At 43.5% G+C, this 66965-nt stretch overlaps 1 protein-coding gene across 1 annotated transcript; it reads left to right on the top strand.

Moving 5' to 3' along the window:
- Positions 1–7904: 7904 nt before the first annotated feature.
- LOC116059922 (nuclear receptor ROR-alpha A-like) lies at positions 7905–40872 on the top strand. The gene is made up of 11 exons (XM_031313192.2): positions 7905–8016; positions 20217–20302; positions 23044–23185; positions 24030–24274; positions 28166–28358; positions 31347–31468; positions 33041–33173; positions 36635–36742; positions 37670–37780; positions 39151–39263; positions 40030–40872. Exons 1-11 carry the CDS (start codon positions 7989–7991, stop codon positions 40192–40194), a joined length of 1446 nt encoding a protein of 481 aa, XP_031169052.1. The 5' UTR covers positions 7905–7988; the 3' UTR covers positions 40195–40872.
- Positions 40873–66965: the final 26093 nt, after the last annotated feature.

Here is a 66965-nt window from a genome sequence, read left to right as displayed (position 1 = left end):
GTGTGTAGTGTGTAGTGTGTAGTGTGTAGTACGTAGTGTGTAGTGTGTAGTGTGTAGTGTGTAGTGTGTAGTACGTAGTGTGTAGTGTGCAGTGTGTAGTGTGTAGTGTGTAGTGTGTAGTGTGTAGTACGTAGTGTGTAGTGTGTAGTGTGTAGTACGTAGTGTGTAGTGTGTAGTACGTAGTGTGTAGTGTGTAGTGTGTAGTGTGTAGTGTGTAGTACGTAGTGTGTAGTGTGTAGTGTGTAGTGTGTAGTACGTAGTGTGTAGTGTGTAGTACGTAGTGTGTAGTGTGTAGTACGTAGTGTGTAGTGTGTAGTACGTAGTATGTAGTGTGTAGTGTGTAGTGTGTAGTACGTAGTGTGTAGTGTGTAGTACGTAGTGTGTAGTGTGTAGTACGTAGTGTGTAGTGTGTAGTGTGTAGTACGTAGTGTGTAGTGTGTAGTACGTAGTGTGTAGTGTGTAGTATGTAGTGTGTAGTGTGTAGTGTGTAGTGTGTATTGTGTAGTGTGTAGTGTGTAGTACGTAGTGTGTAGTGTGTAGTACATAGTGTGTAGTGTGTAGTGTGTAGTACGTAGTGTGTAGTGTGTAGTACGTAGTGTGTAGTGTGTAGTGTGTAGTACGTAGTGTGTAGTACGTAGTGTGTAGTGTGTAGTACGTAGTGTGTAGTACGTAGTGTGTAGTGTGTAGTACGTAGTGTGTAGTACGTAGTGTGTAGTACGTAGTGTGTAGTGTGTAGTACGTAGTGTGTAGTACGTAGTGTGTAGTGTGTAGTGCGTAGTGTGTAGTGTGTAGTGTGTAGTACGTAGTGTGTAGTGTGTAGTACGTAGTGTGTAGTGTGTAGTACGTAGTGTGTAGTGTGTAGTATGTAGTGCGTAGTGTGTAGTGTGTAGTGTGTGTAGTATGTAGTGTGTGCGTAGCGACTGGGCCCAAATGCTCCGTACACTAACACCAGTATCCTCCCTTCCACAAAGATAGTGAAACGCACTATGTCTAACATGACGCTCTGTAGCTTCAGCTTTTAACTCTGTGTGTGTGTGTGTGTGTGTGTGTGTGTGTGTGTGTGTGTATGTATATGTGCATGCGTGCGTGCGTGTCTGAGTGTCAGTGTGTCTGTTTATTATCTATATCTATTTAAAGATTTCTGACATTCATTTTGATTGGGACTTTTTTTAGGATGTTGTTCTAATAAAATCAGTTGACAGTGAGTTCTCCGGATTATCCAGAGAAATGAAGATGCATTCAAGTTCCATTCCCCTCGATTGTATCAGGATGGCTAAAGCAAAAGTGCATGTGCATGACTACAGTAGATACCACTAAAGGTTCAGCCAGTCAAAACCTTTGGGTGAACTGACCCTTTAGCTGAACTGTAGTCTCGCATTGCTATCTCTGTGGATTAAGGTCTGGCTACACCACAGATGCATTCTGGGAAGGGAAAAAAAAAATGCTCGTTTGTTTGTATTTCTTTAAACCAATCACAATCAACTTGGGCGCTTAAATGGCCCCTGGAAGGAACTTGTTTTTGGTGGAACATTTGGACCCCACAAAAGAAAATTATTCAATTAAGTTAACTGTTCACACACTATTTAAATTAGCTGGACACATGGTTAAACCTCATTTGCTCTGGGAGCAAATGTGTTCCCACAGCCCTATCTTCCCATATTTTCCTTTTTCATGAATTTGTATCAGATTTTATCCCTCTTTCTCCCAATTTGGTAACCAATTACACCCAACCTATTATCCAGTAGCAATGGACTGCAGCTGGACTGTAACCCTAACCCTAACATAGGGCCTAATTTTAAGAAAGATCTTAGAAATGAGGGAACATAGGACTGTGGGACCATTGGGCTGTGGGAACATAGGGCTGTGGGAACATAGGGCTGTAGGAACATAGGGCTGTAGGAACATAGGGCTGTAGGAACATAGGGCTGTAGGAACATAGGGCTGTAGGAACATAGGGCTGTAGGAACATAGGGCTGTGGGACCATTGGGCTGTGGGAACATAGGGCTGTGGGAACATAGGGCTGTGGGAACATAGGGCTGTGGGAACATAGGGCTGTGGGAACATAGGGCTGTGGGAACATAGGGCTGTAGGAACATAGGGCTGTAGGAACATAGGGCTGTGGGACCATTGGGCTGTGGGACCATTGGGCTGTGGGACCATTGGGCTGTGGGACCATTGGGCTGTGGGACCATTGGGCTGACCCCTTTGCTCTTACCAGTGTATCGCTGTGTGTACTTCATCCAAAGCTCGGGACAAAGCTGTCAGGCTGGAAATGTACTTCCGTTGTACATTTCCAGGGTTGTACTTCCAGATGATTTTTTAATGCAGTTCTTGCTCTCTGTGGTGCACTGAAAGTTGATGTTTCCCTCATTAGAAGCAGTGTTGACTGTAGAACATGTACGGGGTTGCGAGTGTGCGGAACCAATGAGGATGAATGTGTGACGGGGGACGGCTGCCAGAGTCGAGTCTCTCTCATTAGAGCCGGATAAGGATGGATAATGAATGGGAGATCCTCCTGCAGTCGTCGGTGCGTGGGATGATCGCGGGGAGAAACGCTGATCCTTCAGGCACCGTGGAGGCATTTTGCAAACAACTCATAACGTGCTGCGGCGAATCTATTGACTGGCTGTGATGAGGGGAGGCGGAGAGCTCCGCCGCCAGCCCACGAGCCTTTCCAAGCGTAAATCGGTCCCCCTGTTCTGCCAATTTGGAGGAAGAATGAAGCTCCCGCTGCTCCTCAGTTTCCTCTCCCCACTCTCGCCTGCAGCCCTCTCGTCTTCGACACGCTGATATTTACTCTGCCCGCCTGTTTTCAGGCTTAATCGTTTTCGACGACGCAGCTGGATGTTGGGTAAAGTGTCCTGTTAGCCCGGGCTGCAATTCAGTCCTTTCTTAACCCTCATGTTGTCCTGGGGTCAAATATGACCCGTTTTCAAAGTTTTTTTGATATCAGAAAATATGGAACGTCGATTAAGTGCCAAAAATTTAAAAAACAATCAAAAAAAAAAAAAAAGACAAAATGTCAAAAAAAACAACAACAAAAAAAAGATGAAAGAAATGGTCAAAACCGCAGAAAAAAAGTCAAAAACGGCCAAAATAAGCATCAAAACACTGAAAAATTGGCAAAAACATTGGGAAAAAAAACGTCAGAAAAAAAATTAAAATGTTTAAAAAGTGACCAAAACAATGGGGAAAAAAAACACTAAAATGTAAAATACAAAACTTTGAAAAAAGTGACTGAAACATTGAGATTTTTTTCATGGTTGAAGGGAAGACAACACAAGGGTTCACTTCATCACAGATCTACTTAAGCAACATGGGAGCAAAAACGCTGCTCAAAGGCACTTAAATACCGTAGTGGAGGGGTGATAAAACATGTCCACTGAAGTTAGTTCAAAGTTTTAATCCTGAAGACTTCCACGAGATCCGAGCCCTTTACAGAGTCAAGGACAATACTTATATGTACTTAAAGGTGCAGTAGGTAAGACTTCTAAAACTAACTTTCTGTCATGTTTGCTGAAACTGACCCTATGTTCCAGTAGAACTACAGGAAGCTGGTCATTAAAAAAAATACGGCTCCTCTGGCTCCACCTACAGCCTGGAGTGAGATTTGCAAAAATCCACAGCGCCCTGTTGAGATGCACCAATCAGGGCCAGGGGGGGTGTCTAACTGCGTGTCAATCACTGCTCATGCACACGCATTCATTCTCCCTTGTTGGGGGAGGGGCTTAGGAGACCGTTTTGGGCTTCAGCGGAAAGGGGGGAGGGACTGAGAAGTTGTCAATGTTCACATTTTTTGGCTAAGTCCTGGATCTTCACAATCCTACCTACAGCAGCTTTAAATTAAATTAGGGTTGTCAATCGATTAAAAAAATGTATCTCATTAATTAAATACATAATTTTTGCCCGGTGCATTAATGGTGCCTTTTTAAGAAAGTAAAATAAAACTAAACAACAGTCGGCAACATTAAAGAACGGCTTGTTTATTGCTAAGGCCATATGGTCAAAATTAAATGATTTAATAATAATAACAATAACTTATTTCACTAGTAAATTGCTGTTGAATGAGAAAAACATCCACCAGATGGGAAAAGGGCCTTTAACAATAACTTTGAATGCACCACGAGGCTGTAGGTTACTAGTTTCATTGAACGCACCGTCTGTGTTTTTCCGACAACAGCAGCTGCAGATTGTTACATGCCGGTGTTGAATCCTCTACAGTGAAATACAGTCAAACTTTACAGCGTTTAGCGTTAGCTGTCAGCATTTTAACCGTTTTTAATCCAGCTACTAGCTAGCGGTAGGCTAACGTTAGCTGCTGTTGAGTATAGTGTTAACTAGCTAGCGGTAGGCTAACGTTAGCTGCTATTGAGTATAGTGTTAACTAGCTAGCGGTAGGCTAACGTTAGCTGCTGTCGAGTATAGTGTTAACTAGCTAGTGGTAGGCTAACGTTAGCTGCTGTTGAGTATAGTGTTAACTAGCTAGCGGTAGGCTAACGTTAGCTGCTGTCCAGTATAGTGTTAACTAGCGTCGCGTGCAGCGATGTTTCTGTTTCCTGTATTGTCTGTTTCAGAGCATCAGAGAGAAGAGCAGACATCAGACCACCACACCAGAATGAGGCGCCGAAATCCGCGTTGCTATTCGGTCCGGTAGATACCGGTCATGAAGGCACCTGTGCCGTATTAGCACCGGATTTCGGTACCCAACCCTATTCAGGAAGAAGATTTTTATAAGTAAATGTTCCAATCAATGATCCAGGCAGCACATTCTCGTCTCCCTCCTTCATTTTACAGTCCAATGGTGGCTAGAACGGCTCCGGGTCAAACGTCAATATGGAATGGATTAATCTGCGTTATTTTTTTTAACACGTTATTTGTTCTCAGATTAAATTAATCGAAATTAACGCGTTATTTTGACAGCCCTAAATTAAATACAATAATAACAGGGATGTACCGATCGGATCTGGAAGTATTGGATGGGAGCCGACATGGGCATTTTTTAACCGATCGGGGTTCAGCAGTCACCCCGATCACCTTACCCCGAGCATTTACGTCAGAACATTCTACACAATTCTAACTAGAAGGTGATTTTATATGTGAGTTTTATACGCTGAAGGCATCTTTAAATTGCATCCATGTTTCCTTCACTTGCTTCCCTTCCTCGCGTCTTAGTCCGTCCCACCGAGGCAGCATGGGAGAGAAGCGAGGAAATCATGCGAGAAGAGAGGAAACGAGGAAATGTGTTTTAGAGGGATGAGACCAAGCCCCCAGGAAGAGCGCCAAGTCTAAAAGCCACCATGGGCTTAGCGGATAACGGTGGTACTGCACCCCATGGCCCAGAAAGACTTTTCACATAGACTTTGCATGGCGAAAGAAACGTCTATATTTCAGCGGATAATTTGTTTTTGGGTATATCAACTTACCAGCCCGAACACTGAAAGGGTCCTTGTTTAAAACGTCACATTTTTAACATTCACTGCGAATCCAGAATTATTAAATTTGCCATGATGAACGCGCATAGTGGACGCGAGCAGAGCCGCGGGACTGCGCCCGCCTGCTCACATGACTGTTCTCCCGAGCTCATGTAGCTAGCTGTAATAATGGATATAGCTAATGGTTGTAATTCACCATGTGTTCTATTAATACGTCCATGGTATTATCTTATGTAGTTATGATACATCCGAGGGATGTATGTAGCTATGCTGTAAAGCCTGTTAGCTACGTGGATGTAACGTCATTAGCGTTTCCCAAACTGGCGGGCTATCGGCTAGCTAGCTAGTTGCTAACATCAGGGGTACCTAGCATGGCTGTATTAAGATCGATACATAGCTAGTTATATGCCTACTAGGGCTGTCAAAATAACTCAGATTAATCCATTCCATATTGACGTTTGACCCGGAGCCGTTCTAGCCACCATTGGACTGTAAAATGAAGGAGGGAGACGAGAATGTGCTGCCTGGATCATTAACTGGAACATTTACTTGTAAAAATCTTCTTCCTGCCAACCCTGGCTACCGAAATCTGGTGCCACTGATATGTCTGCTCTTCTCTTTGATGCTCTGAAGACGATACAGGCAACACAAACACTGCTGCATGTGACGCTAGTTAACACTATACTCAACAGCAGCTAACGTTAGCCTACCGCTAGCTAGTTAACACTATACTCGATAGCAGCTAACGTTAGCCTACCGCTAGCTAGTTAACACTATACTCGATAGCAGCTAACGTTAGCCTACCGCTAGCTAGTTAACACTATACTCAACAGCAGCTAACGTTAGCCTACCACTAGCTAGTTAACACTATACTCGATAGCAGCTAACGTTAGCCTACCGCTAGCTAGTTAACGCTATACTCGATAGCAGCTAACGTTAGCCTACCGCTAGCTAGTTAACACTATACTCGACAGCAGCTAACGTTAGCCTACCGCTAGCTAGTTAACACTATACTCGATAGCAGCTAACGTTAGCCTACCGCTAGCTAGTAGCTGGATTAAACCCGGTTAAAATGCTGACAGCTAACGCTGAACGGTGTAAAGTGTGACTGTGTTTTACTGTAGAGGACTGTGACTCAACAGCGGGATGTAACAATCTGCAGCTGCCGAGCTGCCGTCAGAAAAACAACACAGACGGTGCGTTCAATGAAACTGGTAAACTACAGCTTCGTGGTGTATTTGAAGTTATTGTAAATGTCCTTGGTGGTTGTTTTTGTCGTTCAACAGCAATTTACTAGTGAAATAAGTTATTGTTATTGTTATACATTATTATTAATGTATAACTATTAATGTTAACAACATTTAATTTTGACCATATGGCCTTAGCAATAAACAAGCCGTTCTTTAATGTCACCAACTGTTGTTTAGTACCCTTTGTTTTCTTTTCTTTTTTTACTTTCTTAAAAAGTATCGGTTCAGGCACCGTTAATTATGTATGCACCAAACTGCATGCTAACTGCTAGTGCTAGTTATTAGCTAGCTAGCTAGCTAGTAGCACAACATAATTATTAAATCTCCTTGGTTGTCTAGCTATACATCTATCGTTTATTTAGCTAAGCATGTAAACGATAGGGAACAACGAAGACACAGTGTTTAACGTTAGTGAATATTTTAGACAATGAAAACGGCGAGTTCATGAGTTCGCCACTTGTAAGAGACACGACAGAGAAGCTCATGAACGCGCATGTTGCTACCGGTTGCTACGACAACACAAACAAATTGTTGCTAGTGCGCATGTCCATCGTGAGCCAACCAGCGTTATGGGCCAACAATGCGGAAGAGCCGAGCTCCATGTTTGCTTTATGCGCTTTTGAGCACTCTCATTGGAACGTACGGGGCTTCCCGCCGAACACTGGATCCAGTTCTCTTAATACATCCATGGATGAGACGTCCTTTCCTCCCAAGCGTCATGTATATTCGTCAGCTGTGTGGGCGGAATTGGCAGCGGGTTTCAGCTGCACGGCTCTCAGGAAGGCTGCACTCATGTATCCTCACTCATAGCTCCTCAGAGATCCCTCCTCCATCCTCCATCCTCCATCCTAGCTCCTCAGGGCAGGAATAAGAGCTTTGAGACGGCTTTCAAGAAGGAGGGACTGAATGACTTCCAGTTCAAGCGAGGAGATATCAAATAAGACACTTGGGAAGCAGCCAAAGAGAGTGATATAAACCTTCTCATCTATCTTTCAGCATATTTTCCCAACATGTCAGACAATTCCTTCAAAGCATCAGTTTATAAATCTTAAAAAAAAAGGAAAATGGGGAAAAAATGACTGTTGGAATTGTCTTTTAACGTGAATTTGAACTAAAACTTTTGGAGCTGCCTCATTGGCTGACAGCCAAGTCAGTCAGAGGGGCCAGGGGAGGGGAGGGGGCAGACTGATGTCACGGTCACATGGCTCCTCATGTGGTGCAGCCGAGGATGACAGAGCTAAGAGAGAGAGCTGCAGCTGAACACACACACTGTTACTGCTCTCTGCATGAGTCTGGATTATAAATATGTATTTTGTGATTTCTGCCATGAAAGGTAAGATTTAAAATAACTGTGTGTGTGTGTGTGTGTGTGTGTGTGTGTGTGTGTTGGTCTCTCTCTGTATTTCAATGTGTGTGAGCTTTTGTCATGATCCATCCTGAAGCATAACACTTCCATGTTTATTATCTTCATATCTTAATTTAATTTCAGTTTACCGTTTTCTTAAGTTTTCTTTTTTCTGTCCAAGATAGGGCAACTAATGATTATTTTCACTGTCGATTAATCTGTAGACTGTTTTCTCGATGAATGGATGAGTTGTTTGGTCTCTAAACATTTCACAAAAAGGGTGAAAAGTGTCCAGTAGTGTTTCCCAAAGTCTAAGATGACGTCCTCAAATGTCTTGTTTTTGTCCACAACTCAAAGACATTCAGTTTACTGTCACAGAGGAGAGAAGAAACTAGAAGATATTCACATCTAAAAAACTGGAATCAGTAAATTTCTTTGCAGCTCTAGTCCAGGATGTTTCTCCGTCCAAGAGGATGCTCCACTCTGTCTGTGTTTTTCCCCCTGAAAGCGTCTCTGTATACATGTGTTCTTTAAACAGATATCAGTAACAGCACTGTCAGTGTGTGCAGCTGTGTTTGGTGAAGAATTAGTTTCAGTGTTGAGTCTGTGTACATGCGTTCCTCTGTTTACTGTGTCTGAGTCTGGAAACATGACGCCTTCACTCATCGCGTGAATACTATTTTGGGAACGGACGGCCAAGTGAGTTGCACTGTAAAGGAATGTTATATGAGAGGAGATGAGGAGAGGAGGAGGTTGTGAAACACGGATGAATGAAATGTGACAATTTGAGTCAATAAAAGTCGGTTGTCAGGATGAAACCTGACGAGGTTTTAGTCCGGTCATCAAAGGATGTTTATTTAAAATACACACACAGCTGCAATAAATGCCTGTACCCTCCTCCTTACATTACATAGAAAATATAGTTAGTATAAACGGAATCCAAAGATCAATGCTCAGTTATAAGTTACATTTTGTAACCATATATCTCAACAACTATTGTCATGACATTTTACACAGGCATCAATACAGACTGTCATCCCCCGAAAAAAACGCTCCCATAAGTTGTGCGTTCAAGCCAGTGGTGTGGTCTACGTGATACGCAGGTATACACAGTATACCCACTAAGAAAGCTCCAGGATTTCCACATACCCACTTAAAAATGCCCAATGACACGCTAAAACATACTTTCCATTATATTTTTGATATATTTTGAATTGTCATCTGTGTTTTTCTTCTTCGCATAGGATAAATAAAGGTATTTCCACCGTAAATTGGTGCATCAAAGTGTATCCGAATACAGGAAATTAAGTCGTTGATGCTCAAAACTTCCCTGGGGGAGGACACCCAGACCCCCTACTATGATATGCCCCCCCCCAAAAGGCAGATTTTAGCCATATATATATATATATATATATATATATATATATATATATATATATATATATACAGTACAGTATACCCACTACAATACCTCAGACTACACCACTGGTTCAAGCAGCAATTAAGACTCATCTTTAAGTTTATAGTGACGGTGCCCTCTAGTGGTCGTAGTAATTATGACAGGAGTAGTCTCGCTTTGCCAGACCATTCACACGCTGTGGAGCGGAGGAAGGTCTGGCTAGTCCACACAGCATTCTCGCATGAGAGAAAAACATACTCTGGTTTATTGCCATTTCTTCAAACCAATCGCAATCGTCACGGGTGGTGCTAAGCTCGGCATGGAGCCGCTGCAAAATAGTCGTGCGAGAGAACACTCAGATTGGACAGATAGTCTAGCTAGCTGTCTGGATTTACCCTGCAGAGATCTGAGGAGCAGTTAACCATAGTCCTCACAAATCCACCAGAGGTTAGAACGCCAACACAGAGACAGAGGAAGGAAATGGAAAAGACATGCATCCGGCGGAATTTCCTGCGGCACCGGAGCAATCCCCGGAAGTGGAACGTTGAGGATATAGACTATGATGGGAGCAAAGCAGGAAGTAATTTGTTTTGACTTTTGGATTTCAGTTTAGTTAGTTTTTTTTAGTTAGTGTGTTTGCTAGTTTTGGTTTAGTTTTGGTTTTTCAGAAATATTTAGTTTTTATATGTTAAGTTTCAGAGTAGCTAGGGCCCGAGCACCGACATCGTCGGCGAAGGCCATATTGAAACTGAAGGAACTATTAGGGGTCCAAGCCCGAAGGGGCTGGGAACCCAAGCATGTAAGGCAACGCGGTTCCCAGGGGGTCAGACCTATGTTCCCCACATTTCAATCAGGAGAGACTGTTTGCAGATATGCAAAATGTTTTATTGAACAAGAGCATAATTTGAACATAGTATTGGAGATTGAACTCCATCGTTATATTAATACATTTGTATTAATACATTTGATATATTAATACATTTAATATAGGGGTAGGGAACCATGACGTAACCCCCCGATGGAATCCAGACCCCGGTGGCGGTGGGGAAGGGCCGGAAGACCAGACCGAGGAGGCACTGGAGTTACAGGACAGGAGGTGGAAGGGGAGGAGGAGGGACGACGCCTTTCTGAAATGACAGCTGATAGCACAGGGAGAGAAAGCGCTTTTAAAACAGTGTTGAGACGCTGTGATTGGCCTATGGAATCTTTGGCCGTTCCTGATTGGATTATTAGAAGGAGAGCGCCTCAAGCGCTGATTCGCTTTAGGAGAGACTGATTATTTGTTAGGTCTTCCTGAAAGAATTTGCACTGAGCTACATTTCTAAGAATTTTTTTTTCACTGAAAATCAGGCCCTATGTTCCCAGGGTTAGGGTTAGTTATCAGATTTAGCTAAAAGCTACATTCCTTCTGTAGTCCATTGCTACTGGATAATTAGCTACCAAATTGGGAGAAAGGGGATAAAATCTGATACAAATTAATGAAAAAGGAAATGTGGGAACATAGGAACGCTCCCGTTCCCAGTACCAGCGGAGCTGGGAACCACATTGTAATCGCTAAGATTATTCTTATTTTTATTTTTCCGTAGGTAAAAGTGGTTCTGCAGCCTAAACCGTACAAGTGAAACTTTCAGGGATGGTAGTGTCATGGGTGCGATTTTCTGTTATAGTTTTTCTTGTTTTATTTTGCTAATTTATTCCCCGCTTCCTTGTTTTTTACTGTCTCTTGTGTTTTCTGTTGCATTTAGGGTTGGGTACCGAAACGCGGTGCCAACAGGGCACCGGTTCCGACCTAAACGGTAGTAACGAGACGAATAAGAACGAACATTTGGGTGCCTTATTTCGGTGCCTGACTTTCCACTCCACTCAACAGCAGGTAACGTTAGCCTAGCTTTAGCTAGCAGCTGGATTAAACAGGTTAAATGCTGACAGCTAACGTTAAACAGTGTAAAGTGTGACTGTATTTCAACAGTCTGCTCTGCAGCAGCAGATGACGACGTCGGAGAAACACAGACGGTGCATTCACTGAAACTGGTAACCTACAGCCTCGCGGTGCATTCAAAGTTAATGTAAAATACCCTTTTCCCATCTGGTGGTTGTTTTTGTCATTCAACAGCAATTTACTGGTGAAATAAGTGATTGTTTATTATAAGTTATAGTTATTACATTACTATTAAATCATTTAATTTTGACCATATGGCCGTAGTAATAAACAAGTTGTTCTTAAATGTTGCAGACTGTTGTTTAGTACCCTTCTTTTTTTTAACTTTCTTAAAAAGTATCTGTTCAGGCACCGTTTAGGCACCGGCACTGTTTTAAAAGTACTGCTTTAGCACCGGTATCAGAAAAAAAACAATAGATACCCAACCCTAGTTGCATTTTACCCTGTTTTCATAGTTGTGTATGTTTTATGTTTCTGTTTCCTGTTTTATTTTGTAGTCTGTTTTCTCCCGTGTCATGTCTTGTTGTACTTCCTGCCTTGTGTTTTCCCGCCTTTGTGATTGTCTGCCCCACCCTGATGTGTTTCACCTTTTCCTGAGCCCTCGTGTCACCTGTCCCTTGTTTCACCCTCGTTACCGTGTGTATTTAGTCTCTGTGTTGTCTTTGACTGTTGTCAGATCATTGTATTGTGTGTGTGTGTGTGTGTGTGTGTGTGTGTGTGTGTGTGTATATATTTCTACCCCGGTTGTCTCGGTGTTCCAGTTTATTTTGATTCCTGGTCCTTTGGCTTCCTCAACATTTTCTTGAACTATTTTTGCCTGCTTACTTCAGGACTCTTTTAATAATAAATAATAATAATAATAATAATAATAATACATTTAATTTATAATGCACTTTTCATCAAAGATCTCAAAGTGCTACAGGTTAGAAACACAACAAAAATAAATAAATAAATAAATAAGCAGTTTAAAATACAACAAAGAAAAGAAACAAAAAAAGAAAAAATTCTAAAATTCTAAAGGGGACCAAAAGCTTTGCTAAAAAGACCCTTTTTGTAACCCTTTTTATTTATTAAATCTTTGAACTTAACACTGCCCCGTCGTCTCTGCATTTTTGGGTCCGCCATTTCTCTGAATCATGACACCTAGAGATTACATTTTTGGTTTTATTTGGGGCCAGATAATATCTGTAGCTATATATACATACAAATGTATTGTTGGAGAGCTGTATAGGAATAGAGAGGCGAAGTCCCTCACTTTCCGGTGGGCCGCCACGGGACCTTAATTTGGAAAACATATGTCCGGTAGTAAATGGAGAGAGACAAATTATGTTTTGATCCCATTTGAATTGAGCCATGAATTACACATATGATGTTCGTCAATTTATAAGATCATTTTCCAAGTCAAGAAAGTCTCAGTTTATTAGTCTCAAGAATATTAAAAGACAAATACATCTGATTGACAAGTTAAAAAATCTGTCTGGTACAGCGCCACAGTCTGAGAGTAAGTGCTGCAGGAGGCGTTCAGCCAGCCTGTTATGTCACAGGATTACAACAGCCAGGAGATTATTAAACTGTTTCTATGCAGGGGGGGGTGGGTGGCATCAGAGGAGGTGACATCACTGGCGACATCACTTCTACCCCAGCCACTAAAACATGTGAAGAAATGGCTGCAAAATGACGAGCATCAGTCCGACTCTTCTTAGTTGTGCAGCTGCTGCATGTGTTTCCTTCGGCCTCCGGTCTGTTTGGTTTTACGTTCATGACGTGAAAGTAAACAAAGTTTGATGGAGAGATGTTTGATGGAATGTAATTCTGCACCAAGGCTTTAATTTCAGATACAGATACAGTATTAGGGGACCACTAAGGTCTATATAAAGAGACTTCAGATACAGTATTAGAGGACCACTAAGGTCTATATAAAAGAGACTTCAGATACAGTATTAGGGGACCACTAAGGCCTATATAAAGAGACTTCAGATACAGTATTAGGGGACCACTAAGGCCTATATAAAAGCATCCAAAAAGCAGCATGTTATAGGACCTTTAAATAAGCTCTTACCAGTGTATCTCCGTGTGTACTTCGTCCACAGCAATCCCACCAATCTGCCCCAAAATGTTCCTGTTAGAGAAGAAATGCCCTAAACATATTCTTTGCAAATCTTTACCATTCCCCGAAAGAACTAAGCAGGCCTTCCTTGTTGCACGACCAACATTTTTTCAGGGTCTAGCTTGCTAGCTCGAAGTTTGTGTTGTTTTCCTGTCGACAGCAACACACAAAGAGCAGAAGGATAGAGCCTAAGGCTGGAAATGATCTTCCGTTGATCCAGACTACACTTGAACTAAACTTCAGCTGCAACAGAAGAGAAAAAAGGAGGATGGGGGGTGGACAATGGTGGCTTTACATTTCCCAACCAAACCTTGACATATTTCAAAAGCCCTTTGGCTGAACGGCACTCCTCTCTGCTCCTGTTTGATCCAGTTTTTTTTTTTTTTTTTTTTTTTTTAATTTGATTGTTTTTTAACTCTGCGTTTCAGATAATTTAGCCATCAGGGATTTATTTTGCCTGAGCCTTAGCATTTTTGAAGTAAACACAGTAACTGGCAGTGGCTCTCATGAAATTCTTCCAACTCATTAGCCTTCACGTAGCACGGCTGCTAATTACGCATTAAACAGCGGTATCTACACGGCGAGCGTCTGCAGCGTCCACGGGGAAAACTCTGCAAGGTTCAAGTGTTCATATGGAGCTCTGAATATAATTACTAATATGCATAATATGGTTTCAATCGCCACACACAGTTCGTGTCAGCACTCTGTAGAGGACGGAGAAGCAGAGGTACAAGAGACGTCCTCTGAGCTGAAACGTCTGTTTTCTACGAGATCGTCCAGGTACAGAAATGTTTTCTGTTTTTATGGTATGACAGACAAACAGCAGCAAACATCAGTAGGGGCTGCCCCTCTCCCTCGGACCAACGTCCGGACCAAGCTTCATGCTTTTTGTTACGTTGTATGCATTTGATCCGGTTAGTTTTGGTTTTACATTGCAGTTATGCAAGTGCACAGAAGAACTATGCATGACATAGTCTATATCCACGACGTTCCACTAACCGGATTGCTCCGGTGCTGCCAAAAATTTGGCCGGAAGTCCGTTACCTTCTGCTTTCTTTATGTTGTAGTTTTAAACTCCGTGGGATTAACTAGGACTACACATCCACCAAAACAAGTTATTTCCTGAGGCTGTTTAGCAGAGGCACCGTGGCTCCGTCCGGAGCTTAGCACCGACCAAGATGATTGTGATTGGTTTCAAGAAATGCTAATAAAAACCAGAGCACGTTTCTCTCCCATCCCAGAATGCTGTGTGGACTAGCCAGACCTGGCAATGCGAGACTATACATGACATAACTACATCCTGTCGTACACTGTACATTTACTTCCACTTAACAAGTAAAATGCTGCTTTATTATCTGCTCTGATAGCCGACAGCTGTCTGCTCTGAGCGCATTCCCATCTCTCTCTCTCTCTCTCTCTCTCTCTCTCTCTCTCTCTCTCTCTCTCTCTCTCTCACGTGGCCTATACACTAAGCTCTGAGCTGTTCCTTAAAGAAGCTTCCCTGGTCTTTTAACACGATGACAGCCTGCCAGAGCTTCCTGTATTTGGTCCAAAAGTCTAAACCATCCAAAAAATTCACACTAGAAACTAACCGGACCATGGTTCAGTTTGATCTGGAGCGAGACTACCTCTTTTGGTCGGACCAAATATCAGCTGTTTGGTCCGGACTAGAGGAAGTTTCACACCTGTAGTTTTGGTTCATATCAAACTTAAAGGCTGAAAGTCTAAGTCGTACAAAGCAGGGTAGGTGTGAAAGCCCCTACCTCGTTCCTCTTCCCTCTGGGTCGAGACATAGGCTCCCTAGAGCAAAAAACAAACAGGTTCCTTTGCAATTAGAGGTATTAACTTGCACAACTCTTGAGTGCACAGTTTTTATTTGTGCCTTAGGCCTTCTTAATGACACTTTTAGAAATCTCTCCTTGTTTTTCAGACACTCATTTTAATTTGACACTGTTCACTTTTAGGTGATAAAATGTCTGGTAATCTGTTGGTTGTTTTGTTGTTTTTTTGTACTGCCAACTGCATATTAAATTCCCCTTTAGGGACAGTAAAGCTCTCTGAACTCTGGACAGAAGTCTAAATATGTTGAGTTTGTTGCTGAGCGTGATGTCAACCTGTATCTATGTAATCATAAAGAAACTCACAATCTGGAGATAACTGTTCCCACCTGCTGGAGAGATGACTAAGCAAACCGCCAACTGTGGCTGTTGAACAAGCTGTTGCTTCATCTGCTGACAGGATGAATGAGTGTTGGTTTTTCATGTGCGCTGCCATATGTCTGTCTTTATCACATCCGCACTGAGATTCTGGGGAAGCTGGACGAGGAGATTTAAGAACCTGCCGAACCACGATAAGGCACTTTATCCTGCTGAAGAAAATAAAAGTGCACCACAGCTTGTGTGCACCACTAAATCATGAGCGTCAGTCATCTGTTCAGCCACAGAACTGATGAGCACTAAGACATTCAAAGTCAGAACACACAATCAGGTATTGATCATAGAGCTCAACAGTGTGGTTCCCCCCACAACATCCTGTTATTCTTCATAAGGATTTAGATTAACAGCCATAATGTCTAAACCATCCAAAGTAGACCGACCACGAGCTGTGAGATTGTGAAACAAAGGATTCTGCTTTATAGAAGCCACAAGTCCGTATGAAATCAACCTTTTTATTCGTGATTTCATGGGAAAGTACACTACCCATAATCATAAGCGTAAAGGTATGTGTCCACTGGCAAGCGTAATTTTCATGTCTATGTAAGCAGCCTTGAAATGCATTCTGGGAATGTCGCAGGGACTTTTGAGAGTCTGGGCGTCGAGTCACCCGCTCCACATTTAAATAAAGTTGAATCCAGGCTACTTTATGCCTCTTAAAAACTCACGAAAATCTTTTAAACTGACCTTCGTCAATCTAAACTGAAAGACAGATTCAGCAACTGCAGCTTATTTCTCACATAAAATGTTTTCAGAAACACATTTCGGTGAACCATTTTTGTAAAATAAGAGAAGGTTTCCAAAACGAGCCGCCATGTTGGTCTTTTTTTAAATCCGGGAGCCGAAAGCCCAATGAGTGAAGCGTTCGGCCAATCAGGTGAAGCCATTGCAGTTGAAGGAGGGCGGAGCCTGTTTTCATTGCTTGGCAGTGATCATTGAAGACAAACTGATAACTGCTTGTGGCGAGAACATCAAGGGTCCTATCTCGCACCCGCTGCAGCGCAAAGCCCGACGCAAGTGTCTTTGCTAGTTTAAGACCAACGCAGTTGTCAATTTCCCGTCCAGCGTAAACGTTGTTTAAACAGCAAATGCACCTGCGCCCATCTGTGGCCCATGGGCATACTGGTCTTACAGGGAGGTGTGTTCAGGTGCATTCTGGGCGTGCTGGTCTTACAGGGAGGTGTGTTCAGGTGCATTCTGGGCGTGCTGGTCTTACAGGGAGGTGTGTTCAGGTGCATTCTGGGCGTGCTGGTCTTACAGGGAGGTGTGTTCAGGTGTGTGTTCACGCACGAGCAGATCAGTTTCTTCTCCTGAAAATCTCTCCTTCCTGCTCAGCAAATCCTTTGGCTTTTAAAGGGAATGGGAGATGATCTCTGATTGGTTGATTGCATGTTACGCCCAAAACACACCTATGAATTAATGAAGACACTAAGTACAACCCTTTTGAATCATGCGCCCGGACCCTTTTTTCCGCCCTAAACGCACCTGCGCCAGGTGCTTCACGCCGTGCGCTTAGATTGTTAAAATAGGGCCCTAAGTGTCCAATGCTGGGAAGAAGAGGGACGATCCCAGCTGTCAAAAAACGCCACAGTTGACACGCACTATAACAGCGACTTCTCTAATTAGTGGAGCTCGCTGTTACCTTAGAAATCTTTACGGCATCTCTTTCACCTTTGCCTTTTTTTGCTGATTTCAAAATTTTATTTTGCGCTGAATCAAATGTTCTATGGTCACGATTCATCTGGTAGCTGGTTGGCTTGGTCTCAGTTTTAAAACTATTTATATCAGCATTTAATGAAAAGTCAAGGGAGATATTGAACGGGGAAAAACATTTCCGGCACCAGAGCCGTTAAAAAAGTGGCCGGTCACTGTTGAGCTCTATAGACTGTGAAAAAATTGCCTCTGATCTCCTGTTCCAAGAAGGAGGAACAATCTCATATTTTCATTTACTTAATTACTGATTCATTGACTGAGTAATTACTTAATTACGGATGTAAGGGATGTTACAAATCCTGATTTCCAATGTTCATTCATACCACTTTCCACCTGAGATGTTTCATAATGAGAAAGAAAGTGCAAAGTTTTTTTCATTGAATGTTAATTGAAACCAACGCAACAGCAGGTTAACTTCCGTCACAGACTTCCTGTCTTCTTCCTGTCTCCATCACGCTTTAGTTTCTCTTGTCGGAAATAGAAAGATAAAAGGCCTCTTCACGGTGGGCCTGAAAAACAAAGCAGATGTTTGTGTTCGCGGCGGAGTGTAAAAATATCTGCTGCTCTCTCATCAGTTCTAATTTCAGACTGTGGCTTTTTTGAGCAGCGTCTTTGATATTGAAATGTAGAATTCAGACGGGATTAACACTCAGAGAGCTAATTACTGTGGTGTGTGTGTGTGTGTGTGTGTATCTGTGTGTGTGTGTGTGTGTGTGTGTGTGTGGTATTTGTGCTTCACATTGTGCTTTTCATTTGTGGTTCACTTTGAACATTAGTAAATGCCAAAACGTCTACAATATCTGAAATAAATCACTGTTGTATTATCAACATGCTTCAGTTCAATAAACTTTATTGAGATATTATTTCATATGTGTAGTTAACATTATAAAAATTACTTTTTTTTAAGGAAAATTTGGTCTGGTTCAGAGTGGTTGCTGGAGCAAGACAAACACAGATACACGTTTATATAGCCAACAGAGGACTACAATCCTACACTGTTGGCCACCGTTTTTGATCATTTTGAAAAATGAAAAAGATATTCATTTAAAAAAAGAGGGGACAGGAAAACCTGGCAAGTGTCTTCCTATCAGAGAAGGGACGTCTATAGCTTGACGACAATGTCACGATATAGCATGTTTTTCTGCAACCAGCCCTCCAAACCACACGTTAGTTGTTCCTACCCTCTAATACGACCCACGGGAGCGTTTTTCATCATCATAATTAAACCAGAGAGAAAAAAGTGATAACAAAGTCATAGTATAGTATGTGTCCAGTATAGGTAACGGTCGCGGTTTTGAACGTAAAGCAGAGTTCAGGACCAGACGAGTGGAAACCTGCCTGTTCACACCAATGAGACGGGACGGTGTATCATCTCCAAAACAACAACTCTTTGTTCTTCCGTTCGAACTTACAGGCTTTTTGTAGCTGAATATTTCATTTCGATATTATTGGTTGCATCTTAATATGAACATGGATAACATTAGTGATAGTGAGATGCTTGCTACAGTTACATTTCTAGTGAGTATATAGTAATAGTATATCCTTGACGTTCCACTTCCAGAATTGCTCCGTTGCCGCCAGAAAATCCGCCGGATTTCACTCATTTAGGCCGGATATCCATCGCCTTCCTCTTTCTTTGTGTTGGCATTTTAAACGGAAAAATAAATGGATTTGTGAGGACTATGGTTAACTGCTCCTCAGATCTCTGCAGGGTAAATCCAGACAGCTAGCTAGACTATCTGTCCAATCAGAGTTTTCTGTTGCACGACTAAAACTACTTTTGAACGTACACGTTCCACCAAAACAAGTTCCTTCCGAGCCTATTTTGCAGCCTCACCTTACTTCCTGTTTTGGTCCTGTCATAACTACTACAGCCGCTAAAGGGCGCCACTACTATGAACATAAATGTGTTGTAATTGCTGCTTGAACAAACAACCTCTGGGAGCGTTTTTCAGGGGAGGCTAGTCTCAGTTAAGTTATCATTCTATACATATTCCTGACAATAGCAAGGTCAGATAAAATATTCTGAATATTTTTGTTTCTTCTTAATAAAGATTATTCACAATGTTGAGTTGATGTTCTGTCCACATGCACACGTAAAGGAGTGTAAATGGCACTTTGTGCTGTCTTAATGGCAACATTTATAGCTTTGTACAAGCTAACTACACACACACACACACACACACAAACACACACTCCGATGTAGACAACAAAATGTGTCAAATTAATTTTTTTCCGAATGGATATTACAGAACAGAAGGTTGTTGGCGTAGAAGTGGTTGGTGGTTTAAATCCAACATAAGCATGTTCTGTTGTTTAACAGAAACTGGACAAAAACCAGACAAAAAGAGTGTTTCTCTGCTGCAGACAAACAGCTGGGAGACTCAAGACTTCTTTATACAGTATCTTGTTTGTAGTGTGTGTGTGTGTGTGTGTGTGTGTGTGTGTGTGTGTGTGTGTGTGTCTGTGACTGCACTCTTACATAACTTCCCTGTGCTAAATATAACCGCTCAGAGCCGAGCTGTCAGTATACAAGCTGCTGAGTGTATAATACACAGTCAGTCGGTGTGTTCAGATTCAGTCGGAGCTGCTGAGAAACCTTCACTTTAACTAAAACAGGGAACAAAGAGTGAACAACTGCTGTTGCTGTCACAGATAAATCAATATCTGCACATTTGTTTGCCAATATGTAACAAGAAACGTCCCTGAAGACATGTCAAAGATGTGTTTATAAAAGTCGTTTTAAGTCGTTCGAAATTAGCTGCTGACAGAGTGTGTGATCCTGACCCTTTATTTTCTCTCTCTGTGTGTCTGTAGCTCAGATTGAAATCATTCCCTGTAAGATCTGTGGAGATAAATCATCAGGGATTCACTACGGGGTGATCACCTGCGAGGGCTGTAAGGTAAGCCCCGCCCTCTCCTCTTCATCATCTCACTTCCTGGTTGAACGACATGTTCCCTCGGAACGGCGTGCAACGGCTTTGAGTTATGTTTTCTCTCGTTTGGTGGGCGTGTCTCACGTTTATTGGCTGTGAGACAGGTGATGGCCAATCAGCAGAGACGTGTCTGTAAACTCGTGGTAATAAAAAGGCAGAGCGCACACAACAGGGTGTTCAACGCACCCCCGTTTCAGTTTTTTTAAAAACGTGTTGCTACGTTTTGTCGGGGCTGAACGTGGACCTGGTGTCACATAAAAAATCAATTAAACATCAGTGGTTGGATTTATGTTGTAAACATTCCTTCCATCTGTTTGGTCATTTTAAGGCTCACAAGATGTTATTCAGTTCAATGACGTTGTTTTTAGGGTTAGAATGAAAATGTTATGATGTTTTATGTATTATTTCCACATTGGGTAAATGGACAAATTGTAACACCGGGGTCAGCCCTATGTTCCCACAGCCCAATGTTCCCACAGCCCAATGTTACCACAGCCCAATGTTCCCACAGCCCAATGTTCCCACAGCCCAATGTTACCACAGCCCAATGTTCCCACAGCCCAATGTTCCCACAGCCCAATGGTCCCACAGCCCAATGGTCCCATAGCCCAATGTTACCACAGCCCAATGGTCCCACAGCCCAATGGTCCCACAGCCCAATGTTCCCACAGTCCTATGTTACCACAGCCCAATGTTACCACAGCCCTATGTTCCCACAGCCCAATGGTCCCACAGCCCTATGTTCCCACAGCCCTATGGTCCCACAGCCCTATGTTCCCACAGCCCTATGGTCCCACAGCCCTATGTTCCCACAGCCCAATGGTCCCACAGCCCTATGGTCCCACAGCCCTATGTTCCCACAGCCCAATGGTCCCACAGCCCTATGTTCCCACAGCCCAATGGTCCCACAGTCCTATGTTCCCACAGCCCTATGTTCCCACAGCCCTATGTTCCCACAGCCCAATGGTCCCACAGTCCTATGTTCCCACAGCCCAATGGTCCCACAGCCCAATGGTCCCACAGCCCAATGTTCCCACAGCCCTATGTTACCACAGCCCTATGTTCCCACAGCCCTATGTTCCCACAGCCCAATGGTCCCACAGTCCTATGTTCCCACAGCCCTATGTTCCCACAGCCCTATGGTCCCACAGCCCAATGGTCCCACAACCCTATGGTCCCACAGCCCAATGGTCCCACAACCCTATGGTCCCACAGACTTACGTTCCCACAGCCCTATGTTCCCACAGCCCTATGTTCCCACAACCCTATGGTCCCACAGCCCTATGTTCCCACAGCCCTATGTTCCCACAACCCTATGGTCCCACAGCCCTATGTTCCCACAGCCCAATGGTCCCACAGCCCTATGTTCCCACAACCCTATGGTCCCACAGCCCTATGTTCCCACAGCCCTATGTTCCCACAACCCTATGGTCCCACAGCCCTATGTTCCCACAGCCCAATGGTCCCACAGCCCTATGTTCCCACAGCCCTATGTTCCCACAACCCTATGGTCCCACAGCCCTATGTTCCCACCATTCTAAGATTTTTCTTAAAATTAGGCCCTATGTTAGGGTTAGGGTTACATTCCATCTGTAGTCCATTGCTACTGGATAATAGGTTGGGTGTAATTGGCTACCAACTTCTCCCTGTTCATTAATGTGAAATGTTGTTTGAATATCCAAGATAGAAACGCATTCCTGCCCTGGCTCTGTTGTGCTGTTCCGGCTCCATCTCTACCTACCATCAGTGATCACGCAAATAGTTAATTTTTTCGTTTTAATATTGGGGCTTCTGGGAAATGCATGGAGTTGCCTTAATTTATTTAGAGAGTGAATAAACTCGTGAAACAGAGAAGTATCGTCATGTAATCCATTGATTTCAACAATGTAACTGTATTCTAAATACCAACTATTTAAATTGTAACTGTAACGGAATACAGTTACTCATAATTTGTATTCTGAATACGTAACGCCGGTACATGTATTCCGTTACTCCCCAACACTGCCAGTGTGTGTGAATGGTCATGTGATATGTGATGTCAGACATGTTAATATGGACGAAGATTAGTTCTGCTATTGGAGCTAAAACTCTGATGTTGACGGAGATCGTTTTTGTCTCAAAACACAAAAAAATGAAAACGTAGGAGTAAAGATGTAGCCCAAAGCTCAGGGCAGAAGCTAAACTATTAGCAACATTTTCTCTCCATCTCTGAAACGTTGTATTTAACTTTAATAGTTCCAGCATTTACACAGAAATCCCAGTAGCCTATGATGTAGGTGTTCTCCACACTGTGGTCGATCCGCAGTCTGAGTCCCATTAACAGAATCAGAGGAGACATTCAACGACAATCATTTGGCACAGAAAACCTTCTGTTAGAACGGTTCCCCAAACAAACAAGCGTGTGCATCTGCTGCAGCAGCTGCTGTCGGCAGCTGGAGGCTCATTTCACAGCCAACGAGCAGCGGATGGAGATTTATCCGTGTTCAAACAAGACAGAGAGAGAGAGAGAGTGGCTGATGGGAGGCACTGTGGATCTTGGAGACAGGAGATATTGGTTTGGGCAACGGTAGAATAGCGGCGGGAAAGTAAAGCAGAGAAACATACATCTAAAAAAGCCGTTTAAATGTGTCTGACAATGGAGTCACTGACTGAACATGTGTCTAAACTCTATTAAATATAACTAATATAACTTTTCACTTGTCTCTCAGGGTTTCTTCAGGCGGAGTCAGCAGAGTAACGCCGCCTACTCGTGTCCTCGCCAGAAAAACTGTCTGATCGACCGAACGAGCCGCAACCGCTGCCAACACTGCCGTCTGCAGAAATGTCTGGCTTTGGGCATGTCCCGAGACGGTGAGACGCACACAAACGCACACACTCTCACCTGCAGAAACATCTGGCAGTCAGCATTTTGCAAGATGTTAGCCGGCAGACTAACCAGCAGGGCAGAAATGTTCGCCTGTTCTTGGTCAGTGCAATGAAAAGGAACCTGCTCGGCTCGACCTCAGCGGCATCTCTTTAGTGTTGCTGTCCTATCTGAGTTTTCTGTTGCACGACCAAAACATCTTTTGAACGTACACGTTCCACCAAAACAAGTTCCTTCCAGAGGCTATTTTGCAGAGGCACCGTACCTGCGTCCTGCGCTTAGCGCCGCCCAAGACGACTGTGATTGGTTTAAAGAAATGCCAAAAAACCAGAGAACGTTCTTCTCCCATCACGGAAAGCTGTGCGGACTAGCCAGACCTTCTTCTGCAGCGCTGTACTACAGAGGATAGCTACCTCTATTTTAAATCATGACTCCCACCCTTTGCACGTTGATTTTAAGCTTCTTCCCTCTCGGCGGAGGTTTTAAGTCCCAAGGTACAGAACAAAGCAGTACAAAAATATCTTTGCTGCTGTCACTGAGTTTTAGTGATATTTGCATAAATATGACAGGAGCATTTTTAGTTTCGTATGTTGATTTTATTTGAGAGTATATTTATTTCAATGCTTTTATTACACTTTTATATTACTATATATTTCCCTATATATTATTTGTAAGTATTTGTATTAGATTTTAGTACCTGTGTCAGTTTTTGGTGTGCTTTTGTAGTTGTGTGTCTTGATGGATGTAATACTCTAGCTGCAGAACAAACCTACCCACAGGTACAAATAAAGTAACCTGAACCTGTTAACTTCTCCTTTTCCTCAAACACAGCTGTGAAGTTTGGTCGCATGTCCAAGAAGCAGCGGGATACTTTGTACGCTGAGGTGCAGAAACATCGCCTCCAGCAGCAGCAGCAGCAGCAGGGTCCCCTCCTCCTGTCCCACCCCAGCCTCAGCAGCCCGAGCCCGGGCGAGGCGGAGCCGCTGTCCCCTCACTTCGGCCTCACGGAGCTGTCAGAAGAGCTGGGAGGCTACGTGAAACAAAACTCACCTGAAGGAGGATCTGTATCGTCCAAGGTCTGTGGTTTTTACTTTTTAGAGCAACAACTACACTCTAAAATGGATTGAATTACCAACTTTTTATAGTAGGGGTGACCCCGAATAGTGGAATATTCGATGCTTTGATGGAAAGAGCCGTATATCTACAGCCTCACAGTCGAATCTTCGCAGCGTAAAGTCCAGTTCAGACCAAAGATTCTGGACAACACAAGTGTAAACTTGTAGCTACTTGCAACGCGCCGGTCTGCAACGTTCTGAAACCTGCCAATTTACACCAATGCGACAAGATCAGACTGTGTATCATCTTTATAGCACGATGAACTTCGTACGACTCTTTGTACTTCCTTCTAACTTCCGACTGTCAGGCTTTTTTTGGGAGCGTGCCTATGTTCCCACATTTCTAAGATTCTTTTCCAAAATTAGGCCCTATGTTCACACATGACCTTATTCATAAATTTGTATCAGATTTGATCAACACCCAACCTATTATCCAGTAGCAATGGACTACAGATGGAATGTAATCCTAACCCTAACATAGGGCCTAATTTTAAGAAAAATCTTAGAAATGTGGGAACATAGGGCTGTGGGAACATAGGGCCTAATTTTCAGTGAAAAAAAATTCTCAGAAAAGTGGGAACATATGGCTGTGGGAACATAGGGCTGTGGGACCATAGGGCTGTGGGACCATTGGGCTATGGGACCATAGGGCTGTGGGACCATAGGGCTGTGGGACCATTGGGCTGTGGGACCATTGGGCTGTGGGACCATTGGGCTATGGGAACATAGGGCTGTGGGACCATAGGGCTGTGGGACCATAGGGCTGTGGGACCATTGGGCTATGGGAACATAGGGCTGTGGGACCATAGGGCTGTGGGACCATTGGGCTATGGGAACATAGGGCTGTGGAACCATTGGGCTATGGGAACATAGGGCTGACCTGAGGCTCGATATCATTTGTTGCGTCTAAATATGAATGTGGATAACATTAGTGATAGTGAGATGCATGCTACAGCTGCATTTCTAGTGATGAAACTGTGAAAATGTTTTATTTCTCTAATTCACTGCTTTGATTTAAAGACGCTTGCTTGCTTCAGTCACTCTCCAGGTCGCTCTAGGTGCTTGTTGAGCCTCTGGGCCGGTTCAGACTGCTGAGACTTTGCCCTGCAACGTTCTTAATCAGTTTTGTCTCGTAGCAAATCTTTATAGCTTTACATAAATCTTTCTAAAGTAGGTAAATAAATCCAACCGCCCCATGACAGATTTAACCCTCCTGTTTCCTTGTGTCAAATTTGACCCATTTTCAAAAAGTTTCTATATCAGAAATTTGGGTTTCTTTCAGCCACATTGTCAAATAAAAGTAACGTGGATGGTTCCCTACAACGCTCTACACAATTAAAATAAATGATCAGTTTACTACATTCATTGAATTTGGGTGTTTTATTAAATTTTATAGCACTTGAAAAAAAAATTATAAAAGAAGGTTGAAATAAAAGTGACAAAAAATTTCAGGAAAAGCTTCAAAACATCAGGAAAAGTGACAAACGTTGTAAAAAGTGACAAAAAGCATCGGGGGAAAAGCAACAAAAAGTTTTGTAGTGTGTCTCAAATCGCGCACTTCCGTTAGTGTACTAACTGAAGTGCACTTCGTACACTACGTACTTACTTGCATAGTGCGTAAAATTTGACGGGGGAGTGTTTCTCAAATCGCGCAACGCCTTATGTACTACCTATATAAGGTGGCTTATATGTTATACAAGTATAGCAAAAGACTAATGTTCAACTTACATTTGTAATACTCCGTGGGTCTCGCTGTCGCGTATTTGGCCGCCATTATCGAAAGTTTTTCACCTTTTGTTAGCTCCGCCCCTTCCGCTACGTAGCCAAGATGGCGACCGTTGAGGGTGGAAAGTGTCCATCGATCCACACTCAACTTTTTGACCGTTATGAGTGCACCATCCGGGTACTTGTAGTGCACTGCATTGACCACACTTCGACGAGTGACAGATTGAGTGTACTCAAATAGCTAGTATAAGTACAGAAGTGCGTGATTTGAGACACACCACTTCTTTTAAATTTTGACCCAGAAAAACTAAAAGTTGCACGGCTGACAGAATATCAACACAAGGGTTAAGTTTGACTGTCCATTAACTGTGACCGACAGTCGCCACCCCCCCCCCACCCACATGATTCGACGATAGGCAAGACTTGACAATTCTGATTCGACAATTAAAAGTCTCAGTCGGGGACATCCCTTAGTTTATATCAAGGCCACCCAATTTGGGGCCAGCGGGCCAAGTTTGCGCCATGCTCCCTTTGTTTTGGCCCACCATGGCATTTGACATGCTCATTCTCCTCTTATTTTGAAAGTGCTGGAAGTCCTAACTAAAGGAGCTTGCACACTGCTCCAACAAATACCAACAAACTCCAACATTCTAAAGTTGCCAGTTGTTGGCAATTGTCAGTTGGTCTTTATAATGTTCATTAAACCAACTTCCAGTCCACACTGCCCAGACAGTAACAGACAAGACTGACTTTTGTCACCTAGTCCTACCTTTTCTTATTTGAATTTTGGTTTATTAAAACATAGATAAAGTGGAGACCTTGTTGAATGTGGCCAAAGTAGTTCTGGTCTACCTGGCCTGTAAAGCTGCTAGCCGTGTACAGGAGAGACGGCAACCAAGACGAGCCAGGAGGAGACTGTGGTGTAAACCTTGGATATTGGACATGCAAAACAGGGTGTCTATCCTAATTTGTGTCAAGAACTTCGCTCAGAAGATACTCCAGCTTTTGCGAATTTTGCCCGTTTTGCTCCTCAAGCTTTTGAGGAATTACTCACTATGGTTACTCCACTAATTGCCAGAAAAAAACACCCATTTAGAGACAGCATTTCCAGCTGTTAGAATGTTGTCAGTTGTTGGAAAATGGGCGACATTGGTCCGACATTCTCCAACTCCACCAGACCAGACTGGACATGTCAAACTACCAACTCCATCCAACAAACGCCAACAAACACAGACGGCCGGCCCACACTGACCCAACTGTTGGTGTTTGTTGGAGTTTGTTGGAGCAGTGTGCAAGCTCCTTAAGGGTTGGGCATCGTTTGGATTTTAACAATTGTGACGGGTCACATGCTTATTTCACAAATAAAAGGAAAGTTTTATTTTGATTCAAAGGTGGTTTGCAGTTTGACTTTTTCAACTTAAAATAAAGCCAGACTAGAGCGCTGCTTCCTGTGTTCCAAGGCCGCAACACAACAAGCGCCTGGCCGCTTTGGAAACCAAAACTTGCACATGTTAAATTTGGAACTGATGATCGGATTTGAAACCAAATCCTCCAAACGATTCCAATAAAGAAACGATTCCACTGGAATCGTAATTTTTGAAACGATTCCAAGTAGGAATCGGTTCTCGATGTCCAATCCTAGTCCTAACTGTAATGACTACGAAACGTACATTTTAAGCAACTAAAAAGTACCTAATCTGAGTTTTATGGCAATGTAAAGCACAATGCTGGTAAACTACTACTAAATACGTATGTTTTACCTACGAAGAATTACGGTATTCTTTAACATCAACATTTATTTTTGGCCCAGATACATTTTGGCCCTTCAAATAAAAGAATTTGGGCACCTTGGGTTTAAATGATATGTAAGATCACACCCCCAACCGGCACCGTCAGACACCGCCAACCAAGAGCCTGGGTCTGTCCCAGGTTTTTCCTCGCCACTGTCGCACTAAATGCTTGCTCTTGGGGGGATTACTGGAATTGTTGGGTCTTTATAAATTATAGAGTGTGGTCTAGACCTACTCTATCTGTAAAGTGTCCTGAGATAACTCTTGTTATGATTTGATACTATTAATAAAATTGAATTGAATTGAATTGCATTAAGACGTTCCCTTCCACAAACAGGCGGACTCTGGAGGGGGAGTAGAAGGTCGGGGGTTCTACCTGGATATCCAGCCGTCCCCGGATCAGTCTGGACTCGATATTAACGGCATCAAACCGGAGCCGTTGTGTGACAATGGATCCAATAACGGCTTCTTCCCATACTGCTCCTTCAGCGACGGAGACACTTCACCCACAGTATCCATGGCTGAACTCGGTAAGATAATACAGAGGATGAACCCTTTCCTGCTAATTAAAGGAGACCTAAGATGCATATTTTCTGTCATATCTACAATGTTACAATGTCAGATGTTCATGTTAAACGTGGCCAAATCTTCAAATAATGAGGTAAATGATATTCCTGTGAGCCACTGTTCTGAACGCTCTGGGTTTCAACAGTTTTGTTCTACTCTCGGCTCTGTGTGGGCTGGTTTTCCATATGTGGTCGTCTGCTCCAGGCCAGCATGCTACTGCAGTTTTTACGTTACATACCCTGCTACATGTAGCTACATGCTAACGCCAGACAAAGCTGTTAACTTGGCTGCAGATGTTGGTAATTTCTCCCCAATTCCGGGTCACATTGCTACTGGAACACCGGTTGTGTACAGCGTCCGAAATGAACACTTGCCAAGCGCCAAATGCAGGTACATTTTCCGTGAGTGCTGACAAATGTTTGTACCAAAATAGTTCTGTTTTTCAGTCTTCATTTTGGGGAAGATACAGCTACTGTCTTCTGTTCCTCTGCTCTCTGTACGTCGGAGCTTTGCGGAGGCGGGGCGACACACAGCGGTGGAAGAAGTATTCAGATCCTTTACTTAAGTAAAAGTACTAACACCTAGTGGCGACTGGTCATTAGGGGCAGGTGGCACAGCCCCACCTCTTGTCAACAGAAAGAAATGCAAACAAATGTTATGTTATTTTTAATTAATTCAAGATTATTATCATCTATAATTTATTATCTTCTATGAATATAACATCTTCCTAAATTGTATATTATTTGTGGTAGGATTTTTATTTCTCATTCTGCCCATGCCTTGCTGCTTCAGACTGCGTTCTCCCGTGTTCACGGTAGACTACGGCAGCCTGAATGTGTCAGAGTGGGGCTAGCAATGTGCATTGTACGTGGGAAATTATTAATATGCATGCTCAGTGTGTTTAATTAGAATCATCAGGAAAATGTATTAAAGTATTAAAAATAGTGGCCAGGTTGGATCAGTGGGTAGAGCAGGCGGCCATATACTGAGATGCTTATGCCTCGATGCAGAGGTCCAGGGTTCGAGTCCAACCTGTGGCGATTTCTTGCATGTCTTTCCCCCCTTTCTCACCTAGCTGTCCTGTCCATTAAAGGCGAAAGTATTAAGTATTAAAAATAAAAGTACTCGATGCAGAAAGCTCTTCACATTTTAGAAACTGAAAGGATCCAACCAGTTGTGTGTATAATGGTCTAATCATCTCAGCTGGACTTGTAGCCGTTATATTGTTGGCTAGTTTACTTTAGAATCAAACATCAGATTTTATAAACTACATATGTTCTGTGTGCAGAAATCTGAATGTGTAAAGTAACTAGTAACTAAAGCTGTAACAGATGAATGTAGTGGAGTAAAAAGTACAATATTTCTCTCTGAAATGTAGCGGAGTAGAAGTAGAAAGTGGCATGAAGAGAAAAGACTCAAGTAAAGTACAAGTACCTCAACATTTGTACTTAAGTACAGTACTGGAGTACATGTACTTAGTTACATTCCACCAGCACCCTCCACCATACGGCAGAAGGTTGTAGAGAGCTGGAGGGGGAAAACCAACCAGACAGGAGATGAGGAAATATCTGGAAGCAGACAGAAAGGAGAAGAAAAACAAAATGGGAGGATTAAAAAGCAGCAAAGAAGAGTTAGAGGAACAAAAGAAAGGGAAGTGTGGGGCAAACAGAGACAGAAAGGTGGTTTAAAATAGCAGGAGGTTGGAAACTCATCTTCAGAGCTCATTAAAACATCACTGTGGTAATTAGCTGTCTGTTAATTAGTGGGACGAGGCCGGGCACTCGATGGGGGAAATCATCTCTGCATTCTCCCCGGAGATTGGTTTTTATTCGCAGTTTGATTTTTTTCAAAAAACCATTTATCATAATAACCCCCTAACCCCCCCCACACACACACACACACACACACACACACACACACACACACACACACACTGTATTTCTGTACCTTGTTTTGATCCCTGATGTTTTTTCATATTCATTCATTCATGCTGAGACAATTAGCAGCAGCACAGAAACGCTGAATAGTTACCGCATGTTCCTTTTTGGGTTTGTTTCTCATCTGAGCTGCATTCACAAACATTTTGTTGACACAGTTTCATACAGTAGAAAGATTTGGCTAAAGGCAGAACATCCTCGGGGTCAGCCCTATGTTCGCTATGTTCCCACAGCCCTATGGTCCCACAGCCCTATGTTCCCACAGCCCTATGTTCCCACAGCCCTATGTTCCCACAGCCCAATGGTCCCACAGCCCTATGTTCCCACAGCCCAATGGTCCCACAGCTCTATGTTCCCACAGCCCTATGTTCCCACAGCCCTATGTTCCCACAGCCCTATGTTCCCACAGCCCTATGGTCCCACAGCCCTATGTTCCCACAGCCCAATGGTCCCACAGCTCTATGTTCCCACAGTCGTATGTTCCCACAGCCCTATGGTGTGCTCCACAACGGATCAAGTCCAGACCGAACTTCCCGACCTCAAACGTTGTGGGCGGGGCTAAGTTTGGCTGGCTGTTTTATTTTAAAGTAGTACAGTATAGATGCACATGAAGGCAATGCAGTAATAAGGAGGAGATAACGCTCGCTGAAGCAGTGACTTCTTTTAAAATACTTCTTAGAACTCATTTTTATGGACTTGCTTTGATGTGATGGTGTCTTCTTACCATTTGGGGTTAGGGGTTAGGGTTTCTCATTGTCTGCCTGTTAACTCCATTTGATCATTGAATCATGATTTTTTTCTATCCTGTCCTGCACCCTCCACCCACCATCTCTCTTTTTGCCCTATCACTATGTTGTGCATTGATGGGCATGTGTATTGACTGATGCTTTTGTTTCCACTTTCAAAGCACTTTGTAACCTATTGTTTTTAAAGGTGCTATACTAATAACGTTGTTATTATTATTATTATGATAGTTATAATTCTGTCCGTTAAAACTGCTGTGTTTTGTTGCAGATCACCTGGTTCAGACCATCTCAAAGTCTCACCTGGAGACGTGTCAGTACCTGAGGGAGGAGCTGCAGCAGATGAGCTGGCAGAAGTTCCCGCAGGACGAGGTGGAGAGCTACCAGAGCAAGGTGTGCGTTCCTGTTGTGTTTTTTATCGTAGCTTTCCATTTGAGGCCAGTCAACATTTATTTATATAGTGCTTTACAGCAACCAACTGGTATCCAAAGTGCTTTACATCAAGGGCCACGAATAAAACAACTTAACATACAATAAATTCAACATGGAATACAGTAAAATCAGAAAAAAAGTTACATAACAGCAGGAGGTAGAGAGGGAAAATGTCACAGCGCTACTATGTATTCAAAGCCATTCTAAATAACTACTTTTTGATTTAATAAAGAGCTACCTCTGTAATAGTTTGAATGTCAGGGGGTAACCTGTGCCAAAGTCTTGGGGCAGCAACTGCAAAAGCGCCACACTGTCCAACCCGTTCTCACTCCCAACTTGTAAAATACTGACGCTTGGTCAGTGACTCTCAGCATCAGATATCGATGCAAATCACCCTTTAGCGCTGTAAGATGACGTAGTATGAAGAGGGAAAACGGCAGCAAGTAGTATGAAAGACCGAAAATCCTGCGTCAATACGCGTTGGGTCAAACAACACAGGACTTTCCCCCAGGAGAACAGGGTGCGTGTCCCGTTGTTGTCCCGCGTGTCACTGAAACGTACATTTAGTAACCCCACCTATGATCGTTTCCTAAACCTAACCGCATGTCAGTTAAATGTACATCCTGACCCAGAGCGTCAAAAAGTGACGCCAAGAGTCACGAAAGCGTTTTTAGATTTGACGCTAAAGGAGACTTTTTGCGTCAATAACAAACGCCAAAGGCACCTGACCAAGCGTTGCTTTTTGACGCGATGGGAGTGAGAATGGTACTAGTACGAGTGTGTTGAAGCATCCACTTTAAGACACTAGTACTTGCTTACAGGGCCACGAATGGGTCAAACCCTACACCCCAGCCCGCCCTCTCTGCTCTGCATCAGCCTACCTGCTTGCTGGCCCCTCACAGCGAGTCCAGCTATCATGGCTGCCAAATTACGAATCCTACTATGGCCACGCCAAGACCCGCCCTTCACTAGCAGCTCGATTGGTTGGAGTTAGGCATTGACCTTGAGTAGTTAAGGTTAGGATAGCCGATTGGTCAGGGGATAGGACCTCTACAAATCGGGTTACGTTAACTTGCGTAAGCATGGATGCCTGGCCAATAGTAGTGACTGAAGGGCGGGTCTTGGCGTGGCCATAGTAGGATTCGTAAATTCTCATCCTGGCTCCTAAATGGTGGAATGAGCTCCCCATTGACATCAGGACGGCCGAAAGCCTACACATCTTCCGCCGCAGGCTAAAATCACATCTCTTCCAACTGCACCTTGGATGATGATGATGATGAGAGAAAAAAAAGAAAAGAATAAAAACTTACAGCTGCACTCTCATATGGCTCTTTGTAGTTTGACTTATTTAAAGCTACTGTACTTGCACTTACTTCTTGCTGTCCGGAGTTTGCACCTTCAAGGTTGAAAGCATTTAATTGGAAGTGGCTTTGGATAAAAGTGTCAGCTAAATGACAAAAGAATGTGTTGCACTGTCACATAGTTCTGTTCAACATGTTTGGTTTGAATATCTTCGCTCTCTGTTGTGTGCAGCCGCGGGAGGTGATGTGGCAGCTGTGTGCCGTTAAGATCACCGAGGCCATACAGTACGTGGTGGAGTTCGCCAAACGCATCGACGGCTTCATGGATCTCTGTCAAAACGACCAGATCGTTCTGCTGAAAGCCGGTGAGAGAAACTGCCAAGTCTGGTGCTATTCAATATTATTCTTATTGTCAACAAATCTTCCTGATGAAATTATATATTTGTGTTTTTAAAGAATCATGTCTTCAGTAGGAACCAATGAGATCGGAACTGAGAGACACAGACAGGAAGTCAGACTGTAGAGAAAGATTTGTGGTAGTTGGCCGCCGGCTTAAGAATTTTCGTCGTGTTTAAGTTAAATTTTTGGGCCAAGACAAAGGCGACGTAGGTCGACGGGGTCAGCCCTATGTTCCCACATTTCTAAGATTTTTCTTAAAATTAGGCCCTATGTTCCCACATTTCTAAGATTTTTCTTAAAATTAGGCCCTATGTTCCCTCATTTCTAGGACATTTTCAAAATTAGGTCTTGCGTTCCTACATTTCCCTTCAATTTAAGCCCTATCCTCCACAACACTTTTTAGGGTTAGGGGGATAAAATCTGATACAAATTTATGAAAAAGGAAATGTGGGAACATAGGGCCTAATTTTGGAAATAAATCTTAGAAATGTGGGAACTGTGGGAACATAGGGCCTAATTTTGAAAAAAATCTTAGATCAGGCTTTGGCTTGGTGTGTCTGGGTCTTTAAGTAGAAAACGGCAATATGAAATGCAACTATCATTCTTTTTTTTGTCATTTTTTGTGTTCAAGGTTGTTTCGAAGACAGGAAGTGTGCCAGCATTAAGAGATGTTGGTGTGGGTCTTTTTATAGGATTTATAGACTAGAAGAAGAAAAAAAAAGAATGTTGTTTGAACGATTTTCATATTGATGCACAGAGATGTAATTAACTTTTTTACCAATGTATTAGTCTTACATTTTCTCTGTGTAAGCTGTTTTCTGTCCTTCCCTACAGAAGCAGGTTGAGATGTTCCTACTAGTAATTTATTTATCTGGACAGTCTTATTTCAATTATTTATAGAATAGATAGATGTGTTCACATCAGAAAGTGGAGGAGCAGAATTCCTTAGCATGTCATGCATTAACACATGGACCAACAAACACAGACAGAAGAGCATCTCACAGGATGGACATCACAGTTTTTATTTTGCTACAGAAGAACTGTATTAAATAGAGTAAGTGAGTTGAAGGTAGCCTGGGAAAACCCTGATGAACTTCTGGCAAATTTGAGATTTGCTCTGCAAGTCCGTCTGGCCAAGAGCCCATTCAAGCCCATTTCCAATTTTTACACATGGAGGCACCAATCACAACCGTTGAGGCGGGCTTTACACCAATCACAACCGTTGAGGCGGGCTTTACACCAATCACAACCATTGAGGCGGGCTTTACACCAATCACAATCGTTGAGGTGGGCTTTACACCAATCACAACCGTTGAGGCGGGCTCTATACCAATCACAACCGTTGAGGCGGGCTCTACACCAATCACAACCGTTGAGGCGGGCTCTACACCAATCACAACCGTTGAGGCGGGCTCTATACCAATCACAACCGTTGAGGCGGGCTTTACACCAATCACAATCGTTGAGGTGGGCTTTACACCAATCACAACCGTTGAGGCGGGCTTTACACCAATCACAACCGTTGAAGCGGGCTTTACACCAATCACAACCGTTGAGGCGGGCTTTACACCAATCACAACCGTTGAGGCAGCTCTACACCAATCACAACCGTTGAGGAGGGCTTTACACCAATCACAACCGTTGAGGCGGGCTTTACACCAATCACAACCGTTGAGGCGGGCTTTACACCAATCACAACCATTTGAGGCGGGCTTTACACCAATCACAACCGTTTGAGGCGGGCTTTACACCAATCACAACCGTTTGAGGCGGGCTTTACACCAATCACAACCGTTTGAGGTGGGCTTTACACCAATCACAACCATTTGAGGCGGGCTCTACACCAATCACAACCGTTTGAGGCGGGCGATATGACGATATCACAGCGACGGCGAGCAGCTTTTTGTTTACATTCAACATGGCGGCCACCAAAGCGCAGCAACCCGTTGATACCACTGTCGCTGCTACGTCACCCGGATCGTTGGTCTGATTGGTTGAAGGACTATCCAATTGCGCCCAGAGGCATTTGAGCGGCGTCCGTTGGCGACGCCCCTTTGGAAATGGGCTGTGAATGAAGCTTCACCAGACCCCCTCTGAGTTACAGCTGAGAAGGGTCTGGTGTCAACCAGGCTAAGTTGAAGGGATATCTTTCACATTTTTAGAGAAAGATCCTTCCATGTCACTTATTTTCTTAAATTTGTAAGAAACAAGGAATGGACGATGGACAACATTTTTGACGCTCAGAAAAATTGGCCTTGTTCGGTATTTTTTGCGTGCATTTTCCTTGTGTAATATTTGTGTTCTGTGTGAAAGAACTAGTGATCATTTTTTGATAATCGATTAAACGTCAAAGTAATTTTCCATGCAAAAATGTCAGAAAATGCTTTTTCTCGCCTCTCAAATTTGGCAGACTGATCTCATGAAGTGGCGTATGTATGACACGCCAATCCGTACGCCATTATTGCCGTGTTATCAAGACGCATACTCGCTTTTTAGCGTGTTTATCAACGCCGTTTGGCCTCCATTGACTTACATTACCTTGCGATTGTGTGTGAATTTACGCCGTAGCGAGTAGTATGAAAGGGAGAAAATCGGCATTGGGAGGGTGGTCGGGGTGGAGGATGGGTCAAACACAGGACTTTCACCCAGGAGACCGGGGATCATCTCCCGCGTGTGACTTTGTGTCCTGCGTGTGATGCTTCCTTTTTTGTTTGTTGTTTTCCTAAACCCAACCCGCATGTGACATTTCCTAAACCCAACCGTAGCCTCGCGATAACACGCCACGTGGCTTTAGGAAAGCGGCGTGTATGTTTACGCTGTGACGTTGCAGACTGCCGTCTGCTGTATACAGCATAGACATTCATGCGGATAGTTCAAAATTCGCACAGATAACACGCCACTTGGCTTTATGTTTAGACGAAATCATGATGTCAAAAATTCAATAAAAGTAGTAAACTGATCCTTAATTTGACTTGTGAAGAGCGTTTCATAGAACCTTCCGTGTCACTTTTGGGCAACTTGGTTGAAAGAATTTCAAATCAAATTTGACCCGAAGACAACAGGAGGGTTCAGTTGTTTTTGTTAAATACAAACAAATGTCTATGAGGTTTGGTGGACAGATACGCCTTGGGCCAAGAAGACATTGTGATCCTTCTACAGTAAGACCATTTTTTACAGACATCATGTTGGACTTTGAGAAACTGGAGCGAACATTCAACACTATCGTTTGACATTTTATAGACCAAACGATGAATCAGTTGGTCTAGGAAATGATCCACAGATTGTGTTAATGTGAAACCGTCTTGTTTGAAAATGTGATTTAGTGAGTAATGACTGATGAATGAAATGGAAGATTAGTTAGCAGCGGGGGTCATTAAACCATCATCACCGGACTTGCCATTACTCATCAGTGTCTCCGTGTTCCCAGGCTCTCTGGAGGTCGTCTTGGTCCGAATGTGTCGCCTGTTTGACTCACAGAACAACAGCGTCTACTTCGACGGGAAGTTTGCAGGTCCGGACGTCTTCAGAGCGCTCGGTGAGTTCTGACAACTTCTTCTCCGGTTCCTCACAAACTGTCCAAACTGACCTCACCTGAAAAACACTCCCAGAAAATATCAAAATTAATTTCGACATCGCAATATCACATTTTGTCAAAATCGTGCAACCCTAATGTCGACCTTACACCAAACGACTTTTCAAGCGATTCCACTATCGCAGACTATTTTCCTATATCGTAATGAAATCCTGAGAGTCTTGGTAGAGTCGGGGGGGTCTCCCGTCGTCTCCATTGTTTGGTGTAAGATCATAAAACTCTTGCAAATAGCAAATGTACCTGCTCCCATCTGTGGCCCATGGGCGTGCTGGTGTTACAGGGAGGTGTGTTCAGGTGCATTCTGGGCGTGCTGGTCTTACAGGGAGGTGTGTTCAGGTGCATTCTGGGCGTGCTGGTCTTACAGGGAGGTGTGTTCAGGTGCATTCTGGGCGTGCTGGTCTTACAGGGAGGTGTGTTCAGGTGCATTCTGGGCGTGCTGGTCTTACAGGGAGGTGTGTTCAGGTGCATTCTGGGAGTATTGCTATCTTGAGGCAGCAGGAAGTGATGGCACCATTGACCAACAAAAACCTGGTCTAAAGTCAAAAACGCAGCATTTCATTCAGCTGTTTACTTCCTTAACAGTGAGAGACAAACATCTTTCTTTCTTTCTGGAGCTTCAACAAAAAAAACATCAAAATTTGATCATACGTCCCTGAATTATAATCATTTTCTCCGTGTGTGTGTGTGTGTGTTTGTCTGTGTGTGTCTGTGTATGTGTGTGTTTGTCTGTGTGTGTCTGTGTGTTTGTATGTGGTGTGTGTGTGTGTGTGTGTATGTCTGTCTGTGTGTGTGTGTGTTTGTATGTGGTGTGTGTGTGTATGTCTGTGTGTCTATGTCTGTCTGTGTGTGTGTGTGTGTGTGTGTTTCCAGGTTGTGATGACTTGATCGCGTCAGTGTTTGACTTTGCTAGCAGCATGTGTTCTCTGCGTCTGTCGGAGGACGAGCTCGCCGTGTTCTCAGCGTTCCTCCTGCTGTCTGCAGGTAACGTCTCTTCACTTATCTAACGTCTGAACATTGGCCTGAGGTTATATGTTTATATTTCCATTTACTATGCCATTTGCACATGTTTATAGTCCCATCTGCTGTGCTGTCCCTTTCCTACTCCTTAGATACATCTCACCTCACTTGCAGAGTTTATCAATGATAATAATAGTCTGTAAATAATGTTGATAATGTTAATAATATTCTGTTGTTTTTATCTACAGTGTATGTGCACTGTTAGTTGGAAAGCAATGACCTACACCTAACCTTTCGTCACAAATGTACCATTGCCCTGACTGATTTTGTGTGTATCTGTCTGTGTGTGTGTGTGTGCATGTGTGTGTGTGTGTCTGTGTGTGTCTGTCTGTGTGCGTGCGTGTGTGTCTGTGTGTGTCTGTCTGTGTGCGTGCGTGTGTGCGTGCGTGTGTATATGTGTGTGTGTCTGTCTGTGTGTGCGTGCGTGCCTGTCTGTCTGTCTGTCTGTCTGTGTGTGTGTGTGTGTGTGTGTGTGTGTGTGTGTGTGTGTGTGTGTGTGTGTGTGCATGTGTGTGTGTGTGTGTGCGTGTCTGTCTGTGTGTGTGTGCGTGTGTGTCTGTCTGTGTGTGTCTGTGCTCGGTGCGTGTGTGTGCGTGTGTGTGCGTGCGCGCGTGTGTGCGTGCGTGTGTATATGTGTGTGTCTGTGTGTGCGTGCGTGCCTGTCTGTCTGTCTGTCTGTCTGTGCGTGTGTGTGTGTGTGTGTGTGTGTGCGTGTCTGTCTGCGTGTCTGTGCTCGGTGCGTGTGTGTGCGTGTGTGTGCGTGTGTGTGTGTGTGTGTGCGTGTGTGTGCGTGCGCGCGTGTGTGCGTGCGTGTGTATATGTGTGTGTCTGTCTGTCTGTCTGTCTGTCTGTCTGTCTGTGTGTGTGTGTGTGTGTGTGTCTGTCTGTGTGTGCGTGCGTGCCTGTCTGTCTGTGCGTGTGTGTGTGTGTGTGTGTGTGCATGTGTGTGTGTGTGTGCGTGTCTGTCTGTGTGTGTGCGTGCGTGTGTGTCTGTGTGTGTCTGTCTGCGTGTGTCTGTGCTCGGTGCGTGTGTGTGCGTGTGTGTGTGTGTGTGTGTGCGCGCGTGTGTGCGTGCGTGTGTATATGTGTGTGCGTGCGTGCCTGTCTGTCTGTCTGTCTGTCTGTGTGTGTGTGTGTGTGTGTGTGTGTGTGTGTGTGTGTGTGCGTGTGTGTGCGTGCGTGCGTGCGCACGTGCGTGTGTATATGTGTGTGCGTGCGTGCCTGTCTGTCTGTCTGTCTGTGTGTGTGTGTGTGTGTGTGTGTGTGTGTGTGTGTGTGTGTGTGTGTGTGTGTGTGTGTGTGTGTGTGTGTGTGTGTGTGTGTGTCTGCTGCAGACCGGTCGTGGCTGCAGGAGAAGCTGCAGGTGGAGAAGCTGCAGCAGAAGACTCAGCTGGCCCTGCAACACGTCCTGCAGAAGAACCGGAGAGAGGACGGAGCGCTCAACAAGGTACACACCGAGTTATGTCAGTGCCTTGAATTCAACAGTCTGTCTAACAGACAGACAGACACACACACACACACACACACACACACACGTTCAGGTGTGCCAGCATTACTCATAGAAACCAGCAGGTTTAATGTCTGTCTTTGTAATGTGAGTAGATCCATCAGCACATTGCGTAAACATTCAACTGCATGTCTCTTCAGACGAGCCGTTTAGAAGCAGCCTGGCTCTGCCCTCGTGTGGCCAGGCGGTGAACTACAACATCTCCGGCTCCCATCTCCCTCCAGACATTCATATCGTATCATATATCAATAAGAAAAAAACTGTAATGCTATACTTGCGTTACCCATTCCTGTTCATAACATTAATCAAATTCCTTCCAGTTCAGCTCATTTGACAGTGAAATGATTCTCTCTCCTCTCTTCCTTTCCTCCTCTCCTACTTTCCTCTTCTAACCTCTTTTGTCCTCTTCCTCTCTTTCTCTCTCTCCTGTCCCCTCCTCTTCTGTCCCGTGCTTCTTGCTCCTCTCATCCCTCTTGCCTGTTGTTTCCTCTCTTCTCCTCCTTCACTTACTTGTTTCCTCTCCTTTCCCGTTTCCCTTCTCTCCCCCTCTCTCCTTGTCTCCTGCCCTGTTTTCTCTCCTGGTCTCTTTTTCCCTCTCTTCCTTCCTTTCCTTTTCTCGCTTCCTTCCTTCCTTCTCTTCCTTTCTTCCTCGTCCCCTTTTCTCTCCTGTCTCCTCTTCCCTCTCCTTGTCTCCTTGCCTCCTCAGCTCAGATGTAAGGTGTCAGCGTTGCGCTCCCTGTGCACCCGTCACACGGAGACGCTATCGGCGTTCCGCGCCGTGTACCCTGACGTCGTGCGGACACACTTCCCCCCGCTCTATAAGGAGCTGTTCGGGGCCGACCTCGAGCTGACGCTGCACAGCGGCGACTAAAACGGCGACTCGTCGTCGTCGACGCCGCCCGAGCTGCAGGATCGGGGCGCACCCGGCCCGGCGTCCACGGCCACGGAGGACGGGACAGTGACTTAGCGCGGACGCTGAACAGGACGGAGAAATTTGGATTCCTCAGTTTGTCTTTCTTCACCTCTCCTCCTCGTCCTCCTCTCGCTGGCTCTGGCTTTTGGACGCAGCGAGGACTCGGGTCAGGTCTTCTTCCTTCACGTCTCATGTCCCGGATCTTTTTGATCTGGATTCACCTCTGACACACTGAAACCTGTCACAACCTTTTCTAACAGTTCCTTCACACAGCGTGTTCTCATCAACCATTTGTACATATAGCTACGAAAGAAATTCACCGTTACTGGTGTGTATTCCTCGTATTTATTACTGTCAGCAACACATGGACTGCTGCTGTATAAGAGCGCAAAGATCTGCATTTGGAGGATGTCTGGGTGGATGTGTGGCTCCTAAAACACAAGACTTTCACTCCGGAAAATGGGCGTTTGAGTCCCAGGAGTAGACAAGTACCACTTAAGGGGACCACTGTTTTAATCCAAACCACGATCTTTTTCCTAATCTGAACTAGTCGTTTTGGTGTCTAAACTTAACTGTCGTCACCGCATGACTCTTAATTTCCCCGGCTAAACTCAACTCTAAGGCCTCCTGCACACTGGCTGCGTGGTGTGAGCGTGTCAGCTGCGTGGCGTGTCCGTTTTTATTTCGGCTCCCATGTTAACAGGTTAGAGCTTGCACTCTGCCTGCGTGACACGAGCCGCGCCGAAAACGCGTGCCTGCTAGAAATAGAACCAACGCCTATTTTTCACGCGACACGCGAGCGTGTTGGAAGCGTTTCCAGGCAACATAGAATAGGAAAAGATGTTTATATGTCATTTAGACACAAATACATATCGATGAATTACATTTTGATGTTTGAAAGTCTCGAGGTTTTGACATAAATGCAGATATAAATGTAATAAAAAAAATACATAATTATCGATTTTCCAATATAGCACCTGTCAATACAGAAGGAAATATTCTGGAGCCTATTTTGCCGTCAATACTGCCGACGTTGTCTTTGCTGTAATCAAATCAGAATATATTTATGTTTAACATGAAGTATACTACTGCTGGAGTGCAGCAGCACACGTTTCTGGTGTGTAAAGACATAGAAAACGTCACGCAGCTGACACGCAACAGAAACGCCACGCTCACGCCACGCAGCCAGTGTGCAGGAGGGCTTACGGCCGTCACTTCACTGTGCTCTGTACCGGGCTCATAGTCACCTCTTCTCTGCTAAACGTAACTGTAAAGACCGCTAAACTTAACTGTCACCGTACGTAGTTGCATATAGCCACTGCATCTTCAGAAAATTCCCAAAGGTCTGTGAAGGTTCTTCAGTCGTGCAGGTTACGGGGTATCCAGAATTGAATCAGCACTTATAGATAGAATTTCCAAAAAGTTACAAATGGGAACTAATGTGGGTTTGCAGCAGCTGGTGTAATGAGAATATTCTGAAAAGATGGAAACATACATACATACAACATGAGCTCTGGGTGGTTTTATTTTGTGCAATGTAAAAGTTAAAGTCCTCCTCCATGGTTTTCATTCGTCCCAGCAGCCTCTTCCTCCTCTGGGTCCATCTCCAGCGAGCCTGCAGACAGCACAGAGCAGAGCATTTATTCTGATGTAGCAGTTAGCATGTAGCTCCATCTGGTGGCCTGACAGACAAGTGCAGGTCTTCTTATTTATTTCTCTGTCAGTTTGTCTGCAGCAATTACAGCTGTGGATTGAAGTCATTTCAGCAAATCTGAGTCCAGTTCCTAATCCCCATGGAATCTAATTAGAAGAAAAACCAGAACTCAAACGTTAAGCTGAAATGTGTTGGCTGAGGAAACAACAGTGTAAGTAAAGTTTATTTCTAGAACACGTTTAAACACAGCTTAAGCTGGCCAAAGTGCTGTACTAAATAAGCACGTAGGTTCTGTACTAAAAAGAACATTGAAATGTAAAAATGTGAGTAGAAAGAAAACATCCCAACGATGACAACACGCAGCAACTGACCAATACAGAATTATAGACATGATAACAGAGTGTGATTAACGTTGATGAACCTGCAGCTACGATCTGGAATCTTAACAAGCAGCAGAATATATGAAATGTTAAAGTTGGAGTCTGGTGTTAGTCTGGTTTATTTTTTGGGCTTATAGACCTTTTTCACGGCAGACATGTTGACATGTCATAGTAGGAAAAGCACAGGTGTATTCAAAACCACTAATTGGGCTAAACCTGTATGTACTATTATAATCCTTTTATCTTTTCAGGTGTGACATTGTACGATCTGTCCAGGGACAGCAGACGTAAAACAGCGTTTTGGCTAATTCTGGCACATTTTACATTTTTATATGTATTATTAGTGTGCATTGTCCCTGTTAAATAAACCTGAAATAAAAAATAAATAAATGAATGATGGCTGCATTCCACTTAGGAGAGGCCCTGGTATTGTGCATGCAATTTCAGCTGTGCTTTTCCTACTATGACAAGTCAAAACTGTCTACTGTGAAAAAAGGTCCATTGCCAACAAATCTTGTGCAGAGCCAAATCAACAATGTGTTAGTCCGTCTCAGGCAGGTAACCTCCCTAAACAGCTGGTCAATGTAGTTTTTATCAAACAAACAGGAGGAAATAGTGCATTTTTTGGGGTCTAACTTTTGGTTGAACTGATTGAAGCTCATGTTTACATTTTACTGATAGAAGGAGACAGAGTCATTCATGATTAAACCAGCCAAATGAAAGCAAAATTGCACAAAAATTAACAGTATTAAGAGCAATATAGACACTGCTTCATCAAGAAATAAGCTATGCAGAACGAGAATAGAGAAGTGGTGAAAATATTACTGTGGTAGTAAACACATCCATCATAACCACCGACCTACTGCCAAACATTTCAATGGTCTACTCTAATCACTAACGTGACTATCTCCAAATCTAAATGACTGTGAAGTACTCTTTCCATGAAGCTGTTTTTTTTTAGCTTTGACAAACCGATCTCTCATGTTTTTCCACACTCTCCAGCTAAAATGTTTCTTCTTTTCCCAGTGTGGTGTCTCTCTCTGAACACATATTTAATGCTGTTTGACTCTGTGATCTGTACATGAAGAATCATACAGATGTTTGTAGAGGCGAACCTGCTCTTCCCAGCCGACCGTGTTGAACTGAAAGCACAGCGTGCGCAGTGGGCGTGTGGTTACAAAAATTCTGCGGTGCGTGACCACGCGCCACGACAGCTTGCGGAGCCTTCGCGCTGGAAACGACAGCCGTGGTGACGCCATTTTATGGCTTGCACCTGGAACACCGCGGCTACCATAAACTTCGTTTCAGTGTGCTTTCAACTAGGGATGCACCGAACCCAGGATTTGGCTGAATATTGGGCTTTTTGACGGGGTTGGGTTTCTGCCGAACCTTAGAATTTTTTCCCACCGAACCGAACCCTACGCGCGCGCTACGCTGGTCGACGTACTGATTGATGATTAATGATTACGGGAAGGTGTTTACGTAGGTGGAGCGTTCAATGCAGTAGGCTGTGAGGAAGTGAAAATGGAACTGGTGAGCAGAAAAAATTTAGTTTGGCAGTACTTTCAGTCAAAAGAAGGCCATTCAAGTCCAGCTACATGTTCAATCTACAATGCTGATTAGTCTGGTGGTGGCGAGGACCCTAAACTATACACAACATCACCGCTGTTACAACATCTGGTATGAAACATCCGAAAGAATACGAGTTGTGATGAAGGAATCTACAGACAGCAGCCAGAATGCAGCAACTTCAGGTACGGCAAAGGAAGGACAGTCACAGGGAGGAGGATTCGGTATACGGATTCGGCAAAATCTTAACCAGTGGATTCGGTATACAGCCGAACCCCAAAAATCTGGATTCCGTGCATCCCTAGTTTCAACCTTTTGTTGCACAGCGAGCCCATCTAGTGGCCTCAGAAAATAAATTGTTAGGGTTAGGCCATCACTAGATTTTGGACTACATACTGTTAGGAGGACGATTAGAGATTTTTTCCATCATTTTATGTTTTGACCACCGGCTCCACCTCACCACCACATCAGTCTCCAGGTTCGAAGTCCAATAAAAATCTGTATTTCTGGCAAATAATGAACGTTACTTTTAGCCATAACTGAATGTCAAGCAATAATGTAAATGTATTACTATCTGTGTTAATGTATATGTGTATAGTTTGTATGAAATGGCATGTCAATGCAGATTCTAATTTATAAAATTAATTAATTTGTTCTTTCTTTCTTTTGAACCTTGCGTGTTAGTGGCTTAACATTTAGTCTCAACCCTTCCAGTGACTACGAACGCTGATGACGCACTTTTCTCCCTCTCTGCCATCTTACTGCTTTGGCCCTCATTCTGTAAGTAACTTTATTAAGAAATCTGCACAGGCCACAAGAAAATACTGCTAAAGATGAGCATCAAACTTTGTATTTGTTGATTGATATGCATCTTAATATATCTGTTTTGATATGCACAGCTCTCCTTTTAGGTTTAGTTTAGTTACAGAGAGCATTTTTGTGTTTTTAACATGCGTGTGATGCTAAGCTACTTTTTGTAAGCAGGGTCTTGGTTTGACCAACTATGCCACATTGTATGTTTCTTCACAGGGTATTGTATTACTGTAAATGGAAAATTCAGTTTTTATTAAAAAAACTGACAGAATTTTGGCTGCACAATAACACTTTTTACTGTTTATGCGTCAAACTTGCCGGTGATGGTGAATGCAACCATGCTCCAGTGTTTCTGGTGTCCAAAATGTTTATTTCAAATAAATGATAACACACAAGTTAAAATACATGTTACAAAAGAGACATATTTTGGGAGAAGTTGGACATTGCCAAAAGCTACTTATTGGATATTTTTGACAATGTTTGAACCACTAAGATATGTTAAACTACGTTCCTTCCTAACGGCACGATGTCAATTAATTCATAACATCCAAATGGGACAAAGACTCTGGAACAGACAACTAAGCTAAGCTAACAGAAGCCTGGCTACTGTCTGAGTTGTATAAAAACAGAATTTTCCTTTAAATTGTCAAATGTTTTTTATGATAATGAAGGATGTTATTTCCCAGCCTGCCCCTGTATCAGTGTGTCAGACTCGGGAACTCTTTTGTTCTGATACAAAGCAGAGCTGCTGTATCTGACATGTGTTTAAAAAAATAAAACAGAGAGAGAAAGAAATGCTTTTGTTTTGGTTTCTATCAAATTTCATGTAGCTGCTTGGGTAAAAACCATAGCATCGCCAGTAGCACATTGCTTTATATGCTGTGAGCATGACACATAAAATTACATTTACCTTCTTTATAGTGGAAATGAAGCCAAAATCTCATAGACAGCCAGCAGATACCCCACCTGCATGTGGACATTTTTTGGGGGGGTTATTTTGGTGCGAGAGCCACTTAAGCACATCTTTATATTTGGTAGCATATTACACAAGTTCTGATATTGTTTAAGTTTTCATATAGTTTGCATAGCGACTAAGGTTATCTTGTTTACTATTTTCTTCTTATCAATGCTAGAACACAGACATTTGATTTGCCGTAATGCAGTTTGCTGCCAAAAGAAGGTTGAACGTGGTGTTTGGAAGATGCTTTCAAGTCTGAGTAGGTTTGAATCCCAACCAGTTTTTGATTGTGTTATAGCGTGTTATACAATTGTCTGTTTCATTAGCCGCCGGCTGGGGTGGGTAGTGGACTTTCTGCGTCACAGAGTTCAAAGCGGAAGTGAAAACAGGGGGACAGGGTTCAGTCTGAGGACATGTCTATGTCCACAACGTTCCCCTTCTGGGATTGCTCCGTTGCCGCCGGAAATTCCGCCAGATGTCCCTCTTTTCGAACCGCGTTTAGATATAACGTTAAAGGAGACTTTGAGCATCAATAACAACGCCAAAGGCACATGCCCAAGCGTCCGTATTTTACGCAGTGGCAGTGAGAATGTGTTGGTGACATTATTCCAGCATATTGTTTATTCCATCCAGCTCATCTGGATCTGTGACCTGAACTCTGGTTGTCATTGCATGCAGCCATCTGAAATAACAAAAGGAGTCATTTACACATGAGTCCCTCTGTATCTGCCATGTTGTCCTCATGGGAGGTTCACACATTCTCTCTGCATGCTCAGTAACAGGTTCAGCAAGAGGTGAGATGTGTTTGTTGAATCACACAGGCTTTAGATGAACAGTACACATACAGGTATACACCAGCCTGCAGACCAGACGCATCTGCCAGCTCATGTTACATTTTCTTTGGCAGATACATCTCGTCCCCGTCTACTGTTCGGCAAAGAAATGTCCCATCCTACTCTACCTCCGATCAGCTTACCCTGGTATTCTTACAGCAGTCTATATCGACCAAGTATTATTTCCGGGATTGTTCCGTTGCCGCTCGAAATTAGGCCGGATGTCCCTCATTTAGGCTGGATGTCCGTCCTCTTCTTCTGTCTTTGTGTTGGTGTTCTAACCTCTGGTGGATTTGTGAGGACTATGGTTAACAGCTCCTCAGATCTCTGCAGGGTAAATCCAGACAGCTAGCTAGACTATCTGTCCAATCTGAGTTTTCTGTTGCACGACTAAAACAACTTTTGAATGTACACATTGTTAGAATATATTTTGTGAAAGTGTTAAGAAAAGGTTTTAGAGTTCATGGTGCTGACCTCAGTGCCTCTGTTTCCCTGGGTTATGAGAGACCATCTAGGTTTACAGTGATTAGGGAGTATGAGAAAGATCCTCTCTGATCGGGGGAGGGAACGAGGCAAACAATGGTCAGCACTGATTTGTGACACTGTATGGAAATGACCTGGCTCTCATGAAAACTCCTTAAAGTTTGCAGGAGATTAAAACACAGGTGTTCAAAATCCAACAATAGCGGCTTGTTTCTTCTGAGCTGAGAATTGGAAGTCAAGGTCATGTTTTTATACAGTGTTACAAATTAGTCAGGAGCCGGCTGGAGCCAGAAGATCTGGACCGGATCCAAACTGATGAGAGCACCACCAGGGATGGGACAGAAATGGATAAATAGACAGTATCTTAACTTAGCAGCACCTGATGCTAGGAGAAACTCTGTCAGTTCGTTAGGTGATAGAGACTCTGCCTTTGTGTATCAGATCCATGTACATGTACTTGTATTCTGCAGTATCATTCACTAAACTTGTTATTAACTTTAACTGGACGAATCCTGGTCTTGATTTGATTCCTGAGTTTTATTTCTCTGATCTACCAGTAAACGAACACAAATAGTGACCAAAGAATTGGAGTCAGATCAAGTCTGGCCTTTTTAGGGCCAGACCGGTCAAATTGGTCACATTTTAGATCAAAATCCTACAACATGTTCCACCAAAAAAGTTGCCTTCCCAAGGAATTTTTTTGCAGAGGCACCGTGGCTCCGTTCGGCGCTTAGCACCACCCAAGATGATTGTGATTAGTTTAAAGAAATGCCAATAAACCAGAGCACATTCTCCCATCCAGGAATGCTGTGAGGACTAGCCAGACCCTCCTCTGCAGCGCTGTGGAGGAGGGTCTGGCAAAGCGAGACTAGAGGACATGTGACAGTGGACAGCGTTTCCTGAGCTAATTGATGTTTCCCCTTATCAAGTTATGGTATTATTATGTCTGCGTCTTTAATGTTTACCAATTGAACTGTCAAGCGAGTGGCAACGAGGAGTCGGCTGGCCTGCAGAGCAGCGGAGGACACTGTTGGGTACACGTAGGGGTACAGATCAGATTATTGGCATATTATCAAAGATGTTTAACAATAATAATAAAGTTATGAATATGGTTATTGATAACTTTATCAAATCAACAAACAATCAAAACGGGGCACCACCCTGAAACTTCAGGGGCCAATACTGAACTATGGAATAGTCTCATTTGTCAGTGGAAGGGTGAAATCTGAGCACTGACCTGTGTTTAACCAGCAATTAATACAATAATACACAAATAATCACAAACAACTGCTAATTAACGTATAGTAGAATTTATTAACTTCAAAATGGAGAGATCCTCTGTGTGTGTGTGTGTGTGTGTGTGTGTGTGTGTGTGTGTGTGTGTGTGTGTGTGTGTGTGTGGGTGTGAAAGATTAGGGGGGGTTGATGAGGTGTAGTCTAGCCAAAGACTACAAAAATGGCTACTCTTGTGAGCTGCACAAAACTGTTTCACCCCAAGAGGGCGGTATTGATAGGCTAGGCTAAGATTAGCCGTTAGCTCATTCAGGCTAAGCTATGTGCTACCAACAATAGGCTAGCTGCTAAGCTAACGTGTCTGCACACGTGTGGTTGACAAGAGGGAAACACAGGAGCGCAGAACTGTGGAGCGGTGCACGCTCCTTAGCGCGTGTGGGTAACTAGCTATGTGTTCATATATGTGTGTGTAAGAGAAAGGTTAGAGAAGTAGGAAAGAAAGATATATATATATATATATATATATATATATATATATATATATATATATACTTGGATCTAACAGTACCTAAAACTCCTCAGCAGTGGGAGAAGCAGAAAGTAGCATTTACAGCCTGAACAAGCTAGCTACATATTCAACACAACATATCAACAATGCACCGTGATCAGAGTACATTCACAGAATAGATTTGACTCAGCGGTCACAATCCTAGATTAATACATTACATGCGCAGCAGTAGCGCTGTATTAATCAGATCACATTAATGGTAACACAAAGTAGCAGCAATAGCAAATTACTCATTAATAAAACACACTATGTATCTCTGCCCAGACGTAAGCCTTCTTACTGTGTGTTCAGTCCGTTTATCCGTAGGTTTCCACGAAAGAAACGGGGGTCCGTGTCTACTCGTCAGCAGATCAGAGGAAGCTCTCCTTCCAAAAAGAGCAGAAGGAAGGGAGCTAGAGTCGACTTGAGAAGAAAAACGTTGTTTCCTTCTCCTGCAGATATGAAAACACTGGCGAGTGGTTTCAGAGGATCCACGGTGCTTCCAGCACCGAAATTAAATCCACTTAGTTTCAAAAATGGAAGTTTTAGCACAAACTTGTAGTGCTGACCTGTCGTCAACTGGAGTTGAGGTGGAAAGCATTTGTTTCTGTGTGTCATGCTGTAGTGACCAAAGTCACAGGGCAAAAGACGAGAAGTGGGGGGAGACATGGAGTTTTATAGCTCAGGCCACCAGACCTGGCTCCATGCTGGTTTTATGGTACCTCTGAACCAATGGGAGAGTCAAAGTGACGCTGAAAGTGTCGAACCTTATCTGCAGGCCCCTCCCTGACGCCATTTTGCGTCTTTCTTAGCTCCTTTCCTTCATTTAGGAGTTTGGAGCAAGGGATGTGGACTTTACCGTAGGCCAAGATCCTTTGTCTGAAAGACCACATGGTCTCTGGGTCTTTTGTCTTTGAGTCACATGTTGACTGGAAACCCTTTGCTTGAAAAAGATAATGTTTAACCTCCTCGACGGTCCCAACAACACAGCGCCAGAGTCGAAAAGCAGGTAGACTCAAATCTTTAACTCCAGTCTGGCGGTCTAGTGTTAGCTTCTGTAGTATTCATATGTACGAGCACAACCAAGCTCTGTTGTAAAAAAAAAAAACACAGACAAAACGAGAGTGAGCAGTCCCAGGGTTGATTATGCCGTGACGCAATGTTATAGAGCGAGATAACGTTTGATAATGTGTAATATTGGAACATTGAGTCGGTAGTGGACTGGGCGAGATGTGACTTGGTTGAGAATCGCCTGCTGTGATGTTGTAATTTATGCTCAAATAATCCCTCATTCAAGTTTTTCCTCTGCCTCCCCTGAGTACATTGGGTCTTCACTAGTCTACGAATTTGGTTTTGTGTTTACAGTTTTGAGAAAAATAGGTGAGGGTTTCAAAAAAACAATGTGTCTTAGCATTCGAGAAAAACTGTAATCTGATCATTTTCTAAATCTAGAAATAATGTAAAAAAAGGAAAGCAAAAAAACATGAAGAGAAGCAAACAGGAAAGAAGAGGAAGAGATGACACAGGGTGTTGATATGAATTTCCTGCATCTGTCTGCCATCTAGTTTTCTCTCCAGTAGATGGCAGTAGAGTACAGGTGTCTCTTTTATAACCTGCAGTTAAAGAGGAGACTGCCTGCACCGACTGCTGAGCTCATCACGATACTGAGGCTCGGATCACAGTGTTTGAATGAGATTACTTTATGGTTGATGGAGTTTTTATATCTCAATATGAAGTTGTAAGTTTTACGGTCAGGATTCTGACAGCTGATGGACTCGCTCTATTTCTCTTTCCTTCTGCTCTTAACACTTCATTTCTATACTTCAGCATCTTTTCTGTTGCTGTTTTGTGTTTCTCGCCTGCTCTTTACGTTCTCTGAGCGTCTACGTGTGATCCCAGCTTTCAAAATAAAAGTTGCCTTTGCTATTTTCTGTCTGACGGCTTTGCTTTCTTTAACTCCTATGTCAGACCTTCTGCTCTTTCTGCAAACCTCATTCCTGACAAAACATATCACTCTGAAATATGTATTTCTTCTCAATTTCCAACTCATGTTCTATCCACTCATTTGTCCTGAATGTCTGGTCATTGACAGTTTAAGTCTTTAGCCATGAAGTTGTGTCAGACATGTCTCCAGGGCCATAGTTACTGTTAACGGATGCTCTGTCCCCAGTTAAAGACCTGTTTCCAGCTTATTCTGGTATTTTTGTCTATTTAAATGTCATTCATTTGAAGGTGCACTATGAGTTCCTGCATGATTTCAGCGTTCTTTCATTTTTGTCATCTCTCCTTGATCCGCTAGCTGCCTGGTCCCTGAATACACTGTGAAAAAGGCCGGTCTCGGTGAAAATACAACAAACCACTCCAGCCAATCACTGACAAGATGGTTGGGGGAGGGGTGCTTTTAGAGCAGCAGCCTTAATTTCAGTGAAAAAGACCACTAACCCATACCCCTTCCCCCATCCATCTTGTCGGTGATTGGCTGGAATGTGGTTTGTTGTCTTTTGGTGCCCAGCCTGTGATTGAATGATTTTGTGATTTTGTGTTTAGTTTCTGGCAGTGCAGAGACGGCTTCCTCTGAGGTTTTCTGTACGGATCTGCAGTAATATGGTTCTGATTATAGAGAAAAATACAAACCAAGTCCTGGCACAGTTTATAGTTTAACGTTTATAAGCTGTTGTTGATTTTCAAAGGAATTTCAGGATGCTCGCAAATGCACCATTTAAAGTAATAGTTTTACATTTTGTGACTATATGTTGCTTATTTGCTTCCCAACAAACCCTCCAAACCCTACGAACATAAATCCTAAGTTAACGTCCCGAGCGGTGGCAGGAAATATGACCCACAGGAGAGTTTTCCGTCCTTATGTCTAAACGTAACGGTCACGGTTTTAAACACGTCGTTAACATTTTGAACAAAGCTGTCTGTTCGTGAAATGGTCAGGTCATTTTTAATCTATTGATTCGTGGACACGGACATGTTTATCTCGTTTTTTCGTGATGGTCAGCACGTTTTTTAAACTAATGTATGTCAATGGGAAGCATCTTTCGTGATCACAGCACAATTCTATCTGTCAATGAAACGATTGGCGAATATTCCGTGATGAGCCCACGGAGGTTGGGTTTAGGAAAAGAAGAACGGGGAAAGGAAACGTGACAGGCGGGACACAAAGCTCATTTGTGCCTTCTTTCTTCATACAAATACGTTGGTACGTATTTACTACAAACACCCAGTGTACCAGCTGTACGACACTAGCTGTAACGAGCTAGCATGCTACACATGTTGTGTGTGTGCTGTGTTTGTGTGACAGCTCAGACTCTCCGAACTTAACGGGAAGTGTGTCTGCTTCTCTTCTCGTCTCTGTACCTGTGAGAAGTCATGAAGCTCAAACATTTCCAACTTAAACAGATGGCCAACAGTTCTATTTCTACATGTTGTTGTTGTTTTCTGAACACGCATCCATATTAGAGTGATAGTAACCAAAACCAAAGGATTGAAAATAGACAAGACTGTGGTACCAGCTGCGGTTTGTCATCATAACTGATTTAAAAAATTGGATTGAATCAACGCCACCCAGAAATGTTCACTGTCTGTGATTTTCAGTGATGATTATTTGGAAGGGGTCAGCCCTATGTTCCCACAACCCTATGTTTCCACATTTCTAAGATTTTTCTTCAAATTAGGCCCTATGTTAGGGTTACGGTTACGTTCCATCTGTAGTCCATTGCTACTGGATAATAGGTTGGGTGTAATTGGCTCCAAATTGGGAGAAAGGGGGATAAAATCTGATACAAATTCATGAAAAAGGAAACGTGGGAACATAGGGCCTTATTTTGGAAAAAAATCTTAGAAATGTGGGAACTGTGGGAACATAGGGCCTAATTTTGGAAAACAAATATTAGAAATGTGGGAATTGTGGGAACATAGGGCCTAATTTTGGAAAACAAATATTAGAAATGTAGGAACATAGGGCTGTGGGAACATAGGCACGCTCCCATTTGGAGCGGACTGGTGTTGATGTTTTGTCCGCTCACAGAGCTGATTTGGCTCTGAAGCTAAATGACTTTTCTAACTTGTGTAGTTTGATTTGGCTTCTTTTTACACTTTCATTTCTGTATCACCAGTGTGTTAGAAGAGCACCCATAAAACTGGTACAGGACGAAGGAAGAGGAAAGGTGTGCTTGTGTGTTCACGGAGGTAAAATGGGGGCGCGACAGCCTTACAAAGTTATCCATCTGTAATGAGAATTCCTTTGGCAATTCAGCCCTTTACTAATGAACAGGCGTCAGAAGCCAGAAGCTGTAAATGGGCTTTAATGAAACAGGAAGTTTTAAACAGGTTATTGCAACACCAGCTCACACGTTTAATACACTGCTCATTTTGTCCTAATTACAACCTGTTTAGCCACACACACACACACACACACACACACACATCCAGGAATGACTTTAAAACAGGGATAATGTAGAGCAAGCCAGTCATTATAGCGGATTAGAACCCCGACAGGGTGATGACGGTTGAATCAGCCTGAAGGCCGTTTGGGATAGTTCATTTTACTAACTTTCGGCCTTCGGGTACACTCGCTAATTTACAGTTAGTGTAATGAAGAGAGTTCAATATTTCTTTTATAATGAGATTTATTTGTTTACCTGGCGCAAAAGAAAACAACAAACATCAGCATCGGCCAAATGAAAATTCTACACATCGGTATCGGCTGAGCCAATATCGGCCAATATATATCGTATAATTGTATATTCAGTTACTCTTACATAATGTCTAGAGCTGCACAGATTAATCGATTAGTTGTCAACTTTTTAAATAATCGATTTGTTTCGAGCCAGTTTGAGTCATTTTTTAAAAATAAAAAATAAGTAAAAATTATCTGTTAAATGTGAATATTTTCTAGTTTCTTCTCTCCTCTGTGACAGTAAACTGAATATCTTTGAGTTGTGGACAAAAGACAAAGACAGTTGAGGACGTCATCTTGGGCTTTTGGGAAACACTGATCCACATTTTTCACCATTTTCAGACATTTTAGAGACCAAACAACTCATCCATTCATCCAGAAAATAACCCACACTGAAAATAATCGTGAGTTGCAGCCTTGATAATATCAGCTGACCAAAAACATAGCAGGTTTATTTGGCTGTGAATCATTCAGGTTTATAGGTCGCCTGTCATTTAAAACCATAAAGCATGTTGCACTTTCACTTAACAGGTGTTTCCCATTAGATATCAAAGCCAAAGCACCTGTTGTGACATCACTTTAGGGGTGTGGCCAGATGTTATAAATGCCCACAGAGCTCACAAGAGAAGCTGCCTGATTATTCACCGAGGTTATTCCTGCCTCTGAGATAGCATTCTGTAACTAAAGCGACAATCAGCCCTACTTAACATATGCTTCCATGAGAGTTTATCAAACTGACGGGATAAAAATGCATATAATCCCCAGGCTCTAAAATAAACTCTGAGGCTATTTTCAGTGCGGTTCTTTGCCGTTGCTCCAGATTTGTTTGGTTCAGTGCGACTGGAGCTCGCTGATTTTGGGCGTCCATCTCTCTCTGTTCACAGTTTGCTGCCAGGCTCTGCTGCCTGCCAAGTCCGATCCATCTCATTAACAAACACACCTCCCCAGCGACTTCCCTCCTCTCCTCGTTCTCTGTCTGTTGTCAGGGACGTCCTCCCGTGTGTCCCGGTAATTAGAGCCGCAGGGCCCGATGAAGGGGTAAAGAGGTAAAAAGAAGAGGAGGCACATGTAAGCTGTGTGTGTAAATCAAAGTTCAGGAGACAGGGGGTGAAGTGTTTTGTCATTAGCGCTTGGCGGGGAACAGATTGGCTTGTTTTCTTGTTTTGGCTGCATGGTTTTATCGTGCCTGTTCTTCCACCGGTCTCTCTCAGGCTTTAAAGGAGCTGTGTCTTCAGCCAGGACGAGGACAGAAAAACACCAGACAGCTGCAAAATGGGAACCGTTTTATGTGAACAGTGTTCCAAAAACAAACAAAGGGAGCTGCCAATAGTATTAAGAGGCGGCTGGCACACAGAACTATTTTACATCAATTTCATATATTTTACAGCAAATGCAACAGTAAGCTTTAACATTCCCAAAGTTGTGTGTGAAGATATAGGAGATTTAGGCTTTTTACATACTCTGAACAGGGCAGGCAAGCACAGAGTGCATTCTTCAGTTAGTGTCCACAAAAAGTTCAGTTTTTCCCAGTGACAGACTCAGATTATTATTCTAAGTGTCTGACAACATTATGGAAAGGATCCCTACAGAGATAGACCTTTTTGTTAAAGAGTAAGATCCTTTTTGAAATCACCATCACCAAACCCACCAGACTCCATGTAAATAATCAGGACTTTTATCATCGTAAAACACACTTCATTTAAAGTGGACAGAAACAAAATAAAACTATTGACCCTTTGCACGTGACGTCACGCTCCACTCGCGCGAATTATGAACGCCATGACGGACGGCGGAAGAGCTATGCTGATGGACGGCAAGCTAAACTCGTACGTTTTCGTTCGTGTTTGTGTTCTCACATTCACAATGTGCAGAGTAATCCTCACCAACACAAGCATGTGTATGTATTGCCTTTCTGTTTCAAATGGAAATGAGTGATAAATAAAATGATCCTCAACCAGCTAGCTGCCGTGCTAACCAGCTAACAGGTCCAACCCGATGATGACCCACATAACTAGCTAACATCGGTTATTCACTGACCTAGCTACATATCCAAAAAGGAAAGCCGTTCCATTGATCATTTAACTTAACACACATACAAAAAATATCGGTTAAATTAAAGATGACATGGCACGGAAACTAGCTTCAAAAACGAGTTAAATGCGGGTCTGCGGAGCTCCTACCCTGGCTAGCTGACGAGCTAGCTGCAGCTAGCTTTGGACGGCTCGCTAGCTGCTGCCCATCGCGTCGAAATATCCACCGGTCAAATCTAAACATAGGCTACACAGCGAATATAATCACAGATAAGAAGATGGCTAGATGTTACAATTATGTGTGGTTACTACTGATCATAGACACTCCGTGATTTACTGCATGGATTAACGTGTGATAGATAATTAATGACTGCACTTCCAAGAGCTGGGATGTGTTCAGGCATCCATTAGCAAGGAAGTTGCATTGGCACACCCAGTGAACAACGGTATGGGTAGCCACGACCGACCATGTCCTCTAAAAACATGGGCTACGTGTTATATAAATCTTTACTTAAAGGAGAATTCCAGTCAATTTTTACGTTAGTCTTGATCGCTATGCTACGCGAGTACTTTCGATAGAAAAAACCCCGACCCGAATCAGTGCAGGTAACACGGAGAAGCTGCAGCTACGTACTACAAGTGTCCACTGAGCTAAAACGGCAGTGGTCGGGGCCTTTGTGCCTCTTAACAGACACAAAATGCAATTAATATGTCTGTGCCACATGAACAGGGCCCTTACGTGTCAACAAGATGCGTTTTCAACTCAGACATTGTTTAAATTCACCTACCCTGGTCCCTGTCTCGATCCTGCTGGTAGCTAGCTTGCCTTGCTAGCTGATAGCCGTTAGCTGCTAGCTGCCGTCCGGTGAGTGCCGTCCAGCTACTACCACACTACTGTTTTTTTAGGGGGGAATAAACTTCAAGACGTGACATGACCTGTCATCTGGAGGACATAGCCACACTCTCCGCGGATTATTATTGGCATGATTATCACAGAAGCCTGTCTGAATACACTCACCGGACGGCAGCTAGCAGCTAACGGCTTTCAGCTAGCAGGGCAAGCTAACTACCAGCAGGATCTGTCTGTCTATCTGTCTGTGAGAATCTGCCCGGAGACAGGAGGATGATGCTGTCAAGGAAGGAGATAAAAGATTAGGGAGATGGTTAGACGGTGTTCATAATTTGACATAGACTTTGCTGACCTGAACATCAGGGTCCAAGAAAACATTACCACTTTACACTCATATGGCCCACAAAGTTAGCTACCTCACTTTTAATATCGTCGTAATTTTGTGTCTCAGTTTAGAGCTACTGGGAACCTGCTCGCCAGCTACATGTTGGAGACCCCTGGCTTAGAGATTCCTACTGCGGTTTGTTGCTGAAAAGCTTTTCTTCCAAACCAGACTGCAACGTTACAGCTGGAACACATCGCACACGTAAGTGTCGCATAGCGTAGATACGTGCCTGATCGTGCCCCTGGCCATTCATACCAGACGTGTATTTTTACACACCGGTCACGGCTCTCTCTCCGAGAGACAGGATGAGTGGGGAAAACTGTGGTAATTATAGCCTGTGTGTGTCTGTCTGTCTGTCCGTCCGTCTCTCGCTCCGTATGCCTGATCGCGTGTCTCGCTGTGAGAGGTCAAGACAGCCAAAATCACCAAAAACCTTGTTTTATTTTGAAATGTGTTTTTATTTTGGTACAATATCCGGCTGCACTGTGGTCTTCCTGTATGTGATTACCTGCCTGGCTCGACACATTCGCTCGTGTATCGCGCAAGAAATAGAAGGGGACGGAAAAAATTGAGGAGACAGCGAAACTATCGTTGTAGCGCGCGGGCCGACGCAGATGCTACGCGGACACTCCTATGGCGCCATTTTTATGCTACCAAATGATCACCTCCCGTTAGCATCCCATTGACTGCCATTCATTTTGACGTCACTTTGACAGAGAATAACTTTACATCTGAAGCGTTTAAAAACTCTATTTGTATTGGGTCGAAGTAATATATAACATTTACAGGATGGAAAAGCTGACTTTCTTAGACTAGAATCGGATAAATTTAAGAATTTCTGGAGTAATTGGATTGATTTTGTAACACCATTGAGAACAGACTTTATTTGGTAAAAACTTCGTATCTTATGGAGCCCCTTGGTTCTTGCTACAAATTTTGACTGTTCAGTTGTTCATAAGATTATGTTCGGCATTATCCTTCACCAGGAGAGAAAGGTCTTTACAAGAGGGGAATGAAAATGTGGTCTGAAGTGAAAAATGTACTCATTTCGAGTTTACTGAGTTTTGTGTTTAACTGTGAATTTTTGTCTATTTGTGTGTTTGATCCCTGTTGTGAAATATTTGTAAGTTTTGTATATGTGGAAAACATATGTGAGATGTTAAATGCTAATGGGACAATGCTGAATGGAATCAATTAAAACAAAGAAAATAAAAAATAAAAAAGACTATTTGTCCATTGTTTATTTCTAAAGAAACACGACAATGTATAAAAGGCTCCATTACCTTGTACCTCACGTTATGGCTCCGTAGCAGACGTTTTTATAAAAATAGGCTAACGATTGGGTCATAACCACGAGACTTACTGTCTCATAGTAGAGGAATTACCGTATAGTACAGGAGAAGCTCTCAGGCAGTTTGGACTTCCATTAGCTGTTTAAGTTTAATTACTAATGTTAACTATCATTTTAGTGATCAATAATTAGCCTGTGTCTGTGTTATCTCCTTACATATACCTACGCTCTCCGTCTCTGCTAGATTGGGAATGATTGAGATTTCTCTTGGCACAGCTACCAGAAGACTTCCAACTTTCAGACAGGTTGCTCACGTCACATCTACGTCTTCAAGCTCAGTTGGAGGCTGCTCAGTAACGCTCAGCCATCACCGGGAAAGATCTTCTAATATCCTTCACTGGTCTCCGTCCAGAGACACGGGATCTGGTGGTCCATTATATACTGTCTATGTACGTGCCCTGTGTTGCCGGAGAGATTGGATAACATGCGCGGAAATAAAAATAGCTGCGGTACGCTGCTATACGTGACGTGTGCGGTGTGTTCCAGCTGTTAAACAGGAGCGCAGAGTGAGCGTGATGACAGGAGGATGACCAGCAGCAGAACACGCTGCTGCAGGACAGACGCCCTCCAGCTGTCACTCACCTCCAATGGATCACATTTAGCAGCTTTTACCCATCCACACTTCATCCTCTTGCTCTCCATTTTCTCATCTCCACTGCCTTCACTCACACACACACACACACACACACACACACACACACACACACACACACACACACACACACACACACACACACACACACAACGCCCACTTCTGTCCATCATACTATCTGCGCCACGAGGCCACATCTCCCGTGTCTGATTTCTTCAGGGGTTTATCCTTTTATCAGCCCACTCAGGGCCGCAAGGAGCGTCTGATGAAATCCCATCATGATTTCTGTCCAATCAAACGCCTCAAACGGCTCCAGGGCGAAGCCATTAGCTACTCCTCGCAGTTCTTTTCACTCAGGTCCTTTCACATTGCTGCTGCTGCTGCTGCTGCTGCTACTGATGACTCCAATCATTCCATTCACAGGAGGCTTTGACATCCTTTTTATATTCACATGCACTAAAATGATATATTTTAGATGTATTCCCAGTAGGGGTTAGGGTTCGCGTGATATTGTTCGAAAATGTATGCACACCAATTTGAATGTCTTGTGTTTTTCCCAGGAAGCGGACTCCGCTCCCCGGCTTGAAAGCCCTGTTTTCAGCCGACATTAAAGTTTAGTTAAGCCAACAAGAAAGTGAGTGTCATGCGGCGACGACAGTTAAAGTTAGGCACCAAAAACGACTACTTAAGTTTAGGAAAAACCGTGGTGTGGATTAAAACTATCACAAACTGTTAACAGCGCATTACGTGGTGGTGGCACAGAATGTGTGAAAAATCTGTGTGGCCACCACGGAAAACAATGGCAATGTAAAGTCAATGAGAAGATGACGTAGGATTAAGAGCCACTACGGTAGCGAGTACTATGTAAGGCCGAAATTCCGCGTAAGGAGGTTGGTTGGGAGGGAGGATGGGTCAAACACAGGACCTTCACCCAGGAGACCGGGGATCGTGTCCCGCTTGTCAAGTTTCCTAACGTCGCCTTCTTTTCCGTCCCGTTCTTCCCGCATGTCACGGAACCGTAAGCCCACCCACGACCTTTTCCTTAATTTAAGGGGCCATGTTTATTTAACAGAATTCTTCCGTGGGCCTATCACGTAATGTTTTGCGATTCTGTGAAACTGCCACAGATTTTGAGTTAAGGGGTCGTGTTCATTTCACAGAATTCTGTGAGATCAGGTTGATTAAAACACTCCTGAGGAACCAACACACATTTCCTGGGTGAAAGGCTCTTGTTTTCCCCAGGAAGCGAACTCTGCTCCCCGGCTTGAAAGCCACGGATTTTCAGCGGACATTACAGTTTAGTTTAGCCAACAAAAAGTAGAGGTGTAGGCACCAAACACGAGTTTCCTGGGTAAAAGTCTTTCGTTTTCCCCGGGAAGCAAACTCCGCTCCCCGGCCTGAAAGCGCTGTGTTTTACGACCCAAACATCCCCCCCAACCTCCTCCCTGCGCGGTCCACAGAGCTCTTATACTTAAATTGCAGCAGTCAATGTGATGCATACCGCAAAAAAAATACATGGAATACATACGAATTACAGTGCTTTACTTTTTATACCTAAATGTACGAATGGTTCATGAGAAAAGCCTGAATAAAGAAGTGAGACCGCCCTGGTACGCATTTGTTGCTAACAAAATGCTGACAAAAATAAGTTTTCTGATCAAATTTTTCTTCTTTCCTCAAATTGCCAGGGATTTATGTTATTTTTAGTTCAATGTTTGTTTAAAAGGCACTCATGCACACAGACAGTTTTGGCTTAAAACCATAATTTCATTCAGATTCTCGACCGTGTGCAGCAGAGTGATGGAGCTTTTATCTGTAATTCACAGACACAAGTTTCTGTTTTTCATCTCTTCCTTTGGCATCCTCCAACTAGCTACCTTTAACCCCATCTTCTTTCATTTTCCTCCTATCTACCATTACCACCACACCCGCTGTATGTCTTCTCCACCTCCTCCACCTGACATCCTCCTGCATCCATCTATTTCTTCCTCTCTCTGTGTTTCTATCTAAATCACATCTGAGTGCCAGCAGGACTGATCCACACCTTCCATTACCTGCACCCCACGTTCCCGCCATCTCTCTCTCTTTCTTATTTCCCAGGTTCCCCTTCTCTGTGGTGTGCTCCTGTGGTGTGTGGAGAGAGCGTACAGCCGATCTTCTTTCCAGCCTTTTTACATTCAGAAATAACTTCATGCTGCCTGACTCTCGAGGTAGAGATTGAACAGCGGTGTCTGAGTCACTTCCATCTCTCTCTGTTTTGCTCGGTGTCTCTCCGGCTTTACTTTTTCTTCTGTTTCAGACTCCCCGTGTGGTTGCACATTCATAACTGACAAATATTCAGTTTTGTCATCTCTTAAAGTCGTGCTCTGAGAGCACAGATGCAGTGCACTGAATACACTGTAAGAAGTACTTAGTTGTATTAACTTAAAATAACGAGCGAACTAATTGCATGACTTGGTTGAGTTTTAAAGCAGCCATATTATGCTCATTTTCAGGTTCATAATTGTATTTTAAGGTTGTACCAGAATAGGTTTACATGGTTTAATTTTCTAAAAACACCATATTGTTGTTGTACTGCACCGCTCTCTCTCACTGCTGCAGATCCTCTTTTCAGCTGGTCTCTGTTTTAGCTACAGAGTGAGACCTCTTTTCTTCTTCTTCTGGACTATCTTTGATTGCACTTGCACATGCTCAGTAGCTCAGATGTAGATCATGTCAGCTAGCTAGCTCCATAGACAGTAAACGAAAGGCTGTTTCTACAACTTCAGTCAGTTACAAGGCAGGATTAGCTGGGAGACTTCTAAATGAGGGCGCACATAGTAGTTCTTTTGTAGATTATGGTGAACTTGTGTGTTGTAGCAGTGCTTTGCTATTGAGAACGAGGTAGCATGCTAGCGTTAGCATTAGCGTTAGCATGCTAACTACGAGCTAATGGTTGCGTTTAGCCTGCTCGTTTCAGCTTGTGACGTAGAAAGCTGTGCCGATTTTGACCAGCTCACCCAGAGACTGAAGGCAGGACACATTCAGAAACCGTATCTCACTCTAAACAGCATGGATGGATTTATCAAAGTTTGTCTGTGTGTGGAAGCACCAGAGACACAAAATAACTCCCCAAATCTCAGAAAAAGTGATTTTTTTCATAATATGGGCACTTTAACAACTCTTTCTGGATTGTGCTGCCAACGTAACAATTATAATTTAGGCTACACAAATAAATTGTCCCAACTAATTCCCAAGTTTTTATAACAAATAATATCTGGCAACTTGCAGTAATACTCGGAACAATGCATGTTCCTTGTCCCCTTGGACAAAAATATATTTTTGTTGACACAACATGAAATAGTGTGTGTGTGTGTGTGTGTGTGTGTGTGTGTGTGTGTGTGTGTGTGTGTTGAAGATTTTATGGTTCTGGTGCCGGTTCGGGCCTGGCCCCAGTGGCCAGGGTCGATTTAGGATCAATTCAAGTTGTCTCAGACTGCACCTTTAACCTTCGTGTTCGTTTAAGTCCAGAAATAACTTAAAGGAGTCCTCTAGACGTCAATCATCTTTAGTGATGATTTAATGTTACAAGTAGTTACAGCTTATGCATAAGGAATCAGACTTCCTTCAAGACAATCCTCTCTCGACCTACCGCCAACAGTCTTTCCAGGAGTCCAAATGCCCGACCATCTTGCCCTTTCTTTCTTATTCTCTCTTGGGCCCCCCCTCCTGCGATGCATTCGGCTGTTATCAGTGCACCTGGTCTCAGCCTCCAGTTTTCCCACTGAAGATTCGCGCAAACACATGACTACACCTTTGTTCTCTCTGTGTCTCTCGTCTGGAGATATGTTTGTTACGTTAGTTACTCTTCTGGGTGCATTCTGTTCCAGCACACTCTGCATTTGAGCACTCACAGGTCTTGGGAACAGAGAGAGCAAGGTCAGTTCATGACTTAAGGCCTTTTACTATTCTACAGAATATATTCTACAGTGTGTGTGTGTGTGTGTGTGTGTGTGTGTGTGTGTGTGTGTGTGTACACACACACACACACACACACACACACACACACACAATGCATGGTTTTATGTCAGTTAGCCTAATAGCTGGTTTGATTTGCATTGAGAGATGATTTTATGTAAAGTACCCCATGCCAATCTCTAGGTATGGTGAAGGGTATGTGATGATGTGGGGGTATGGTGAAGGGTATGTGATGATGTGGGGTATGGTGAAGGGTATGTGATGATGTGGGGGTATGGTGAAGGGTATGTGATGATGTGGGGTATGGTGAAGGGTATGTGATGATGTGGGGGTATGGTGAAGGGTATGTGATGATGTGGGGTATGGTGAAGGGTATGTGATGATGTGGGGGTATGGTGAAGGGTATGTGATGATGTGGGGGTATTTTAATTCCAAAGGCCAAGGGAACTTTATCAGGATACATAGTATAGTATAGTATAAAGAATGCTTTGACCTGAAAAACACCAGCATATCACACGTCTTGTGCAAGTTTTTAACTTAAAAAGGGTATACTTTCCTACAACAGGCAATGTTGGAGAGAGTGTGCTATGCCACCTGCCAGGTTCTGTGTAAATGAATGTTCCTAAAAGCACAACAAATTCATTTTCCGTGAATTAACATAAACACTTACTGTTTTCTCCCTGCTGTTCTCCGTAACTAGCCATCGGAGCGTAAAGAAAGCAGATTGAAGGTTTATCCGTCTGGTGTCTGATGTGTTTGGTCAACACGTGTGTGTGTGTGTGTGTGTGTGTGTGTGTGTGTGTGTGTGTGTGTGTGTGTGTGTGTGTGTGTGTGTGCGCGTTCGATTTAAAGTTTACTGATGGCCACGAGTGGGTTTTGTTTTTCACATTAAACCGGTCCATAAATCCACGCACTCCAAAATAGTTCAATTTGTTCAATTTGTTTTTCCCACTTTTTTTTGGCGGCTGTTTTCCACCCCTGAAAGCTGAAAGCTGTGCTTCGTAGTGACCAGGGGATACAAAGTTTCAGCAGATCTCCCATTCCGACTGCTCATTCGGTGTTAGCAAACACACGAAACACAAAATATGTTAGCAGCTGGAGTGTGTGATCAGCTGAGAGCCGAAGAATCCCGTCAGTAAGCAACGCACCGGGTACAGCAGCAGCTCGACGCGGCGGTAAGATTACGTAGAGAGACAACGGTAGCGAGCAGTACAATAGACTGTAAATCGGCGTAAGGAGGCAGGTTGGGGGGGGTGGATGGGTCAAACAACACAGGACTTTCACCCCGGAGACCGGGGGTGCGTGTCCCGTTCTTGTCCCACGTGTCAGTTAAACGTACGTCCCGACCCAGAGCGTCAAAAAGTGACGCCAAGAGTCCCGACCAATCACCTCTAAATATGACGCTAAAGGAGACTTTTTGCGTCAGTAACAAACGCCAAAGATACCTGACCATACGTCACTTTTTGAAGCGATGGGAGTGAGAATTAGAGTTTAGATTCTCGGCCCAAGCTCGAGCCCGACCCGAGCCCGACCGGACCTCCGTTATCCGTTATTTTCCGCCACATCCTCGGGCCGGGCCGGACCGCGCCTGGGCCGGACCCTTGATCCCATTTTTTTTTTTTTATCCATTACCTTATTATCCTATTTGGGTGGGGAGAAAGCTATGCCATAATCAGAAATATAATAAATATATATATATATATAGGCTATATAAAAGTAACAAATGTGTACAAAAGTTAGGCTGCAGTTACAAAATGCAGCACTTCATGCGCGGAGTCTCCTCCTCTCGCACGCATCACACCGGGAGCTTGAAGATGTAAAGAAAAAAAGAAAAATTCCTCCGCAACAATAACGGGATGGCGGAGGTTGGGTTTAGGAAAAACCTTACGGGGAAAGGGCGCCTCACACAACGGGAGACACGCCACAGTAACATGCGGGACAAAACGCCACACGCGGGACGCGATCCCCGGTCACCTGGGTGAAAGTCCTGTGTTGTTTGACCCATCCACCCCCCCGACCAACCTCCCTACGCGGATTTTCGGCTCTTTATACTACTCCCTACCATTTTCGCGCTGTGACCACGAAATATGCTTCCCATTGAAATACATTACTTCACAATTTCATGCTGGCCACCACGTAAAAACTGACAAAAACGTCTCCGTGAACACGTATCAATAGATTAAAAAAAACATCACATTTACATGAACTGCCGTGAGACCGGGCTGCACTGTCAGACTGACTGTTAGTTTGGGCGGTGTCAGTTTCTTTAGTCTGTGGCCCAACAGGTGAATTAGCTCTCTCCAAGCTAACGTTAGTCCAAGTGTTGACATATGAAAGCATCAAACATGCATTTTAGATGAAGGAGATGAGAGTATCCAGTTTATCAAGCCGTTAAATTGTATGTACGGGACGCAGGAGTTTTCCTCCCAGAAGTTATTGGAAACAAACATTGTGATTGGGTCTATACATTAGTGGAGACTGTCCTCCCCCTGAAAAACATTCCCATAGGTCGTTTCTACAAGCAGCAATTACGACCTGCTGTATATTTATTTCTAGTGGCGGCGCCCTCTAGTGGCCGTAGTAGTTCTGACGGGAGCAAAGCAGGAAGAAAGGTGACGAAGTAAGAGAGCGCCAAATGTCCTGGTAAGGAGGCAAGTTGGGTGGTTCACGAGCTTCAAGCCTAAATCGTGCATCAAAATATACATGTTATCTTTATTAATGTAAACTTATGATGACTGTTACATGCACTGAAGAGAAGTTTTGTGGGGCAGGCAGCAGTTGTGTCCTAGAAGCTGATGAGCATGTACTTTGACAGAGGAGCTGACGCCATATTTTGCAAAAAGTATCAAAACTCGAAAGGTTTGCCCATCACTAATTCAGGTAGCAGCTTCATGTGTTTAGCCAGCGCTGACGGCCACTTTCACTGCTTAAAATAATAGGTGTGTGTGTGTGTGTGTGAGATTAGCATGCACACAGGTGTCTCCTCCTGCGGGACGAGCTGAATACAAATATTTATTAATTAAGGGCTAATTTCCCGCTCCATTGATTCCAGCTCCCCCGTAGCTCCTCTCCTCTCCTTGGAGGATCAATGAGAGCACAGACAAACCCCTGAAGTACATTCAGCCTCAACAAACTCCTAATATATAAGGGGGGGGATTGCCCCCATGGGTTTGCTGTGGGTGGGGTCAATAGGCAAAAACACACTCCCAGTTAGTCAGAGTATCAAGCAAAAGTTTGACTTTTCTTTTCATGGATCTGCAATACATTTCCTATGGAATATCGTCTGAGAGAAACACACTAAAGAACAATTTTAACAAATATGTTACAAAGATTACTTATTGTCCAGTAGCCTACAATGTACAGATTTCAGTCAAACCTGATGCCTTTTCATTTTTAGAAGATATGTAATCTGTCTTGGTTTTTGTTCCGTTGTTGCATGCAATTCAGGGTTGGCTCTGATCCAGTCCAGAAGAGAGGTGGTTGATACACCTGGAGCTGTTTGGCTAGCGTTAGCAAGCCAGACCTTCCTCCACAGCGCTGCAGAGGAAGGTCTGGCTAGTCCACACAGCATTCCTGGATGGGAGAATAACATGCTCTGGTTTATTGACATTTCTTTAAACCAATCACAATCGTCTTGGGTGGTGCTAAGCTTCGGACGGAGCCACGGTGCCTCTGCTAAATAGTCTCAGGAAGGAACTTGTTTTGGTGGAACATGTGTACATTCAAAAGTAGTTTTAGTCGTACAACAGAAAACTCAGATTGGACAGATAGTCTAGCTAGCTGTCTGGATTTACCCTGCAGAGATCTGAGGAGCAGTTAACCATAGTCCTCACAAATCCACCGGAGGTTAGAACACCAACACAGAGACAGAGGAAGGAGACGGATACCTGGTCAAAAAGAAGGACATCTGGTGGAGTTTCCAGCAGCAACGGAGCAATCTCGTTTTGCCCAGCAGCTTATTCGGAATATCGTCTTTTTCGGAATAAGAGCAAAAACCAGAATATTATGTGCATGTAAACATAGTCAATGTAAATGAGGGCCGCCCCTCAATTATTTTTCGAGTTTAAAAGGCTGAATGAATGAATGAAAATGGCCAGTCGTACAATTGAATGCACAACACTTTTTAAAATATCCTCCAAAAATGCATGAAGTGACTCAGTGTAAATATGTAAATGGATGACACAAATGTCGGCTGGGTAACGAACCAATCAGCTTCCTGATAACAAAGATTGTAATTGGTCTGATTAGACAAACAGAACATGTCGAAGTCTGTATACGTACTTAGTTTCCTGCATTGAGGATAGACCGTGAGACAGAGCCGTAGTTACTTTTCTTTCATGCTCTTATCTTGTACATTTCCTCCCTGATCATCACAGTAAAACAACATTATGCTCAGAAAAACTGCAGAGC

This window comes from Sander lucioperca, chromosome 3 (genome assembly GCF_008315115.2).
Source record: "Sander lucioperca isolate FBNREF2018 chromosome 3, SLUC_FBN_1.2, whole genome shotgun sequence".
In the NCBI taxonomy this organism is placed as follows: domain Eukaryota; kingdom Metazoa; phylum Chordata; class Actinopteri; order Perciformes; family Percidae; genus Sander; species Sander lucioperca.
Note: the sequence above shows the minus strand (reverse complement) of the source record. Positions and strands in the feature narration are given on the sequence as shown.

Excerpts from the sequence above, each read along its gene's own strand:
- LOC116059922 (XM_031313192.2), top strand. The coding sequence starts at position 7,989 with ATGTATTTTGTGATTTCTGCCATGAAAG. Across the intron at positions 31,469-33,040 it reads TGGAGAGCTACCAGAGCAAG|CCGCGGGAGGTGATGTGGCA; the intron begins GTGTGCGTTCCT and ends TGTTGTGTGCAG. Across the intron at positions 36,743-37,669 it reads GGACGTCTTCAGAGCGCTCG|GTTGTGATGACTTGATCGCG; the intron begins GTGAGTTCTGAC and ends GTGTGTTTCCAG.